The following is a 60,948-nucleotide window of genomic DNA, read 5'->3' as shown; positions in this document are numbered from 1 at the left end:
ACCATTGCACCATATGACAACCGCGGCTACACAAATGTATTGAATTCTAGTTTGTGCAAAGTGTTGTCCTGGTCTTCTTTTGAGCAGTGTTTTAATAACTTAAATCGATTCAAAAGTTATTGGCCGATTTTGTATCCTATATGTTAAATGTGTTGTTTGATTTAACTGTAGACGGGCGTACTTGTATGTTATTAACTTTGGCCTAAGTTATGCTCGTATTCCGGGTATCTCTGCATTTTGTTTATCCTTTTGTTGTTGTCATATTTTATGTTGTTTTATTTTATGTTGTTTTATTTTACCAAAAGTAAATTAATTGATTGATTCTGAAGACACACGCTAAGTGTCATTTGAGTAAGTTTTGGCAACTCTAATCGTCACCTATTAGGATGTCACATACAGACAAAAGCCAAACAAACGAAGTCAAAGTCGTTTTTTAAATGACATTTTTCGACTGTCAATCTTCAAACGGCTCAACTGCTCAGCTTCAAACTGTGCCAGAAGAACAAATGACATTACACGATTGTTGAACTGAAATTGTTTAATGTCAAATCGATGTTTCGCTATGTCTTTTAGAGAAATGATCAAAAATGGTAGAACGTTGTGCGCATGTGGTCAAGTTTGGAAGAAAGATGTTTACTTATCCTACATTTCGATATATATATATATTTAGATACCTCATAGCTTGACGTAATCCATCAAGCTGGGGATCATGCCCTTATGCTTTTTGAAAAGCGATTTTGCGGCATTTACAGTGAGACACAAACTACGCCCTTTAATACTATTTTTCTCTACCCCCGAGCGATTTACTGATAACCCGACAATTTTTGGCTTACTATCAATCCTTCTTTCAAACAAACCAACCAAGAAAGACGAGATTGCGTGACTGTATAACTTGGATCAGTTCGACAACGAAGTATGCTGTGGAGGTTTCAATCACCAAAAGCGCCCATGGCCTGATGCGGGGGTTTCTTAACCAATGGCGCGAAAAAGACAGTATATACTCACGTGGCCAGAGAAATAGAAGTTTCGGTTGCCCAGGCAGATTGGTAGGAGCGATCGAACTATTCGGAAGAAATCCGAAGAGACACAATGGTGAAAACCCCGAACATTGCCAGAAACAGTAAGTGGACAAAGCCACGTCTAGAAAAGGACTCGTCTTATCCATCAACACCATTAGACCTCTTAGATCGGAGGAAAACTATACTGCGTCGATAATACCGGCGAATACAGCCCTTCGCATTTAGAAATGCGAGAATAACATGAAATCAGAACATAATGCAGATAGCGGTGGTGGCGGCCAGATCTTCTTGACGACCACAATGGCAACGGTCGGGCAGTCCCATTACTTGATCTTAGTGGATAGCAGAGTGGGATCCATTACAATGATTCAGTTCAATTACAATTACTTCCTTAAATATTTCAATTACGTTACAATTACTCCGTGCAAAAAATATCAAATTACAATTACATCTACAATTACAACAGGGCAATGCTCGAATATATGAACACGATACTCAGAGCGAAGCAGTTTTACCCTTAACGCTACTGCTACCCTCAAAAAAATTCCCGAGTTTCGCGTAGCAAGAATTTACAGAATCGAACCAAACAGCCAGTGTTCCCATGGATTCAGCTTATTTTATCACAGCTATTTCTAGACTTATTTTTTATCATAACTTTTGAAACTACAACTCCTAAGGAGGCAAATGATGATTGACTTATTTGATTCATACTTAAATTTTCGAAACACAACTAAAAACTAACGAATATCATTCGAAATCGCAAAATGAGGTATTGTTTACAACCACGACTGAAAATCTGTCTGAGTGTCGTTTCGGAAAACGCCCCTTGGAAAAATATTTCGTCTTTTTTCGTGTTTGGTGACCCCTGGTGTAATTGAAAGTGTAATTGAGCCAAAATTTTAGCAAATCACAATTACATTTACACAGACTGAAAATACCTTGATTACGTTACAACTGCATGAAAAACTGTAATTACATCAATTACAAATAATATTACAATTGATCCCACTTGATAGATCGATTTATTGACAACCAAAAACAAATATAAATGTTGTTCATGTTTCCTCGAAATGAAGACCTGGCCTGAAAATAAGATAATAATTTGAATTTTCAAAATGATTTTAATTAAACCCTTACCTTAAAATAAATTTAAAATGTGTGAGAGAAGAAAGGTTCATTGGCCTGAGGTAAGGTGAAGATCACACCACTATTCAAGATTGTGTGATATCACAATTATGATATGTGTCACTTGATTTTCGTATAGGGAATACAAATAAAAACAATGGATGTCGGTTTTTATATAATGTTTAGTAAACAAATGTTGTGATTTTCTACAATGTAATTTTATTTTTGATAAATGAATACAAAAATCCTCTTCCAAAAAAAACATAGTGTTATTCTTCAAAAGAAAATAAATCTAAATCCTGTTTAAATTTCGGGGAAACACGGTAAGAAGTGCTGTACAGTGTACAAACCTGCTATGCGTAAAAAAAGCCACATGGTCATTTTTTGTGTAGCATATTTTTGTTCCTTTGAAAAGATGGTAAAAAGGAAACTTTCACAGATTAGAATTTAAATTCAATTTAATTTCTTTTGTTTTTTGAAGATTTACGTATTCGAGTCGCCACCGATCCTAATAACTAGTATTTTTAACCAAAGCTTTCTACATCTTTTCACGACCCACCAAGATTCCTTTTGCGACCCACCTGTGGGTCGCGACCCATAGTTTGGGAACCGCTGTATTTGAGTATTTTATACTTAAAGTACTTGAAAAAATACACAAATACAAGAAACTAATGATTGAAGTTAGTTATCAGGTTTGGCTATGGTCAGCTTTACCCCATGATCAACATAAATATATATGCCTTTGAAGGAAACTCTGGGGTCAATATGTTTCAAGCTGTACAAATTTAGGAAATTTATTGAGGGATTAGAAAGTTAATAAATTGTGAATATGGTGAAAAAATTTGTGGTTTTTATGCCCAATGAGCATATTTGAATAATGATTAGGATATATATATGAAAAGAAATATTAAATTCATAATGGGGTAATTCAAGAATTAACAGACCGAGAAGCGAGCATTGCTCTATTGATAAAAGTGCTTTTGAATTTAATAGTAGGAGTAGTATTCAAGATTATTCAATTGTTAAACACGAATATATCAATTTTTGAATCTATACAAAATGTAAGCGAGGCCGATCACAGTGTTACTCATTTAGTTCCATCAGAGTTTCAGGGATGCAGTTTCGATCAACCACTGATAAATGATTAACCAAGTATCAATCATTCTAATTATGTCTTACGTTCATTTAATTGAGCATTTTTCTTTGGCCACGGGTCAGAAAAACATCCAGGGGTCGGTCGCTTCGCTACCCGCGAGGGGAAATGTAAAGAAATGTGTTTAGTAAGGTAAAAAGTAGGTGTTTGTTCTGATTTTGTTGGAAGACCCTGGTCGTTGCGCCGGACGAATGGCGGCATTCGTCCGGCGCAGTGCCCCCGACCTTTTTAGTCCAATAAATAGTTTAAATACTAGGTTAGAAACTGATCATCCCCAATGGGAATCAAGTTTTATTAATTTTATTGCACGTGATCACTCAACTGTGGCGAAATTTTTTTGACATAAACTAGACCTCAATTAACTTGTATGACCCAAATATGGCATCTCTACCTATTACCATTCTCAAGATATAACGTAAAATCACTGGAGCATGACTGAGGAGTTGGAGAAAAAAAATTCCTTTTAAAATGGATTCAAATAATTTTTCCAAATATGCCCATGCTTTCACTTTCTCAATATGTCCTTTCAGAGGCTTGCAATAAGCCAAAATCACTAAAGCGTGACTGGGGAGTAAGAGAACAAAAATTTCTTCAAAACAATGTTAAACTAATTTTTCCAACCATACCTATCTATTTCATTTCTCAATAGCTCCATTTTTAAGTGCGCAACCTTCTTACGCCACTGGAGGGCGATTGGGAGGGGGAAACACCGATTTTTCAGTAAAGAAAATTTCAAATAATTATACTCTTTGAGAATTAGGCAAATCTTGGCCCAAAACCCCATTCACATGCCTCAGAATTCCCTAAAAACAATAGAACCTAAGTGGGCGTGGCTTTGCACGGGTTTTCTCACCAAAGAGGGCGTGGGGGCACAGCCCCCACCGCCAAAAAGACTTGGAAAAATTCCTAATACTCGGGCAAACGCTTTCCGGCCCCGGAAACTTAGCTAAACGACCTCTAAACCCCTAAATCACTCTAGCGTGACTTGATTGACAGCTGATTGACCAATGAACAGCCTCGGGCAACAAAAACCCCGTTTTGACCCCTTTCCTCTGGCCCGATCGTTTCCAAAAATTTTCTGCGTCAAGCGGACAGGGATACCTGACTAACGTGCTAATCACCTACCTCATCAGCCCTACCCTACATAGTGGAAATTCTCATCAATCGGTCTCCCACGCATAGAATTTTAACTTCCACCTCACGTGCAACGTTTTCTGATTTAGACTGTGCGTTCGCACTTTCAGTGCGACAGGTTGCGAGACCATCCAGGGGAAGGTCGCTGCGCTACCCGCGAGGGGAAATGTATGGAAATATTTTTAGTAAATTAAGAAGCATATGTTTGTTTGAAGTTTGTTGGAGGACCCGGGTCGTTGCGCCGGACGAATGAGGGAAATTCGTCCGGCGCTGGGCCCCCGACTACTCTAGTCCATTAAGAAGTTCAAATACCCTGTAATAAACTGATCACCCCTAACCGGAGTCGCATTTTTCCAATTTTAAGGTCCGTGATCACTCAACCGTGACGAAATTTTTTTGACATAAACTAGACCTTAACTACCTTGCATGACCCGAATATGGCGCCTCTACCTTTTACCATTCTCGAGATACAACGTAAAATCACTGGAGCGTGACTGAGGTACTGGAGAAAAAAAATTTCTTCTAAAATGGCTTCAAATAATTTTTCTAAACATGCCCATGCCTTTACTTTCTTAATAAGTCCCTTCAGAAGCCTGCAATAAGCCAAAATCACTAAAGCGTGACTGGGGAGTGAGAGAAAAAAAATTTCTTGAAAAAAGCATTAAACTAAATTTTCCCAACATACCTATCTATTTTATTTCTCGATAGCTTCATTTTTAGGTGCGCAACCTTCTTACGCCACTGGAGGGCGATTGGGAGGGGGAATTCCCAAAATTCAGGTGGTGAAATATTCTATATATTAGTCCCTTTGAGATTTAAGCATCACTTTGCCCAAAAACCAATTCCAAGTGCTCCTAATAGCCCAAAAACCATATTACCTAAGTGGGCGTGGCTTTCCACACGTTTTCTCACCACTGGGGGGGTGGTGGCACTGCCCCCACCCCCAATTATACTTGGAAAAATTCCCAATACTCGGGCAAACGCTTCTTGGCCCCGGAAACGGAGCTAAACGGCCTCTAAACCCCAAAATCACATAGCGTGACTTGATTGACAGCTCGATGTCTTGCAACCTTCTGTTGGTGCCACTAAAACCCCGTTTTGGCCCACTTCTTTTGGCCCGTTCCTTCTGAAAAATTTTCTGGGTTCATTTGGCAATAGTCCCCACGTACATGCCAAGTTTCGTCCCGATTGGCCCAACAGTTTCCCGGGAAAGCCAGAATGTTGGGGTCTACTCTAATTAACTTTGTCCTGGCTACTGGCTTACGCGCAAAGGCTTATGATCTATACTGTGCATACGCACTTTCAGTGCTCTCGGGTTGCCTAACCATCCAGGGGAGGTCGCTACGCTACCCGCGAGGGTAAATGTATAGAAATATTTTTAGTAAATTAAGAAGCAGATGTTTGTTTGAAGTTTGTTGAAGGGCCCGGGTCGTTGCGCCGGACGAATGGCGGAAATTCGTCCGGCGCTCTGCCCCCGACCCCTTCAGTCCATTAAGAAGTTCAAATACCACGTACTAAACTGATCACCCCTAACCGGAGTCGAATTTTCCCAATTTTGAGGTCCGTGATCACTCAACCGTGACGAAATTTTTTTGACACAAACTAGACCTCAACTACTTTGTATGACCCGAATATGGCACCTCTACCTTCTACCATTCTCCAGATATAACGTAAAATCACTGAAGCGTGACTGAGGAGATGGAGAATTAAAATTTTCTCCAAAATAGATTCAAATAATTTTTCTAAACATGCCCATGCCTTTACTTTCTCAACAGATCCTTTCAGAGGCCTGCAATAAGCCAAAATCACTAGACCATGACTGGGGAGTGAGAGAAAAAAAATTTCTTGAAAAAAGCATTAACCTAAATTTTCCCAACATACCTATCTATTTTATTTCTCGATAGCTTCGTTTTTAGGTGCGCAACCTTCTTACGCCACTGGAGGGCGATTGGGAGGGGGAATTCCCAAAGTTGAGGTGGTGAAATATTCTATATATTGGTCCCTTTGAGATTTGAGCACCACTTTGCCCAAAAACCAATTCCAAGTGCTCCTAATAGCCCCAAAACGATATTACCTAAGTGGGCGTGGCTTTCCACACGTTTTCTCACCACTGGGGGGGTGGTGGCACTGCCCCCACCCCCAATTATACTTGGAAAAATTCCCAATACTCGGGCAAACGCTTTCCGACCCCGGAAACGGAGCTAAACGGCCTCTAAACCCCAAACTCACTCTCGCGTGACTTGACAGACAGCCGATTGACCAATCAGCAGCTCCGGGCCACTAAAATTCCGTTTTGGCCCACTTCCTTTGGCCCGATCGCTCCCAAAAATTTTCTGTGTTTGTTTGGTAACTAGCCCCCGCTACATGCAAAGTTTCGTCCGGCTCGGCCCTGTGGTTCTTCAGATAATAGTGATTCACGGTCGCTTAGAGTAGTTAGCTGTAGCTATTGACTTTCGTGCAACGAAATTTGATTCTATACTGTGCATACGCACTTTCAGTGCTCTCGGGTTGCCTAACCATCCAGGGGAAGGTCGCTACGCTACCCGCGAGGGGAAATGTATGGAAATATTTTTAGTAAATTAAGAAGCAGATGTTTGTTTGAAGTTTGTTGGAGGACCCGGGTCGTTGCGCCGGACGAATGGCGGAAATTCGTCCGGCGCTGTGCCCCCGACCCCTCTAGTCCATTAAGAAGTTCAAATACCCTGTAATAAACTGATCACCCCTGACCGGAGTCGAATTTTTTCAATTTTAAGGTCCGTGATCATTCAACCGTGACGAATTTTTTTTGACATAAACTACACCTCAACTACCTTGTATGACCCAAATATTGCATCTCTACCTTCTACCATTCTCGAGATACAACGTAAAATCACTGGAGCGTGACTGAGAAGATGAGGAAATTAAATTTCTTTCAAAATAGATTCAAATAATTTTTCTAAACTTGCCCATGCCTTTACTTTCTCAACAGATCCTTTCAGAGGCCTGCAATAAGCCAAAATCACTAGACCATGACTGGGGAGTGAGAGAAAAAAAATTTCTTGAAAAAAGCATTAAACTAAATTTTCCCAACATACCTATCTATTTTATTTCTCGATAGCTTCGTTTTTAGGTGCGCAACCTTCTTACGCCACTGGAGGGCGATTGGGAGGGGGAATTCCCAAAGTTGAGGTGGTGAAATATTCTATATATTTGTCCCTTTGAGATTTGAGCATCACTTTGCCCAAAAACCAATTCCAAGTGCTCCTAATAGCCCCAAAACGATATTACCTAAGTGGGCGTGGCTTTCCACACGTTTTCTCACTACTGGGGGGGCGGTGGCACTGCCCCCACCCCCAATTATACTTGGAAAAATTCCCAATACTCGGGCAAACGCTTTCCGACCCCGGAAACGGAGCTAAACGGCCTCTAAACCCCAAACTCACTCTCGCGTGACTTGACAGACAGCCGATTGACCAATCAGCAGCTCCGGGCCACTAAAATCCCGTTTTGGCCCACTTCCTTTGGCCCGATCGCTCCCAAAAATTTTCTGCGTTCGTTTGGTAACTAGCCCCCGCTACATGCAAAGTTTCGTCCGGCTCGGCCCTGTGGTTCTTCAGATAATAGTGATTCACGGTCGCTTAGAGTAGTTAGCTGTAGCTATTGACTTTCGTGCAACGAAATTTGATTCTATACTGTGCATACGCACTTTCAGTGCTCTCGGGTTGCCTAACCATCCAGGGACGGTCGCTGCGCTACCCGCGAGGGGAAATGTAAGGAAGATATTTGAGTATAAATGAGCGTATGTTTCATTATGAGTTTGTTGGATTCACCAGAGTTGTTGCGCCGGACGAATGGCGGGAATTCGTCCGGCGCGTAGCCCCCAGCCACTTTAGTTCATTCAGTAGTTTAAATAACAAGTCATAAACTGATCACTCTCGATGGATGTCGATTTTTATCAATTTTGAGGTCCGTGATCACTCGACCGTGACGAAATTTTTTAGGCATAAACTTCACTCCAACTACCTTGTATACCCCAAATATGAGACCCCCATCTATTACAGTTCTCGAGATAGGGCAGAAAATCACTGGACCGTGACTGAAGGCTACTAGAAAAAAAATTCCGCTGATACGTGATTGGAATAATTTTTCTGATCATGCCCATGCCTTTACATTATTGATAAGACCTTCCAGTAGCCGGCAAAAGGCCAAAATCACTAGACCGTGACGGAGGCATGGGAGCGAAAAAATTTTCTTAAAAAAGTATTAAACTAAATTTTCTCAACCTACCTATGTATTTTTTTTTCCAAATATCTCAAATCTTAAGCGCAACATTCCGAACTCACTGGACCGTTACGGGGAAGGGGAATCCCCAAAGTTCGGGTGGTAACATATTCTATTAATTAGTCCCTTTGATATTTAGGCATCACTTTGCCCGAAAACCGATTCCAAAGGCTCCTAATCGCCCAAAAACCATATTATCTAAGTGGGCGTGGCTTTCCACACGTTTTCTCACCACTGAGGGGGCGGTGGCGGTGCCCCCACCCCCAAACATGTTTGGATAAATTCCCAATACTCGGGCAAACGCTTTCTGGCCCCGGTAACGGAGCTAAACGGCCTCTAAACCCCAAAATCACTCTTGCGTGACTTGAAGGACAGCTTGATTGACAGGTAGCCACGCCAGGGCCACTAAATGCCCGTTTTGGCACACTTCCCTTGGCCCGATCGTTCCCAAAAATTTTCTGTGTTCGTTTGGTAACAGCCCCCAGCTACATGCCAAGTTTCGCCCGGATTGGCCCGCCAGTTGTCTGGGAAATGCTTAATCATATACGCTCAGAGGTTATAGTTTAGCTATTAACTTTCGTGCAACGAATTTTGATATATACTGTGCATACGCACTTTCAGTGCTTTTCCTTGCCTGACCATCCAGGGGAGGTCGCTACGCTACCCGCGAGGGGAAATGTATAGAAATATTTTTAGTAAATTAAGAAGCAGATGTTTGTTTGAAGTTTGTTGGAGGACTCGCGTCGTTGCGCCGGACGAATGGCGGAAATTCGTCCGGCGCTCTGCCCCCGACCCCTTCAGTCCATTAAGAAGTTCAAATACCACGTAATAAACTGATCACCCCTAACCGGAGTCCAATTTTTCCAATTTTAAGGTCCGTGATCACTCAACCGTGACGAATTTTTTTTGACACAAACTAGACCTCAACTACCTTGTATGACCCAAATATGGCACCTCTACCTTCTACCATTCTTGAGATATAACGTAAAATCACTGGAGCGTGACTGAGGAGATGAGGAAATCAAATTTCTTCGAAAATAGATTCATATAATTTTTCTCAACATGCCCATGCCTTTACTTTCTTAATAGGTCCTTTCAGAGGCCTGCAATAAGCAAAAATCACTAGACCATGACTGGGGAGTGAGAGAAAAAAAATTTCTTGAAAAAAGCATTAAACTAAACTTTCCCAACATACCTATCTATTTTATTTCTCGATAGCTTCGTTTTTAGGTGCGCAACCTTCTTACGCCACTGGAGGGCGATTGGGAGGGGGAATTCCCAAAGTTCAGGTGGTGAAATATTCTATATATTAGTCCCTTTGAGATTTGAGCATCACTTTGCCCAAAAACCACTTCCAAGTGCTCCTAATAGCCCAAAAACCATATTACCTAAGTAGGCGTGGCTTTCCACACGTTTTCTCACCACTGGGGGGGCGGTGGCAGTGCCCCCACCCCCAATTACACTTGGAAAAAATCCCAGTACTCGGGCAAACGCTTTTTGGCCCCGGAAACGGAGCTAAACGGCCTCTAAACCCCAAAATCACATAGCGTGGCTTGATTGACAGCTCAATGTCGCGCATCCTTTAATTTTTCCACTAGAACCCCGTTTTGGCCCACTTCCCCTAGTCCGATCGTTCTGAAAAATTTTGTGTGTTAGTTTGGTAACTTCCACCCGCTACATGCCAAGTTTCGTCCCGATCGGCCCACCAGTTTTCTGGGAAATAGTCAATCTCACAGTGCTATCGCTTTATAATGGAGCTATTTGTCTTCTGTGCAAAGACTTCTGATTTCAACTGTGCATAACGCACTAAAGTGCTACCCTTTTGCCTAACCATCCAGGGGAAGGTCGCTACGCTACCCGCGAGGGGAAATGTATGGAAATATTTTTAGTTAATTAAGAAGCAGATGTTTGTTTGAAGTTTGTTGGAGGACCCGGGTCGTTGCGCCGGACGAATGGCGGAAATTCGTCCGGCGCTGTGCCACCGACCCCTCTAGTCCATTAAGAAGTTCAAATACCCTGTAATAAACTGATCACCCCTAACCGTAGTCGAATTTTTTCAATTTCAAGGTCCGTGATCACTCAACCGTGACGAATTTTTTTTGACATAAACTACACCTCAACTACCTTGTATGACCCAAATATGGCACCTCTACCTTCTACCATTCTCGAGATATAACGTAAAATCACTGGAGCGTGACTGAGGAGATGGAGAAATAAAATTTCTTTCAAAATAGATTCAAATAATTTTTCTAAACATGCCCATGCCTTTACTTTCTCAACAGGTCCTTTCAGAGGCCTGCAATAAGCCGAAATCACTAGACCATGACTGGGGAGTGGGAGAAAAAAAATTTCTTGAAAAAGGCATTAAACTAAATTTTCCCAACATACCTATCTATTTTATTTCTCGATAGCTTCGTTTTTAGGTGCGCAACCTTCTTACGCCACTGGAGGGCGATTGGGAGGGGGAATTCCCAAAGTTGAGGTGGTGAAATATTCTATATATTTGTCCCTTTGAGATTTGAGCATCACTTTGCCCAAAAACCAATTCCAAGTGCTCCTAATAGCCCCAAAACGATATTACCTAAGTGGGCGTGGCTTTCCACACGTTTTCTCACTACTGGGGGGGCGGTGGCACTGCCCCCACCCCCAATTATACTTGGAAAAATTCCCAATACTCGGGCAAACGCTTTCCGACCCCGGAAACGGAGCTAAACGGCTTCTAAACCCCAAACTCACTCTCGCGTGACTTGACAGACAGCCGATTGACCAATCAGCAGCTCCGGGCCACTAAAATCCCGTTTTGGCCCACTTCCTTTGGCCCGATCGCTCCCAAAAATTTTCTGTGTTCGTTTGGTAACTAGCCCCCGCTACATGCAAAGTTTCGTCCGGCTCGGCCCTGTGGTTCTTCAGATAATAGTGATTCACGGTCGCTTAGAGTAGTTAGCTGTAGCTATTGACTTTCGTGCAACGAAATTTGATTCTATACTGTGCATACGCACTTTCAGTGCTCTCGGGTTGCCTAACCATCCAGGGACGGTCGCTGCGCTACCCGCGAGGGGAAATGTAAGGGAGATATTTGAGTATAAACGAGCGTATGTTTCATTATGAGTTTGTTGGATGCACCAGGGTCGTTGCGCCGGACGAATGGCGGAAATTCGTCCGGCGCGTAGCCCCCAGCCACTTTAGTTCATTCAGTAGTTTAAATAACACGTCATAAACTGATCTCTCTTGATGGATGTCGATTTTTATCAATTTTAAGGTCCGTGATCACTCGACCGTGACGAAATTTTATAGGCATAAACTTTACTCCAACTACATTGTATAACCCAAATATGAGACCCCTGTCTATTGCCGTTCTCGAGATATGGCAGAAAATCACTGGACCGTTACTGAAGGCTACTAGAAAAAAAATTTTGCTGATACGTGATTGGAATGATTTTTCTGATCATGCCCATGCCTTTAGATTCTTGATAAGACCTCTCTGAAGACGGCAAAAGGCCAAAATCACTAGACCGTGACGGAGGCACGGGAGCAAAAAAATTTCTTGAAAAAAGTATTAAACTAAACTTTCTCAACCTACCTATGTATTTTTTTTTCCCAATATCTCAATTCTTAAGCGCAACATTCCGAACTCACTGGACCGTTACGGGGACGGGGAATCCCCAAAGTTCGGGTGGTGATATATTCTATTAATTAGTCCCTTTGATATTTATGCATCGCTTTGCCCGGAAACCGATTCCGAGTGCTCCTATTCGCCCGAAAACCATATTACCTAAGTGGGCGTGGCTTTCTACCTGTTTTTTCGCCACTGGGGGGGCGGGGGCACATCCCCCACCCCCAAACATGTTTGGATAAATTCCCAAAGCTCTGGCAAACCCTTTCCCGGCCCGGAAACGCAGCCAAAGGGCTTCTAAACCCCAAAATCACTCTTGCGTGACTTGACTGACAGCTTGATTGACAGGTAGCCACTAAAAGCCAGTTTTGGCCCACTTCCTCTGGCCCGATCGTTCCGAAAAATTTTCTGTGTTCGTTTGGTAACAGCCCCCAGCTACATGCCAAGTTTCAACCCGATCGGCCCGCCAGTTTTCTTGGAAATACCCTTTTCACCCATAGATAGCGCATATACTTTCATCTAACCTGCCCTACGTGCAATGACCTCTGATATATACTGTGCATACGCACTAAAGTGCTACCGGGTTGCCATACCATCCAGGGGAGGTCGCTGGGCTACCCGCGAGGGGAAATGTATAGAAATATTTTTAGTAAATTAAGAAGCAGATGTTTGTTTGCAGTTTGTTGAAGGACCCGGGTCGTTGCGCCGGACGAATGACGTAAATTCGTCCGGCGCTCTGCCCCCGACACCTCTAGTCCATTGAGAAGTACAAATACCCTGTAATAAACTGATCACCCCTAACCGGAGTCGAATTTTTCCAATTTTGAGGTCCGTGTCCACTCAACCGTGACGAAATTTTTTTGACACAAACTAGACCTCAACTACCTTGTATGACCCAAATATGACATCTCTACCTTTTACCATTCTCGAGATATAACGTAAAATCACTGGAGCGTGACTGAGGTACTGGAGAAAAAAAATTTCTTTTAAAATGGCTTCAAATAATTTTTCTAAACATGCCCATGCCTTTACTTTCTTAATAAGTCCCTTCAGAAGCCTGCAATAAGCCAAAATCACTAAAGCGTGACTGGGGAGTAGGAGAAAAAAAATTTCTTGAAAAAAGCGTTAAACTAAATTTTCCCAACATACCTATCTATTTTATTTCTCGATAGCTTCATTTTTAGGTGCGCAACCTTCTTACGCCACTGGAGGGCGATTGGGAGGGGGAAGTCCCAAAATTCAGGTGGTGAAATATTCTATATATTAGTCCCTTTGAGATTTAAGCATCACTTTGCCCAAAAACCAATTCCAAGTGCTCCTAATAGCCCAAAAACCATATTACCTAAGTGGGCGTGGCTTTCCACACGTTTTCTCACCACTGGGGGGGTGGTGGCACTGCCCCCACCCCCAATTATACTTGGAAAAATTCCCAATACTCGGGCAAACGCTTCTTGGCCCCGGAAACGGAGCTAAACGGCCTCTAAATCCCAAAATCACATAGCGTGAATTGATTGACAGCTCGATGTCTTGCAACCTCTGAAGGTGCCACTAAAACCCCCGTTTTGGCCCACTTCTTTTGGCCCGTTCCTTCTGAAAAATTTTCTGGGTTCATTTGGCAATAGTCCCCACGTACATGCCAAGTTTCGTCCCGATTGGCCCAACAGTTTCCCGGGAAAGCCAGAATGTTGGGGTCTACTCGAATTAACTTTGTCCTGGCTACTGGCTTACGCGCAAAGGCTTCTGATCTATACTGTGCATACGCACTTTCAGTGCTTTCGGGTTGCCTAACCATCCAGGGACGGTCGCTGCGCTACCCGCGAGGGGAAATGTAAGGAAGATATTTGAGTATAAACGAGCGTATGTTTCATTATGAGTTTGTTGGATTCACCAGAGTCGTTGCGCCGGACGAATGGCGGGAATTCGTCCGGCGCGTAGCCCCCAGCCACTTTAGTTCATTCAGTAGTTTAAATAACAAGTCATAAACTGATCACTCTCGATGGATGTCGATTTTTATCAATTTTAAGGTCCGTGATCACTCGACCGTGACGAAATTTTTTAGGCATAAACTTCACTCCAACTACCTTGTATACCCCAAATATGAGACCCCCATCTATTACCGTTCTCGAGATAGGGCAGAAAATCACTGGACCGTGACTGAAGGCTACTAGAAAAAAAATTCCGCTGATACGTGATTGGAATAATTTTTCTGATCATGCCCATGCCTTTAGATTATTGATAAGACCTTCCAGTAGCCGGCAAAAGGCCAAAATCACTAGACCGTGACGGAGGCATGGGAGCGAAAAAATTTTCTTAAAAAAGTATTAAACTAAATTTTCTCAACCTACCTATGTATTTTTTTTTCCAAATATCTCAAATCTTAAGCGCAACATTCCGACCTCACTGGACCGTTACGGGGAAGGGGAATCCCCAAAGTTCGGGTGGTAACATATTCTATTAATTAGTCCCTTTGATATTTAGGCATCACTTTGCCCGAAAACCGATTCCAAAGGCTCCTAATCGCCCAAAAACCATATTACCTAAGTGGGCGTGGCTTTCCACACGTTTTCTCACCACTGAGGGGGCGGTGGCGGTGCCCCCACCCCCAAACATGTTTGGATAAATTCCCAATACTCGGGCAAACGCTTTCTGGCCCCGGTAACGGAGCTAAACGGCCTCTAAACCCCAAAATCACTCTTGCGTGACTTGAAGAACAGCTTGATTGACAGGTAGCCACGCCAGGGCCACTAAATGCCCGTTTTGGCACAATTCCCTTGGCCCGATCGTTCCCAAAAATTTTCTGTGTTCGTTTGGTAACAGCCCCCAGCTACATGCCAAGTTTCGCCCGGATTGGCCCGCCAGTTGTCTGGGAAATGCTTAATCATATACGCTCAGAGGTTATAGTTTAGCTATTAACTTTCGTGCAACGAATTTTGATATATACTGTGCATACGCACTTTCAGTGCTTTTCCTTGCCTGACCATCCAGGGGAGGTCGCTACGCTACCCGCGAGGGTAAATGTATAGAAATATTTTTAGTAAATTAAGAAGCAGATGTTTGTTTGAAGTTTGTTGAAGGGCCCGGGTCGTTGCGCCGGACGAATGGCGGAAATTCGTCCGGCGCTCTGCCCCCGACCCCTTCAGTCCATTAAGAAGTTCAAATACCACGTACTAAACTGATCACCCCTAACCGGAGTCGAATTTTTCCAATTTTGAGGTCTGTGATCACTCAACCGTGACGAATTTTTTTTGACATAAACTAGACCTCAACTACCTTGTATGACCCGAATATGGCACCTCTACCTTCTACCATTCTCCAGATATAACGTAAAATCACTGGAGCGTGACTGAGGAGATGGAGAAATAAAATTTTCTCCAAAATAGATTCAAATAATTTTTCTAAACATGCCCATGCCTTTACTTTCTCAACAGATCCTTTCAGAGGCCTGCAATAAGGCAAAATCACTAGACCATGACTGGGGAGTGAGAGAAAAAAAATTTCTTGAAAAAAGCATTAAACTAAATTTTCCCAACATACCTATCTATTTTATTTCTCGATAGCTTCGTTTTTAGGTGCGCGACCTTCTTACGCCACTGGAGGGCGATTGGGAGGGGGAATTCCCAAAGTTGAGGTGGTGAAATATTCTATATATTGGTCCCTTTGAGATTTGAGCATCACTTTGCCCAAAAACCAATTCCAAGTGCTCCTAATAGCCCCAAAACGATATTACCTGAGTGGGCGTGGCTTTCCACACGTTTTCTCACCACTGGGGGGGTGGTGGCACTGCCCCCACCCCCAATTATACTTGGAAAAATTCCCAATACTCGGGCAAACGCTTTCCGACCCCGGAAACGGAGCTAAACGGCCTATAAACCCCAAACTCACTCTCGCGTGACTTGACGGACAGCCGATTGACCAATCAGCAGCTCCGGGCCACTAAAATCCCGTTTTGGCCCCTTTCCTTTGGCCCGATCGCTCCCAAAAATTTTCTGTGTTTGTTTTGTAACTAGCCCCCGCTACATGCAAAGTTTCGTCCGGATCGGCCCTGTGGTTCTTCAGATAATAGTGATTCACGGTCGCTTAGAGTAGTTAGCTGTAGCTATTGACTTTCGTGCAACGAAATTTGATTCTATACTGTGCATACGCACTTTCAGTGCTCTCGGGTTGCCTAACCATCCAGGGGAGGTCGCTACGCTACCCGCGAGGGGAAATGTATAGAAATATTATTAGTAAATTAAGAAGCAGATGTTTGTTTGAAGTTTGTTGGAGGACTCGCGTCGTTGCGCCGGACGAATGGCGGGAATTCGTCCGGCGCTCTGCCCCCGACCCCTTCAGTCCATTAAGAAGTTCAAATACCACGTAATAAACTGATCACCCCTAACCGGAGTCCACTTTTTCCAATTTTAAGGTCCGTGATCACTCAACCGTGACGAATTTTTTTTGACACAAACTAGACCTCAACTACCTTGTATGACCCAAATATGGCACCTCTACCTTCTACCATTCTTGAGATATAACGTAAAATCACTGGAGCGTGACTGAGGAGATGAGGAAATAAAATTTCTTCCAAAATAGATTCATATAATTTTTCTTAACATGCCCATGCCTTTACTTTCTTAATAGGTCCTTTCAGAAGCCTGCAATAAGCAAAAATCACTAGACCATGACTGGGGAGTGAGAGAAAAAAAATTTCTTGAAAAAAGCATTAAACTAAATTTTCCCAACATACCTATCTATTTTATTTCTCGATAGCTTCGTTTTTAGGTGCGCAACCTTCTTACGCCACTAGAGGGCGATTGGGAGGGGGAATTCCCAAAGTTCAGGTGGTGAAATATTCTATATATTAGTCCCTTTGAGATTTGAGCATCACTTTGCCCAAAAACCACTTCCAAGTGCTCCTAATAGCCCAAAAACCATATTACCTAAGTGGGCGTGGCTTTCCACACGTTTTCTCACCACTGGGGGGGCGGTGGCAGTGCCCCCACCCCCAATTACACTTGGAAAAAATCCCAATACTCGGGCAAACGCTTTTTGGCCCCGGAAACGGAGCTAAACGGCCTCTAAACCCCAAAATCACATAGCGTGGCTTGATTGACAGCTCAATGTCGCGCATCCTTTAATTTTTCCACTAGAACCCCGTTTTGGCCCACTTCCCCTAGTCCGATCGTTCTGAAAAATTTTGTGTGTTAGTTTGGTAACTTCCACCCGCTACATGCCAAGTTTCGTCCCGATCGGCCCTCCAGTTTTCTGGGAAATAGTCAATCTCACAGTGCTATCGCTTTATAATGGAGCTATTTGTCTTCTGTGCAAAGACTTCTGATTTCAACTGTGCATAACGCACTAAAGTGCTACCCTTTTGCCTTACCATCCAGGGTAAGGTCGCTACGCTACCCGCGAGGGGAAATGTATGAAAATATTTTTAGTTAATTAAGAAGCATATGTTTGTTTGAAGTTTGTTGGAGGTCCCGGGTCGTTGCGCCGGACGAATGACGGAAATTCGTCCGGCGCTGTGCCCCCGACACCTCTAGTCCGTTAAGAAGTTCAAATACCCTGTAATAAACTAATCACCCCTAACAGGAGTCGAATTTTTCCAATTTTAAGGTTCGTGATCACTCAACCGTGACGAATTTTTTCTGACATAAACTAGACCTCAACTACCTTGTATGACCCAAATATGGCACCTCTACCTTCTACCATTCTCGAGATATAGCGTAAAATCACTGGAGCGTGACTGAGGAGCTGGAGAAATAAAATTTCTTTCAAAACAGATTCGAATAAATTTTCTAAACATGCCCATGCCTTTACTTTCTTAATAAGTCCTTTCAGAGGCCTGCAATAAGCCAAAATCACTAGACCATGACTGGGGGGTAAGAGAAAAATAATTTCTTGAAAAACGCGTTAAACTAATTTTTCCCAACATACCTATCTATTCTATTTCTAGATAGCTTCACTTTCAGGTGCGCAACCTTCTTACGCCACTGGAGGGCGATTGGGAGGGGGAATTCCCAAAGTTCAGGTGGTGAAATATTCTACATATTAGTCCCTTTGAGATCTAAGCGTCACTTTGCCCAAAAACCAATTCCAAGTGCTCCTAATAGCCCAAAAACCATATTACTCAAGTGGGCGTGGCTTTACATACGTTTTCTCACCACTGGGGGGGGCGGTGGCAGTGCCCCCACCCCCAACATCACTTGGATAAATTCCCAATACTCGGGCAAACGCTTTTTGGCCCCGAAAACGGAGCTAAACGGCCTCTAAACCCCAAAATCACTCTAGCGTTACTTGATTGACAGCTTATTGACCAATCAGAAGCCTCGGGCCACTAAAAGCCCGTTTTGACCCACTTCCTTTGGCCCGATCGTTCTGAAAAATTTTCCGGGTTATCACGACACTATCCCCGACCTACATGCCAAGTTTCGTCCCGATCGGCCCGGCAGTTTCCTGGGAAACTGAGAATCACACCCTCTCTGAGAATATACTTCATACCAGCAGTTTGCACTCTGTGCAACGATTTTTGATTCAGACTGTGCTTTCGCACTTGCGTGCTTTCAGGTTGCCTGACCATCCAGAAGAGGTCGCTGCGCTACCCGCGAGGGAAAAGGGGATGTCTGTTTGAAATTGTTGTTTACCAAGTAGTGCTGTCGAGGTGGTTATTTCGAGTGGCACGTCGTCACGCCGAACGAATGACGGAGATTCGTCCGGCGTGGGGCCCCCCGTCCACGTGCGCCATCTCACATATTTCGGAGGTACCCACTTCCGAGCTGCTCAATAGCAACATTGTTTCTTTTGGTACATATACTAGCGATTTCTTCTAACCTAACGTTTGTGGTGTGTGACTTGATTGACGGCTTGATTACCTTGCAACCCTCTCAGTCCCACAAAACCCCAGTTATGACACCTTTCCTGCGATACGATCGCACTTAAAAATTTTCTGGGTCGTTTTGGTAACATCCTCCGCACTCGTGCAAAGTTTCGGCCCTATCGGCCCGTCAGTTGTTTGGGAAATGCTCGTTCTACGCCAGACTCCCAGTATACTTCAGAATTGTACCACTAACGGTCGACGAGCAAAATTTCACGAAATAAAAAATATTATGAACGAAGTGATCACCGTTGCCTGACAGCCTGCCTGCGTCATCACCTCGGTTTACGCTCTTCAGAGGTACCCACCTCCGACCTCTTCACTGTGAGTATATTTCTTTTTCGTTTATATAATAGCAATATACTTTTATCCCACCGTTTGTGGTGTGTGACTTGATTGACGGCCTGATTAACTTGCAACCTCTCTCCGTCCCACAAAACCCCCGTTTTGACCACCTTTCTGCGATCGGATCGATCTGAAAAATTTTCTCGGTCGTTTTGGTAAAGATCCCCGCACCCGTGCAAATTTTCGGCCCGATCGGCCCGGCAGTTGTCTGGGAAATGCTCGTTCTACGCCCGACTCACATATATACTTTCATCTCCCATCGCCGAATGGGCGAGGCTTCGAACATGCCTTGACTGACAGCTCGATTGGCCAATAACCGATTCGGGCCAGTAAAAGCCCGTTTTGACCCCTTTCCCAAAACGCGATCGCTCAGAAAAATTTTCTGGGTCGTTTTGGTAAAGATCCCCGCAACCGTGCAAATTTTCAGCCCGATCGGCCACGCAGTTGTCTGGGAAATGCTCGTTCTACGCCCGACTCACATATATACTTTCATCTCCCATCGCCGAATGGGCGAGGCTTCGAACACGCCTTGACTGACAGCTCGATTGGCCAATAACCGATTCGGGCCACTAAAAGCCCGTTTTGACCCCTTTCCCAAAACGCGATCGCTCTGTAAAATTTTCTGGGTCGTTTTGGTAACGGTCCCCGCACTCGTGCAAAGTTTCGGCCCGATCGGCCCGGCAGTTGTCTGGGAAATGCTCGTTTTACGCCCGACTCACAGTATACTTCCAAACTCGCAAAGTGACAAAAAATAAAAATGATTGCGCGCAAAGCGCTTTTCGTTTATATACCCATCGATCTATTCTATCCTAACGTTTGTGGTGTTTTCGTACGCAAAACTTTCGAAGACTCTGGCGTGCGACCGAGAGGGGTAATTCCCTGTTCGACGGCGACAATACTTTCATTCAAGTATCCTCTTCGAGAAATAAGTGACACTTCGATCGAAAACCCGTTCAAAAGCCTACGAACGGCCGAAAACAAACGAAACTCGAGTGGGCGGGGTCTAGCACACGTTTAACCACCGCAGAGGGCGGGGGGGCCAGCCCCCGCCGCCCAAAGTACCCGAAAAAATTGCCAGGGCTCGGACCGTCGCTCCCCCGTCCCGGAAACGCCGCGAAACGGTCTCGAATTCAAACTGAGCGACTTGATTGATCGACATATTGACAGGTGACCGCGCCCCGATTTTCAACCCCCGTTTTGACCCCCTTCCTCCGACCCGATCGGTCTGTAAAATTTTCTGGGTCGTTTTGGTAACGGTCCCCGCACCCGTGCAAAGTTTCGGCCCGATCGGCCCGGCAGTTGTCTGGGAAATGCTCGTTCTACCCCCGAGCTGTAGATATACTCGAACTACCAATACTCACGCTAAAAGCGCAACGTTACCCGACAATAAAATGCTGACGCACCTTCAGTGCTCGCCTTGCCGGACCATCCAGGGGAAGGTCGCTACGCTACCCGCGAGGGGAAATGTATGGAAATATTTTTAGTAAATTAAAAAGCATATGTTTGTTTGAAGTTTGTTGGAGGTCCCGGGTCGTTGCGCCGGACGAATGACGAAAATTCGTCCGGCGCTGTGCCCCCGACACCTCTAGTCCGTTAAGAAGTTCAAATACCCTGTGATAAACTGATCACCCCTAACCGGAGTCGAATTTTTCCAATTTTAAGGTCCGTGATCACCCAACCGTAACGAATTTTTTTTGACACAAACTAGACCTCAACTACCTTGTATGACCCAAATATGGCACCTCTACCTTCTACCATTCTCGAGATATAACGTAAAATCACTGGAGCGTGACTGAAGAGCTGGAGAAATAAAATTTCTTTCAAAATAGATTCGAATAAATTTTCTAAACATGCCCATGCCTTCACTTTCTTAATAAGTCCTTTCAGAGGCCTGCAATAAGCCAAAATCACTAGACCATGACTGGGGGGTAAGAGAAAAATAATTTCTTGAAAAACGCGTTAAACTAATTTTTCCCAACATACCTATCTATTCTATTTCTCGATAGCTTCACTTTCAGGTGCGCAACCTTCTTACGCCACTGGAGGGCGATTGGGAGGGGGATTTCCCAAAGTTCAGGTGGTGAAATATTCTATATATTAGTCCCTTTGAGATCTAAGCGTCACTTTGCCCAAAAACCAATTCCAAGTGCTCCTAATAGCCCTAAAACCATATTACTCAAGTGGGCGTGGCTTTACATACGTTTTCTCACCACTGGGGGGGCGGTGGCAGTGCCCCCACCCCCAACATCACTTGGATAAATTCCCAATACTCGGGCAAACGCTTTTTGGCCCCGAAAACGGAGCTAAACGGCCTCTAAACCCCAAAATCACTCTAGCGTTACTTGATTGACAGCTTATTGACCAATCAGAGGCCTCGGGCCACTAAAAGCCCGTTTTGACCCACTTCCTTTGGCCCGATCGTTCTGAAAAATTTTCCGGGTTATCACGACACTATCCCCGACCTACATGCCAAGTTTCGTCCCGATCGGCCCGGCAGTTTCCTGGGAAACTGAGAATCACACCCTCTCTGAGAATATACTTCATACCAGCAGTTTGCACTCTGTGCAACGATTTTTGATTCAGACTGTGCTTTCGCACTTACGTGCTCTCGGGTTGCCATACCATCTAGGGACATAACGCGTGAGTGACTTGGTCGTCGAATGAAAAAAATGCTGTACCGAAATTTGATAGTTTGTATTTCCCTATTTGACGGGTTGTTAAAATTGAAAACGAGCTGATAAAATATGAATATCGGGAACGTTATATATTTTTCGTAATTTGTTATTCAGTTTTACTACTACATTGATATATTAATCATAACGGGATTGTATTGTAAAAATAGCACTCCTATCTGCACGCGTCCTTGTATGTAGCATATTCGTGAATATATCAAGGCGGACGATAATGGCGTCAAAAAACTTCGGAGATTAAATACCTCCATGTCACTTCCTGTGTTCTTAGAATTGAACGTTCTTGACAAAAGACCAGTTGTCTAGTATTTTTTAATCCTTTACTATAATAAACTAAATAATATACGTGATTTGGCAAAATATTTTGTTAAAAACGACATTTTACGTGCCTTATTCTTTGTGCCAGAGGAAGCGATGACAGTCAATTTTCTATGGTTCTAAACAGACAAATACCTATCAATCAACATACTTACCGATCAAGATCGATAAGTAACAACAGTGAAGTCAACATCCGCGGTAGAATAGTTCAAACCTTCTATTTTGACGACATTGACATTTCGAATTTGCAAAATGCATGCCAAAACCTTATTCCTGCATGTATTCCGTTTTGTGTCAACGAAAAATTACAGCTGTTAGATTAGCTTCGATACATTATTTATATTGTGTTGTTCATGTGTGAAAAAATGATAAATGAAGTGTTAGCAATTGCTCTGTCCGTTGAAATCAAGCAAACACATTTTTCTCTGACTATGACGACATTTATTTGAGTGAATTATATAAAGGAATACCAAATTTTCATGAGCGCATTTGACAACAGTACCTGCGACATATTCTTTCAAGAATGGTTGGAACAAACGGCTATTTATTTTTGACTGTAATATGTTTTCTGGGAGGAACCGCAATTTCCCAACTTTGCCCCAAAATGGAAGAATATCAAGCTATTGACTGGGACAGGGTAAGTAACCTTGGAAATAGATCACTAACTTAGTTTCGTTATTCCTTACAGAACTAAATATGAAATTCATTATAATTAAGTTATAAAGACGGAAATCTTTTAAATAATTTTATTTCAATAATACAAATTTCTGAATATATATGTTAATGTAGGTTCACATGCCACTTTAAAATCATGTCTCTCATTATTATTCACGTCCGGTGTATAACAATCTATGGAATCAGCGATCGGGTACGACATAAAAAACAAAATAATATAGGCTAGCCTACTGTAGGCCTACACGTTTTTGCGCTTTGGGCAGATTCGTTTAAAGGAAAAGTACCTGATGGGCTCCGTTACAAGCATCGAATTGATGAAAGTGTGTTTATATTTTCAGTTCAGCAAAGCTACAGGAAAATGGTTCGATGGATTCGACATCCCGAATCCCGGTGATACATATAAATTCCGGAGGACTTGTCATGACATACATCGTTTCAAATTAGTGGAAAATGGAGTTATGTTCAACCTGACTGAGTTCGTTCGCGGGTAAACTAGCAGTAATCTTGACGACCTCTTTAGTATCATTTTTACATGCTTGCTTAATTATTACTTTCCTAAAGGGTATACAAGGATAATACACTGGAGTTTCGGTTACACCTAATACGAAGAGAGGACGAAACATACGTAATAGATCAACAACTCAGTGAGAGCAAATTTGTATCATATGAATTATAATTATGATCAATAACGTGACACGTACATAACACAAGTAGAAATAGTTCCCATTGAATTTATTTTGTAATAATTCTAAACCGTTTTTCATAATTTCTTATCCCAAGCGAGACGCCATCGCACCAAATCGCAATTTCAATATTTATTTTATTTTTTAATAAAACTTGATAATGACGTCAAACGGTACCTATGCTACAAAATTTATCTGATTGATTTCATTTATAAACAATGTCCATTCAAACTCGAATCAAATTTGCATCGACGTACCATATTATACATCTGATGGTGTAGAAATATTACTTGCTTTGTATTCTCAACACTGCTGGACATAACCGATTATTGTTTTTTTAGAACCTGCGTTTGTGGCAAAATCCAGGAAGTTGTATTCTGACACCCCGGGTGGTGACGCAACCGGTGATGATATAGAGACGTGTAAGTAGAAATTGTTGCGCTGATTATGATTATTTTTCACTAATAAATCCCAAGACTTTCCGCTAATATATAAAAAAATCCAAATAATGATATTTCATTGAGTATTTTCATCCTTCCAATTTGCAATATTAGGAACAAGCTTCACATTATTAGCACTCGCTTATAACAATCATTTCAGATGCAAACAACCTATTCCGAGGAGAGTATTTCTTCATGACAGATTACGACACCTATTTGTTCATGGGGTTCTGCACACCAATAGGTAAATATAATAGTGTTACATTGTGATATATAAAATCAGTACATGCAAAATTATAGCAATAACATTTTTCAGGATTGATGGGATATTCACACTTCAAAACCCTAGCCCCGACTGCAAAGGGAATTTATAATATGTGGAATGCATTTGCCAGTCACAACCAAAAAACAAGTATAGGATGGGAAGATATGTGCTTTGCCCGACAGAAATAAATTTGATTGAGATATACTTTTTTCGGTGTATTCACTCCATCAAGTGTTGTATGTTGATTCGTTATTTCATCTTTACAAAACAAACTCACTACATCAAACTATATTTACATATAAAGGGTGTCTGATATGTCTTTATTGGTGAATTTGTTACTATCAATACCGCAACTAAGCCAAGGTTTGGCGTCCACAAAGTCAACAAACAAATGTACACGTTTCCTTCGCAGATTCAAAAAATTGAAACTACTACCTTCGTACATTTTTTGCTATATATATATATATGTAGCATTTATTGCCTAATTCACAAATGTTCACTTTTTATATGAATTATTTGTTGATTTGATTTACACTTGCAAATAAATATTACATCATGCTGCAATTCAACTATTCGGATCTTGATAGTTAGAATTGTTTGTGATTAGCAGCTGTGCAATTATGAAGTTAAACCTAACTTACAATAGTTTAACTTAACAAGCATCGCTGCCAATTTATATATATATATATATATTGTATATCGGCGATATGACGAACTCCAAAACTTACATGGCTGTGATCATACTTTATATCAGAATGAGGGACCTTCCAATTTTCAACAAAATAAACAGGAAGCTATTCAGAGATTCGCACGATTTGGCAAAATTAACGCGGACGGAAGGCTTCACGCTCAGTGAATTGAAAACCATGTTCTAATGCAGGGGTCGGCAAACTTGGCCCACGAGCTTATTTGTTGCAGCCCTCGAACGACCCAAAATTTAATACATAAAACAAAATTCGATTCTAAATTTATTAATATCTCTACGCGGATTTCTGTGGTAATAAGTGCTGCTATACAGCGCCTGTTTTTTGAAAATGTCTGGGAAACGGAGGGAGTTCGCAACATTACAGTCTATAAACATAAAAATATATATATACAGTACACACGATATCAACACGGACACTTTAGTCCGCGACAATAGTAAATCAAGTACAGTTAAGTTGACACAGTACATTCAAATAATAAAAAAAATTGGTCACTACTAGTGGACAGCAACGATAGCCTTGTGTTGTACAGATTAAGGTTGAAAAACTAAAATATTCCTTACCATGGCAACGGATTGTACAGGAATAGTGCGAATGAAATTCACGTGTATGCCATATGCAGTTTTCATAAACCCTAGAATCTTGTATTACATTTGTGGTTTTGGCAGTACATCAATCTCCATGCAGATCTGCCAAAAAATTTGTGACGTCATGTATCTCTATCCTCATTGAAAATATTGCACCATATGACAACCGCGGCTACACAAATGTATTGAATTCTATTTGGGCAAAGTGTTGTCCTGCTCTTCTTTTGAGCAGTGTTTTTATAACTTCAATCGATTCAAAAGTTATTGGCCGATTTTGTATATGTTGTGTATTGACTTTTCATATATTTTATGTTTCCACTAGTTGACGTTGTTCCCCTATTGCATCATTCTTGTAGAGCCTTGTGTGATATTAGTGATTCGGTACACTGTTCTGAGTTTGCTTGCTGAGCGGTGTTATTGTTTGTTTTCATTAAATTGATGTTTCTGTCAAGTTGGATTCTTGTATAGTTCACTAGTCAGTGCCAGGGACACAACAGTATCCTATATGTCAAATGTGTTGTTCGTTTTAACTGTAGACGGGCGTACTTGTATGTTTTTAACTTTGTTGTTGTTGTTGTTGTTATGTTTTATGGCGCTTATAACTTCAGTGGTCTTTTGCGCCTTTGATCATTTTGAATTTAAAATCCCATACTAACATATAATACAATATTTACGAATATATAATTATACAATTGAATCAATTACAATAGGTAATTTTTCTAAATATTTCTGCCCGTAGACAAAACAAATTCGATAACAGTTTCAATAATATCCATGTTACTAAACACTTCTTCCAAAGTCATTTCCAGTTTAAGTTTTCTGGCTTTGCTAATGACTGGTCTTCTTTGATGATTATATCGTTGACAATGCAATAGGTAGTGGTCTACGGTCTCGGGTACGAAACACTGTTCACAAAATCCGTCAGAATGACAGCCAATTTTATGTAAATGTGCATTCAGGGCGCAATGGCCAGTTTGCAGTCGGAATAAAATAACTTGATATTTACGTGACAAAGTTTCGTTCTCTTGTCGTGACATCGTGGTAGGATGAAATCTTTTATAATGGCTTGCTGATTCATTATTAACATATTCCGTATTCCATTTTTCTCGAGCCAATATATCAAAATATGATTTTGCTTCTGAGACGGAAAGTGGCAGAATTGCATCGAGGGAAAGTTTGTTGATTGCTCCTTTTGCCAGGTTATCCACTATTTCGTTTCCGATAATTCCTACGTGAGCTGGTGACCATAGGAATGTAATTTGTATTCCTTGTTTTGTTAACACCGAGTTTATTGTAGCTATTTTTAACTATTTTTAACTTTGTCTTAAGGCTAAAGCTATGCTCGTATTCTGGGTATCTCTGCATTTTGTTTATCCTTTTGTTGTAATATTTTATGTTGTTTTATTTTACCAGAAGTAAATTGATTGATTGATTCTGAAGACCCACGCTGAGTGTCATTTGAGTAAGTTTTGGCAACTCTAATCGTCACCTATTAGTAGGGTGATCATATTTCCAATCTCTGGAAGGAGGACATATTGTTCGGTAAAACCACATCTCACCTGTTATATATCCACTAAATTTTTTAGGATTAAAAATAGAAGTGGCAATAGACGATGTGACGACAATGAGTTAATGCATTTTTGTCTTTATTAAAAAAAAAAACATCTGCAGAATAATCGATTTGTCCTTAGACCACGAGTATTTGGAAGTTCCTCTGATCCTAATCAACCTTGCTGGGTTATTTTTTGCAATATCGTAAAACTGGCTGCAAGAACTGTCATTAAAATTGTAAACTAAAGTTATTATGCTAGCAACAGACTCAAATAGGAAGTTTTCGCGTTCTTTCGACCATTGTGGTTGCATTAAAGAGAAAATGAACGTTGGCGTTATGCGCAATAATGCTGAAGTAATATTGTGCGATCTTTATCAGTTCGCTGTTAAAGTAGCTGGTGCTGCAGGATTTGAAATACTCTGTCCATCTTTCATGTGCCATGAGCTTACAGTAGGAAACTGAATTGGATTGAAGTTGCTTTTCTACGAACTTGCATAAGTTTTGGAATTGGCCGAATTACTTGGCTTCATCAATCGAAACATTTTTCGCAAGCAGATACTCAACGCACGGTTCAACAATTCTCCACTCGGTGTTTTGGATCAGAAGCATCCAGTCAACGCATTTGAATTCCTTAAACGAAGCTGTCCATTTTTCGAGGTATTGTACGCATGACTCGTACAACAAAGCCACATCTGAGAGAAATACATCACATTCGCGGCCATTTCATTCGTCTCTGAGTCTACGCAATTCAGATTTAATTTAGATTTGTATGAACATGTGTTTTTTTTCTTCAATCGTAGATTTAACAGTGTTAAGACAAGCTTTGATTTAAATAATTGAGGCCTCTGAGTGTTCAATATGCCTAATTTGGTCATTAAACACAGCAACAGACGATTGCAAATGTTTTAAATACAACTCACTCACAGGATTTTCATGAAATCTTTTTAGAGCAACAGGTGGCTTTTCAATAGACCGGAAATATTATTGCAAGGCAAGGTACAACTGAATCATTCTAGATAAACTTGGATAAAGTGATAGCCATCTGGTCACGCAGTGGGAAAGCAGTTTTTTTATACTGTGTATCCACAAAGTTACAATCCTTCAGTTCTTCTGTGTGTATATGCTGAAATATTGGTACGTTTTGTAAATAATATTTTCCACATCAATGCTCATCTGATTGGTGCCATGGTGTAAACAGTTATTCAAAACATGTGCAGGGCATCCTTCCCCGATCGAATTTGGCAGGTCGATTTGCAATCGAAAAAATACGTTATTGCCCTTTCTAAAAGCCAATCCGCCAAAGTTAGTATTACAGTTATCGGCAGTAAATGAAACACATTCCTCAAACAGGTTCATTTTGGTCGAAGTTTCTTTAATTTCATTTGCAATTGTTGAAGATTTCTCATTCGTGGTACTTTTAACTTCAAGCAACTTAGACTGCAACCCACCATTTTTCTAGTCATAATATTGTACAACTATCGTGAAAAGTTTTGTAGCCTTATGATTACTGCCGTCTGTCGCTATTCCGAGATACAAAATATCAAGTTGTTGAATATTATTTAAGGCATGTTGAACAGTCATCGAGGCTAGAATATTATTCACAATAGTTTCAACTTTCGTCCGAGCACAAGAATATTTTTTTTGAAATATTTGAATCTGGAAAAATCCTCTTTATTAGATTTGACGTACAATCGTTAGATCTGTAACCCTGGTGATGTTTCACACAGAGAAACGCCATTGTAGCTTCGGCTAATGATGATTACAAGTCTCTAATTACTTTTTTTAACACATCAAAAATTGTTGGTTATATCAGAGCCATTATATAACTAGTCTGGAAGGCCGTATACTGATCTGTTGTTCACAGCGTCATCTAGTGTTGGCGTGGATAATTCATAACCACAGCGTCGTCTGCAGTATATTTTAGGCTGCTCGCTGTTAACTCTTCAATTAACGGTATTCAAAGTTCGAATGAAAATGGATTTATCTGAGGAAGAAATGCTTGAATTTTTTGATGACGTGAGTTACATAGTACTGATTGCTTATCAAAATAGGTTTTGATCCTGAAAGAATGAATAGTAAGAGTTTATAGTACCGTAGTTTAATATATGAAAGTAGGGACCGTTTTTGTTTTGCTAAAAATTTGGTCAGTATTTTTACATCACATTTGTTTTGCTTTATTCAAGCCCTAGGCACTGTTTTAGACCCGATTTTATATATTTCACAGCTTGATGACGAGATAGAAGGAAAATGGGGCATATCTGTAGTAGAAATCGACTACGGAAATATTGATTGCAAGAAGACACTGCAGACTGCATTGAATGATTTGATCATCACATTAAATCAGGAATCAACACTATGGGCAGATGTTATAGCGGATATGATGGAAAATCCTAGGGAAGAATCCAGAAGTAAAATGACAGCTAAATACATTGAAAAATTGCAAAAGCCATATTCGAACAATTCTGAACTCTCTCATTTGGACCTAAAACGCATAATCAAAACTGCAGCACCAAAAATTATAAAAGAAGCGTTTGAAGTAACTGAACCATTCATGCAAACGTCAATAACCAAAGGCGACAAAATGATGATTGATGACCTAGCTGGGGGATTGCTAAGACGGGGAATAAAGCGTCTAGGTGGAGAAGGTACTTTCTGGTGCCAAAACCAAGCTTCGAGGCGTGATCTTCCCAATTGCTTTGAAGAGCGCAATAGAGGTGGTCTCATATCAACATCCGAAACATTTGTTCTCTTCCTAATCTCTGTGGAACGCGAATTCCGGTCTCAAGTATGCAAAAGGGCAGGGGCGGATTAAGCCCCTTCGGTACCCTAAGCACTGAAGACTTTAGTGCCCCCTCATGTGTATTTTAATTATAAAAACAATAAACCACATAAGTGTATTATCCATTAAAAATAATCACAACCAACAGTAAATAAACAACTTTTACGAACATTTTTAGGTGTCGCTGCCTGAAGACCTTATGAGGTCCCTCGCGACTCCTGTCACACAACTTAAGTTAAGTTCATATTGTGTTTGAAATTTTTTTTTTTTCCTATGATACGTTTATTTTGTGCTGACGAATAAAATGATGATTGATGATTGATGATTTTAACTCTTATATATAGCCGATATATATATCGGCCGTTTACTGCCGATAATATATATATGCAAACACGCAATATCGGGCCGATATATCGGTTGAGCTCTAATTCTGAGGAAGTGTGACAATAAAGATTCATGCCTCCAGTCTCAACGTGAATCGAAATGCCATAGGATACAAGTCACAACTGTAGTTTGAAATTTTACCGGTACCTAGTAGTCTACCTCAGAGTGGTTCAAGGTTGCTAGGTTGAAGGACCGCAAAAACTTTTGAGGAGGTCTCGCGGGCCGCAAGTCGGAGAAAACCCAAAAGTGATCAAAATACCGCGAGTTTACTTACTTTAAATTTAATAAACAACGAAAGTTTACCGTTCTAATCAGACTATTATTATGTTGCATGGTTGGCGTCCGTTTAAAGAAGATATATAAAGCCTTCAGTTATTTTAAATTTAATTCCCGAGAATTACCGTTGTATTTTGCGCATCTCGCGTTTAATGTCGCTTCAAATTATATTCTTTCGTGACAGATATTACTTGAAATCAAACCAGACACTGCGTGATGGGCAAGGAAATACATTTCCGCCGTGTTCTGTTATGTCACCTTTCTTGCAACACTCATTTTACGAATTGTTATATTGAGTAATTTAAAAACAGCGTGAGCAAGCTTAGTGACATCGTCAAATACCAACCAAGTCAGTCTATTCTATTCAATTAAAGAGTCCAGCTGCACACTAACACAAATGTATTTCTGTAACGTTTCGTCCGACCAGAGTCAGACTTCCCCAGACAAGCAGTTTACAACAATCAATCGTTGATGTAAACTGCTTGTCTGAGGAAGTCTGACTCTGGTCGGACGATACGTTACAGAAATACATTTGTGTTAGTGTGCAGCTGGACTCTTTAATTGAATAGAATAGTCATGTTTATTCCAGCTACAGTATCCTTGCAGTATACGCATACGGATCCACTAGCATAAAGGCATAGAGAAAAGATAGGAAGTTAGTCTCGCGCAACCCAACTCAAATTCAAGTCAGTCTAAGTTGGTTTTCGGGACCTAGCTAAAAAAACTGGATTACGCAGCGTTATGTCGGCTCTGCGTTTCGTCACTACTGTCACATGGCCGACGCTTGTAAACAGAGGAGTGTTTTTACTAAAATAAAGGCACAAAGCGTTAGAAAAAGGGTGTGAATTTCTGGATCCCAACCCCAGTTGGAATATCTAAAAAAAAAAACTCAAAAACGTTACTCCATTAGATACAAATATACGCTAAAATTATTCTGTGAGCCGCACGGAATGTATCAGCATCACAGAGTTTGGACCACCCTGGTCTACCTTATCAAGAAATTCCCGACTTTGCTGACCAATATATCGCTGAAATGCGATCGTGGAACCGCCACATAGGGTATATAGTTCATTGGTCCAATTGTTGAAGAGAATAGAATTTTTTTCAAAATAAAAGTGTGACAACAAGGTGAATACTAAAAAGAAAAAACAACAACAATTTAAGAAAACGACTCATAGGCCCATTTCGTGTCCAATAAATAAGTTTCAGTGTTTATTTTTAGTAAAGAAGGGTAATATGATACTAGAAGACAAAAAATAAGCGAATATTTCGAAGTTTGAGTCGCCTGGTGAACTCGTAATATTTTAATAAGCACCGATAAACTATATAAAATTCTTCTCTAAAATTTCTGTGGTGTCCCTCTTCGCTTGGTCCCAACACGTGCCTATATTGTTTAATGGTTAATCCGGCGCTGCTTAGATGTGATGTCACATTCAAATCAATTAAAGTATTCCTGGCGCCAAGAAGATCTTCCGCTGTTGGATATATGATGTTGGTGTATACACTCCGATTCATCGAATACCTGAAAAATTTGAGACTATGTTATAAATAGCTTTGTATTTCAAAAATAAGTATTATAGTGAATATTGGTATGAACTAATCACGGCGCCACGGTTTCAGTTTTGAGACCTTATTTTACACACTTTGGAATTATTTCATTTTATATGATTAGGGCATCATTTATTTTGTGCTGAAAAAGTACTATAGTTTTATTTCATTTAATGCGTTTGATGTTTCCGCTCTAAACTTGCGGTTGTATGCAAAGTAAAAGTTAATTTGTTTTCTGCACTTGTTACACTTCAAAAATTACCTTCAAATTTATTACAATCAACAGTCAGGATAAATAAACAAGAGAGTTATGCTCAAATATATAGACACGTTACGCTGAAATTCACTGTGGTACGGTACGGTAACTTACCAGCAGGCTTGACCACGGAACCTGTTCGTTGATCAAGTGATCGATATATGTTTGCGGAATCGCCACATGCTGGCAAATTCTCTTTGTATGTAAAATATATTGTTGACATATTATTAAAAGTTGTATATTTATATATGGGTCGTAAATACAATTCCTCGCATAATTTGATGAAAGATATTACAAGGTCTGATTCAGATTATAATCAAAGGGGTGAAGAGCTCTTTCCAAGCCAAATATAACAATGATTGGAAATTAGAGCAAAACTTGAACTATTCATTTAATTGCCGCTGTATGGAGTATCGTTACAACATTTGCGCTGGCGCTCCCAGTACTATTATTAAGCTTCATGACCGATATCAAGAGTTGTAAATATGATTGGTCTCAAACTTGTTTCGGGATGCGTCATTTTTCCCACCAATGAAGTAGTGAGGCACATTGGCTTAAAACTTCGATGGTTAACAGCAGCAGCAGTCAGGGCAACTTTTTTAAATAAATCCATTTATTCAATTTGTTTATGATTCTTACAGCAGGGGTTCGCAAACTTTTGATGTTACGTTATTCTGTTATTCTTCACGGAGCCCCACAAATAAATTTGGAAAATAATGCAGACAAAAACCACATTGTTATTTACTGATCAATATTCCTGAGTAAGTTAAAATTACTTTGGGCTAATGACAATACATACTTCAAGTAATTTATATGCTCAAACTTTTTTTATCTAAATATCACAGATAAAGTATATATATTGGGGCTGTAAATTTGAAAACTTGACAAACACATTAATGAACTCGGGGTCGAACCCTCTCTCTTTTGATATTTTTGGAAGACTGAAGAAGTTGCTCATAACATGCGCGATTGCATTTTGTCAAAATCGCCGATTGTTTTCGTCAGCGTGGCGTATTTTTTAGACCGTAAACATCTTTATGTGGATGTTTATTCTCACTTAATCACAAATTTTCCTTGCTTGTATTGTTCCCCGAGGACGACGATAATTACTTTTTTGTTCTCGTGCGGAATTTTGAGTTCAGTATGGAAAACGAGTATATTATAATCATCGGCGACGATATGCTAAAAATAGTTAATAAATAGGTGAACTGCAACCAAAATTTCTTGATTGAAAAGCCGTATTATAAAACATTAAAACCAAAACGGAAGATAATATAAGTTTTGTTTTAACGGACTCGCGACAGATTAAAAACGCTTTTTTAGATATATTAAATCACAAACTTTGATGTTATGTTAGGTTATCTAAGAAGTTATATCATGCGAGTTACCTAAATCGATTCAATTGTGTTTTCGATGTACCTTTTAATTCATTCTGAAACTACCGATAAAGCCAAATGCGACTTTTTTCAGTCGCGATGCGATGCAATATAAGTTTATTAAACAATTTGTTATTGCGAACAAAAAACATTTGTTGTTTCTCATTTGATGTCCGCGGATTGGCGTGGTAATTCTGGTTTGTAATGATTTTATATTGTCGTATGTCAACGCATCCGCAGGTTCCATTGAACACAATGAAGGCAATAAACAAGGCATTTGAACATGCAGGCATCGGTCAAGGATTGCGCAATTGTAAATTGTACTCATTGATATTTAAACAACGCTGAGATATCAACTGAAATTTGATGAATCTCCAGATCGCAAAAATATGGTGACCGACATTTGAACCCACGTACATTTGAACCCATGCGTATATCCACGGGTTCAATCTATATGCGGGTGCTAAAACCCATGGGTTAGGGTTAGTATGGGTTCAACTATCCGAAAAACAAAAAAAAATCCATAGATGCAATATCATACAGGTGCAATTGTCATGGGTTCAACTGTACGTGGGTTCAAATGTAATGGAACCCAAAAATATGATTCCAAACTATTTATAGTTGGCAGTTTGGCACTTATTTTATGGTATTTTAGAATAGTAATAGTATTCCTCATTTCATTAATCGTAATCTCGACTCAAAGACAAGTAATGATAAACATAATTAAATTATTATGACAAGACAGTTTAAATGTGCTCGCATCGGCCATGGATGGAAACCCGTCATCCACTGACAAAGTTTTTTTTAACGAGTGGCCTAATCGCGAATAATAGTGCCTGGTAATTTCCAATTCCAGTTTTGTACTCTCCCCTCTTTCTTTTAAAAATCCTGACCTCGCTTCTGCTTGTAGATCATGTCATACTTAAATCACCGCCTCGTTGCCATATTACGACCCTGCTGGTGTCGAATTTTATTAATGGTGTATTCGCTTCTTTGAACAGTTACAGAATAGTCGAATCCGTAATTTGACAAGTAATAGAGTAGCTCGCGGAGCCCCTAGGTTCGTCTCACGGAGCCCTGGGGCTCCGTATGGAGCACTTTGAGAAACTATGTCTTACAGGACCCGATATTTAACCTAGAACTTTGCTGTTTACTTATAGTAAGACACTTTCTAGTTCATTTCGCACACTTTCCTCAGTGTTCCTCAAAAATCCCTCATTTCCAGAAAACTTAGTCGACCTTTCGTAAACCAAAAGACCTGGATAATTGAATAGAATCAAATTCTTAAAATTAAATTTTCGTGGTAACCTACCTTCAAAGTAGATAGTAAATATGGAAAGTATTTTAAACAAAGTATATCAAACGAACAATAAAATCGGTGACTCAAAAGTATTTACGGTAGATATGTTTCGGATTGTGATATAACGAATCACCGATAATATGTAAAGCATTAATAAGCGTTCCTGCGGCCTTGCGACAGATTTTGTTATCTCGTCCGAGTGCCCGACTTTCATTTGATGGCTTTTGACTTATTCCCACTTCCACAATGAAGCGATCGCATAAGACTATACAAAAGTTGAAAATAATGCGTTCCAGGCCTGCCGAAATCTAAGTTACTATTCTAAAAGAAACATTCTATTATAGCCTATGTCTGAATATTTATTTGCTACATTGTTCTATAATGAAATGAGTAGATAATTATAAGTCCTAAGAACCGTCAGATAGGTAATAAAATATTTGCGTCGTTGCATTATTTCGTTGAGAAGTCGTAAGCACTCATAACATCTGAGCATTGACAATTATTTAGAGTCGATGTCACGTTCAAATCAATCAAAGTATTCCTAATGTCATAAAGGTAGTTTTCCGATGGATATGGGGTTGGTGTGTACACTTCGATTCACTGAATCCCTGCGAGATGTTGACTATGTCATTATTTACATTGTATTTTAAAATAAGCTTAAACCATATGAAGAACCACGGCCTCTCGTGCGGTTACCATTCCATGTCGGGTATAGGATTAGTTAGTTATTTGTCTTCGGTACCATGAACCTGATGGTGGAGGATAGGGATTTGTTCAAAGAGAATTGTTTTAAAACAATTGTTTAAAATCAAGTTTTTTTTTGCCTGTTTTGTTCAAAATGGATGTACTATTTGATTTTTTTGTATTAAATAGGTTGAAAGAAAATGGATGTAAAACTTGCCAAGCGCTTCTTATTTGCAATGAATCCTTCGAAACGCCGCAAATATCGATAACGGCTCATACACACCTTCTCAAGCTGTAGTTCAGTGCGACCGTAAACGTGGTTGGCGCAGTAAGACGTAACCGATAAGTTATTACGTGAGCTTGTATTGTTCCCCGAGGACGACGATAATTACTTTTTTGTTCTCGTGCGGAATTGTGAGTTCAGTATGGAAAACGAGTTAGTATATTATAATCATCGGCGACGAGATGCTATAAATAGTTAATAAAGAGGTGAATAGCAACCAAAATTTCTTGATTGAAAAGCGGTATTATAAAATATTAAAACCAAAACGGAAGATAATATGATATGTTTTGTTTTAACGGACTCGCGACAGATTAAAAACGCTTTTTTTGATATTTTAAATCACAAACTCTGATGTTATGTTAGGTTGTCTATGAAGTTATATCATGCGAGTTACCTAAATCGATTCAATTGAACGCTCGATGTACCTTTTTATCCATTCTGAAACTACCGATAAAGCCAAATGCTACTTTTTTCAGTCGCGATGCGATGCAATATAAGTTTATTAAACCATTTTGTTATTGCGAACAAAATACATTTGTTGTTTCTTATTTGATGTCCGCGGATTGGCGAGGTAATTTTGGTTTGCAATGATATTATATTGTCGTAAGTCAACGCATCCGCAGGTTCCATTGAACACAATGAAGGCAATAAACAAGGCATTTGAACATGCAGGCATCGGTCAAGGATTGCGCAATTGTAAATTGTACTCATTGATATTTGAACACCGCTGAGATAACAACTCAAATTCGATGAATCTCCAGATCGAAAAATATGATTCAAATCTATTTATAGTTGGCATTTTGGCACTTATTTGATGTTATTTTAGAATAGTAATAGTATTCCTCATTTCATTAATCGTAATCTCGACTCGAAGACAAGTAACGATAAACACAATTAAATTATTATTACAAGACAGTTTAAATGCTCGCATCGGCCATGGATGGAAACTCGTTATCCACTGACAAAGTTTTTGTCGCGAGTTCGAACAACGAGGAATAATTTTCTGGTAGGTAGTATTGGTGGCGACCCAAATTTCCTAAATTAAAAAGCGGCAATACAAAATACTGAAAATGAAACGAAGAGCCCATAATTTTTTGTTTTATGGTGGTCCGCGACCGATTGAAAACGCTTTTTTAGGCAATTTTCCCTTTGTATTCTTCGCTTTACTGCCCCCACATTGGTACGTGCAGTACTGCCGTAGGTGTTGTACGAACAGCTCAAATTTGTAGAATTCACAAAAATACGAATCAAAATATAATCCGGCACTTTACCACGCATTTTAGTGTCCACGGATTGTCATGATATTTTCTGAGTACTATTGCTTTTATTTCGTCAACACAAAGTTAAAATGACCACAATTAAATTAATAAAAAAGCAAGTCGACGAATATGTATTTTTGATTTACAAATATACTTCAAATATATTTTTATTAAGTACTATAAAACAAGTTCTTTCTGGAAATTTATAGCAGATAGTAAGATTTTTCTAACAGCGATAACAAATTCGCAAGATCGCAAAAAATATGTATCAAAACTAAATATAATCGGGCAATATATGCTCACATTATTATGTTCGAAGATTGCCGTGGCATTTTAAAAAACTGATGCTTTCAACCGCGAGTTACTATGAACACAAATAAATTAAAATAGAAAGACATTTTAAATTCTCGTCGTTGTCATGGATTGAATGTTGTGCGACAGAAAAGGCCATTGTTGAAATTTGTTAAAATTATGTTGTGCTTGGTTTTATTGCCCCCTGCAATAGACGCACCTTGAGTCCGCAGAGGTTTTCGCCGGTGAAAAAATAGTCCGTGACCAAAAAAGGCTGGGAAACGCTGCTTTAGAAGACATGGATACCAAACGGAATTATATGGCCATGGAAGGTTAGATGTTTCGCAAACAATTTTCTCTTATTCAATTTATCTGGCCTTACTTTGTTTTAACGTCACATCTCAATATCTAAAAACGCCTAAAATTTCTCCTGGTTTAAAAATCTAGTATAAATAAGTATGTTTGTTCAAAATTTGAAAGATTTTACAGATTATCATCCCTTAGTGTCGTCATCATCTACGTAACAATTGTTCATACACTGGTACAAATATCTAAAAAAATTTTGATGTTCTAAACCTCACCTATATATAAATGAATATGCAACGGGTAATAACGGATGGTCACCATAAAACGGATCCAAACTAGTAGTGGAATCGATTAGGTAATAGATTAGATTTTATAGCACAATACGTACAAGCGAGCAATGTGCTCTTTTTGAAAATAATTAAAAGGCACTCTATAATCAGCCCATCGGTATTTGAGAAAAACCAAGATGGATAGATTTCAATCATCGAACAGTTATCATTTCTCTTTAAAAAACATGGATCATAGACAAAGCGCCCACTGATTTGGCGACTGTATACGAACTCGACTCGAATTTGCGAAATACAATGCAATACTAGTTGTCGAAAAGTTTGGATCGATAGATGCATTATCACTGAATAACGACAAGTTCAGGGGAAAGGCAATTTACTCTCCATTGTGCCCGAGTTCAGGCTCTTCTTGGTCTTGGTCCATTTTGAGTTTATTTTAACTCGATATTTTTTATTACAAATTAAGCAAATGACTGACTGGAACTTGTTGATGAGAGACTTGATATTAAAGTTAATCATGAGCTACAACGTTTTGTTTGGGTACACCTGGTGATAAAAAGTTAAGTTGGCGGGACTAATGCATAGTGGGGTAAATGTAGTTTTTATTCAGCGAATAGGAAATTCCCTCGCGACACACATCTTACTACCAAAATGCTTTGAAAAACGTCTGTCAAGTGTCCCTCTGTACCCCACTTGTGGGGCACAGCCGGACAGACCCTGGAGCACAATGGGTCAGTCTGTCAAAGTTCAACGAAGTATGCCCTAAAAAATAAGCAATTAATCAGCATAATCGTCTGAAGAACAGGAAGACTTCAAATTTGAAGATTTAATATTTTTAAAATCAATGTTCAACTGAAATAGTTCCAATATTTTAACAAAAAATTTCGCAAACAAATTTGATTATTTCCTAAAATCTAAATCGAATCTAAATCTGGAAATATTATTGATTCTGGAATATATTCCATATTGGGCCATGGGCCGAAAGAAACCATAATCTTATACAAAATATACCGCATCTCTAGGTCTCTGAGCACCTATTGTATCAAACACTCTCGAATTTTGCCCTGTAGGGCATGTCCCACTGAACCCCGGTCCATTGTTCCCCATAGGAAACAAATATTTTCAGACCATCCCACGGCGAAATTCGGGAGGCACATCCACTCGCCAACGTTATGAATATTTTACAGTGTACTAAAGCTGAAAAATATCAGACGGTGGTTTCTCATGTTGAAAAGGTTAAAAAAGAAGAAAGAAAAAACTGGAACCGTTGTCCGTTCGCGGGGACGTTGTAACTCACCGAAGGGCGGATTGAAACATCGAACCGCGGACAGGATTGCGGATATAGTATCAGTGCGAGATCTGATTTTCCACTGTGCCCCATGTCCCAACGTGCCCCATCTTCCCCTACAATATTGGTTATAACCACATTTATTTATTAGCACATTTGATCTGTTTCTGGCACTGAGCAAAAGCATGTTCCGGCCACGGAAATGGGATGATTAAATGTCTTTCAAACTAAACAATATTATTTTCACGATGACTAACCCCGAATAATAGTAATGTTTTCAAATGAAACTTCACAGCACCTATGGAATCGTTTGTAATATTTTTATCACTTGACAATCAACAACCTCCGAAAATATTTCATCTAAAGATTTAGTTGAAAAATACCACTGACAAATAAATTCTTTTAAAAGAAGTTGAAATATTATTAAATCTTAATCAGTGCTGGGTTCAAAAATTTAAAATTGGGTTTTCTCTCGTATCGCCCCACCATCAACAGGTTCTACGGAACGCCAAATATGATCGTAATCGTTAACTACGGTGTTGCATTTGTTTAACGTCTATAACAAGAACGCGTTCATTCCAATAACGAGTTCGCACGAACCCGCTGAATCGTACCACGAATCTTTATCGCAATTATATTTTCGGGTTTTCCCAAGATATATTGCTTCGAAGTCCTACTTTACAATACTAGGTTTCAAAATCACAGCTGAAAGAACAATATTTAAGATATTTCAATATGCTTTGTATTAATGAAAAAAAAAACGTAAGGCACATAAAATCAAATAAAAACAACGTGCCACGCAGCAAGTTTTTGATATTATAACGGTATACAATTGGCACGGATATAATTTAAAGGAAAACTCAGTCACGAAGGAGAAAAATTTCGTTTCATTCCCGAAGCTAATTTTATTTTAACCATATTATATATATTTACTCATTTCTTCGGACTAAATCTCATAACGATCTCATAACGATGTCAATAACGTTCGGGATAAAAGCTGTCAATGTTCATATATCTCAAGTTTAATAACGTTTCATGTCAGACATCTTTGTATGTAAAATATATTGTTGACATATTATTAAAAGTTGTATATTTATATATGGGTCGTAAATACAATTCCTCGCATAATTTGATGAAAGATATTACAAGGTCTGATTCAGATTATATTCAAAGGGGTGAAGAGCTCTTTTTAAGCGAAATATAACAATGATTGGAAATTAGAGCATTACTTGAACTATTCACTTGATTGCCGCTGTATGGAGTATCGTTACAACATTTGCGCTGGCGCTCCTTGTACTGTTATTAAGCTTCATGACCGATATCAAGAGTTGCAAATATGACCGGTCTCAAACTGTTTCGGGATGCGTCATTTTTCCCACCATTGGAGTAGCGAGGCACATTGGCTTAAAACTTCGATGGTTAACAGCAGCAGCAGTAAAGGCAACTTTTTAAAATAAATCCATTTCTTCAATTTGTTTATGATTCTTACAGCAGGGGTTCGCAAACTTTTGATGTTACGGAGCCCTTGAAGAGGTTGGTTATTCTTCACGGAGCCCCACAAATAAATTTGGAAAATAATGCAGACAAACACCACATTGTTATTTACTGATTAATATTCCTGAGTAAGTTAAAATTACTTTGGGCTAATGACAATACATACTTCAAGTAATTTAAATGCTCAAACTTTTTTATCTAAATATCACAGATAAAGTATATATATTGGGGCTGTAAATTTGAAAACTTGACAAACACATTAATGAACTCGGGGTCGAACCCTCTCATTTTTGATATTTTTGGAAGACTGAAGAAGTTGCTCATAACATGCGCGATTGCATTTTGTCAAAATCGCCGATTGTTTTCGTCAGCGTGGCGTATTTTCTAGACCGTAAACATCTTTATGTGGATGTTTATTCTCACTTAATCACAAATTTTCCTTGCTTGTATTGTTCCCAGAGGACGACGATAATTACTTTTTTGTTCTCGTGCGGAATTTTGAGTTCAGTATGGAAAACGAGTTAGTATATTATAATCATCGGCGACGAGATGTGAGGTTCACCTAGAAAATGTGCAGATGTATAACAGTACATGGAAGAGAATTGTAAACAAAGCTGTAGAAATCATGTAGTATCTCTGGAAACGTCATTTCCTGTCACGTCTGATATCTATATGAAATGACTTACATCTGACGATATAATTCTGAAAATCTTGCTGGAAGAAGGTTGTATAAACTGCGTTATGTTGACATGCAGCCTATTACTAACAGCGTACATTACTGTGGTTATAGATGTCCATAGCCATCCAACCTCGTTCATTTATGACAAATGTGGTTTAACACCAAGACACCAAAAGAGAATGTAGACTGGTCTCAGGCAAGTATTTATGAACGTATTTGATGTATGAAAAATACATGCTAAACTAATGGAATACTTCAATGAGTAATTATGAGAACACTTGCCCTTCGTAATGGGGTGCGGCAATTTTGGGAAACTCTTTATTACCCAATTGCAAATATGATCAAATTATATTTAACTTTTCTTGATAGATACCTTCTTCAGTCTGGTATCTGTCATCTAAATCTCCAGATGGAATGTTTTCGAGAGTAGTCAATTGGCAAGCTATAAAAAATATCACAAATGACTTCCAAGTCATTTCGACCGGGTGTATTGGTATCTGAGATTGCACCACAATTTTCAGATTTGTTCAACGTTTCTTTACTACAAAAACTCTTTGCAATTCCGAGGATTTTTTTCGTTAAATATGTCATCCAAGAAAAGAACTTGGTCTGATGACTATTTGCAGTATGGCTTTATCTGCTCAACTGAACGTGACTCCAATGCGAGAATGGCGTGAGAATTGCCCCTTTTGAATTGAAGCCACGTATTTCTCAATTGGTTACCGAAAAACAGCAGCAGAAGTATCACTAATAAATCTAATGAATAATTGAAGTTTACTGTTTGTTGCAATTTATTCTGCTACAACCAATGGAGCAGCCAGTTTTTTTTTCGGTGGTTGATACTCTCTTGACAAAGCATTTCCTTCAAATTTAACTCGCAAAAACAACCTATAAGGCAACGAATTCATATTTTATCAATTGAAGACGGTCAAATTTCTATAAATTTGTACAAAATTGACTTACCCTCAATAAGTTCAGGTTGCGCTTTTAAGTTCAAATATTTGGGGTTCGACAGAAGCTTGCAGAATAGCGTAGGGGTTCGGCAGGCTCACAAAGTTAAAGAACCACTGACATGAGCGGTCCTCGAAAATTCCTTCATCGTGGAAACTTTGTGGAAACGTTAGGCACTACGTTCTAAACAAATATATAGAATCAATTTGCCCAAATACATTTTTCGTAATACCCCGCCTTTGAAATAGAGTGAAAGAGAGATTGATAAAGAGATCCGATAGTAAATAAAGCAAGTATTCCAAACATTGTCTATCAAACAAACAGTGAAATAGGTGAATATTTTTTTGTTATGTGTCTGAATATTTATTTGCTATATCGTTCTATAATATGATGAGTGGATATAATATGAGTCAAACAATCCAATTTTCGCCGTGGCATTGAGAAAAATTTAGAGGCGATGTCACATTCAAATCAATCAAAGTATTTCTGACGCCAAGAAGATCTTCCGCTGTTGGATATGGTGTTGGTGTAAACACTCCGATTCATCGAATCCCTGAAAAATTTGAGACTATGTTGTAATTAACGTTGTAATATGAAAATAATTACTATAGTGAATATTGATAAAAACTGATCAAAACTAAGTACACCAAGGTATTCGTTTTGGTATCAAATTTTACACAATTTTGATTTTATTTCATTTTATTAGATTATGACATCTGTTATTTTGTGCGTCTCTGATTGCTCTGAAAACACAATGCTACTATTTTATTTTTGTCTCATTTAACGCATTTGATGTTTCTCGAAACGGGGACTTGAAATATAAGATTTCTACTCAATTTTAATTAAACGCAAAGTAAAACTAATTTGTTCCCTGTAATTGTTACACTTCAAAAATTACCTTCAAATTTATTACAATCAACAGCAAGAATATATGTTAAATAATCTGATGCAAATAAGATCTTTGTGTTGCTATTCGCATGAGATTCAACTGTAAGAATAAACACATAAGGTATACAAATGTTTGTGTTACAAGTGGTCACAATAGAAAGTAATGTACAAGTATTGATTAAATCAGATCATAATAGAGGATTTCCATTAGATTTCTCCCGTTTACTAATGGGTTACTTGGTATATTTTATACAACAGTATTGCATATCGCCTTTTTGTTATGGCGATAGTTTGCAACAGTGCTTAGTTTGTTTTATTAAAAAGGCATAAGTTTCGGCTTTTTGTCAAATATATGACTTGCAAAAAATGCAAAAAAAATCGACGCAAATAATTAATTTCTGTAAAATCCCTTAAGAAATGCATTGCGCGCATCGGAAAAATTGGAAGCATATCGTCAAAACGAGAGAGGCTTCAAACGATCCCGCGAAAACGAGAGGGAAGCACACTCTATATTTATATATCTCTGTGAAAATAGCTCACAATGTACTAGAGGTTATCATAATTCATTTGATTATGGATAGTTTGAAATAAGTTACGCCAGTTAATGTAATTAGTATCATGTATTTCCAACAATGCGAAAAATCATAGTGACGTCATATGGTTTTCTTAGTGAAATTAATTTTGGGGTCATAACAAAGATGTTCATGTAATATGATGTCATAAATTAATATAAAATTTCCGTTGTACGGAAGATCTGTATGTTAATCACGCAAGTATACTAAATAATAAGTTGAATATAGAAAACTAATAAACCGCATTAGCTGTAAACTTGAAGTCAGAGTAGCTATTTCTATTTGTGCCAATGGAGCATGAACTTGACCCAAATTCTACCCTTTTTGCAGTGGCGGCGCGTGGTCATTTTGACAACCGGGGCAAGCTACTGCGGGACCAAGTCACCCCCATCTACGGGGACAAGATGAGCGCTGTAAGTTCTCCCATCATTTCATGAGTATAAAAACCATTCTATCGGTAACAACCAATCGGCAAAAGCGACAATTTTTAACGATAAGAAAGTGTCTTTAAAACCGGTTCAAGTCAAGGGATTAATAAATATAGACATACTTTATTTTGAAACCTCTTTCAAGAGGAAAGGCAATATTTACCCAGATAAATACAATGACATATTAACAGAAACTTCGGGAAAGCAGACAAAACCTAAAATAAGGTTTAAAACGTTACTATGAAGAAAGGAAAGTTAATGCAAAGATAAGGACATGCGTTGCTCACTCATAGATATATATGCTGCTAGACTTCTACTGCTTGAACATATATGCAACACGCCGCGGTTTCTTGGAAGCAAAATGCTCAACAACGCGCTGAATAAAGTCATGCATTCCAGAAATAACGTCTGTGTAAATGGATAAAACAGCCAAGGCATTTAATCTATCTTGCTTCATTGTGTTTCTGAGATACGTTTTAATACGCTTCAGCGTGCTGAATGTTCGCTCTGCGTCGGCGGAAGAAATAGGCGTCGTCAAAATGATGTCCAGAAATTTTGCAGACGCCGCAAAGGTAGTTACTAGAGTGTTATCTATGAGGAACCCATAGAGCGCGCAAGTTGATGTGATGTTCAAAAAAGTTTGATTGGTGTATATACATCGCAATTCTTTTTCCAATTTACCCACGTTTATCATGGGGTAAAATTTGGAGACAGTAGCCAACAAATGGATGGAAAATTGACGTGCAAATTTTGAAAAATTTTTGGGGTTCATCAAAGAGAACGCGGCAAGGTGTTCAGTGCGCAGACGATCGCCTATTTGATTTACCAGACAAAATCAAACGCTGCGTTGTTTGCCCGCGGCGTAAAGAAGCACTCCATGTGTCGTCGTATTTTATTGTTTCCCGGATACGAGATACAGCATCGCAGAAGTCTGAAATACACGACTGCACAGACGCTCCATCTATTAGCCTTGACTGCAATGCGCCGTATAATACATCCACGTGATAGAATATTTTGGAGAAAAAAGCGAGAAAAAGTGAAAACTCACCATCTTCTAGCAGACGCTTTAGACCCGCCGCCTCTCTCACAGAGCGTTCGTCCCAAACCGGAGAGCTCTGAATGTCGTTGAAACACTCAATGAGCTCAGACCTAATTTCGGACACGCCCTGCACCACGCGTGATTGGAAGTTCCAACGTGTTGGTGCACAAGCTGGGAGACGGCGGCTACATATCTGGCGAAGGAGGTCAGAACGCTTCGGCGAAACGGAAAAAAAAGGAAGAAAACCCCGAAACATTTGCAAAAAATATACGGACGAGAGGGGTATCAAGACACATATTTTTAATAACGAGGTTAAATTGGTGTGCATGACAATGTAAAAAATGCGCATGAGGACAATCTTCTTCTATATAAACTTGAACACCATGTTTCGACCCACTCATGACTGCCGCGCCGTCATAAGTTTGAGCTATCAATTTTGACTTCGCGTTGTAAGGCTGTAACACTTCTTTCAGTACAGCCGATATCCCGCAAGCCGTGCGATCAACGATTGGTACAAAGCTGTGAAATCTCTCGGTAGGTTTACCATCTTTCACAAACCGAAAAATCACAGCCAGTTGAGAAACGCACGTGATGTCAGTTGTCTCGTCAGACTGAATCGAAAGAAACTGGCAATTCTCAATTTCCAGAGCCAAATGTTGTAAATAAATTTTATACATTGAGTCGAGCAAATCATTTTGGATATCTTTAGATGTCCCTTTCGAAACAGTTGCGGCATCAAGATGATCTCTCAATACTGTATCTAGGGATGCGGTGTATTCCACCATATTCAAAAATACCCCTCTATTAGGAGAGCCAGCCCGTTCATCGTGCCCACGGAGGGACAGCTCGTGACAACCAATGAACTTCAAAACATCTATCAATCGACCGAGAACATGGCGGTTTTTCTCGACGTTTTGGTTGTGCCGACGAATAGAAATCGCGCGTCCTTCATCCAACTGTGCTGCAATATTAACATTTCCGAATGTTCGGTATTTTACTGCATTGTCCAGATGCTCCATAGAAGATTGATAATCACTGGCACGCTCGGAAAGATGTTAAAGATCTCTAAAACCAAATTTACACCAACGTGAGTCACGGGCGGTAGCAAAAAGCAGGCAATAAAAACAAAAAAGTGCATTTTTGTGCTCGCTGTAACACAACCATTCGTGTTTTTTATACCAAGTTTCTGCGCAGAATGTACGCCGACGCTTTCCTCCGTCATGGGATTGTTCCAGTGAACAATTTTTTGGTTGATAAGGCCCAAGACGTTGTACCTCTAATTTTTGTTCCAGCGGCAGCTGCGAAAACGGAGTGCGAAGTAGTGCATCAACCTTATTCATTATGAGGTCTAAGGCTAAGAAATGCGAAGCCGGAAAGAAGTGAGGAGCTCAAAAGGGATGTGGAAAATCGAAAGCAAATGGACTAAAGGTCTCTAACTGATTCAAATAGCAAAACAAGCGACAAAAACGAAGGCGAGGAAACTATCAACTCTTCAAGCAACCAACGAACGAGAAGGAATGCGTGAATATGTCAACACGTTATTAAAAGAAACGTCGGCATTGTGTCGTCATGATTTCGGGGCTAGCCCCGATCGGCCCCGATGATTTAGTAAAAGAAACAGGAAACAAACGAGACAAACGCGGCGAGTGGAAGATAAAAGAGAGAATACGATATACAATGAGCAACCGGGGCAAAATCGGCGTCGCCCCGTCGACGTTCGGCGAAGGCTTTGCGAGCGAAAAATGAACCATGTCGGGAAAATATGGTTAGTGTAGACAGTCTGTGCAACCGATATTGAGGTATTTTTCGAATATTTTTCATTATACCGAAATAACCTATTGGCCCTATTGACGCGCCGCCACTGCCTTTTTGTATTTTTTATGAAATCGCCCATCTGGGACTTCAAAGAGAGGGGTGTAGGAGTATTATTAAAACGTATCTGAGCATTATTTAATATGTACAATAGAGATGATATGGCAATATTGTTATCAGCGCAATGCAGATCGTGGCTTTTTATGGAAGTATGTTTGGGCAGCATAAATCGCCCAGCTTTACAAAACTGCCAAAATTATCAAAACCAACTGGTAACGTGACAGTAATTACAAATAGAAAAGCTCTTGTACAAGAAGACCAATCCATTTTTTCAACTGTTGGTACGTCGCCCATCAAGATCCGTCTGTCAAAATCGGTGACAGCAAAGTTACTTTCGCTGACCATGAAGTTTAGAGTGACTGTTCTGTACCATTGTCCGACAAACAATTCCATTGTGAGAAGATATTACAAGTCATCGTTGTATTAAAATCTCGATTTGGGCACAGATAGCAAACGTCAGCTTCAATAACAGATGCGTCGTATGCCATGTATCGCATGCCATGCCATTATTGCTGTTTTGATTAAGATTCCAGCTATATCTAATTAATTTAATTACTATAAAATACCCAACATCTAAAAAAGACAAGAACGAAGAAATAATCTCAAGAACCAGCTGCTCCCAAACCAACAAGCGAGTCTATTCTATCAGACCCTGGGCTGTCACCAATCATGCCGCTGCCGCCTCAACCAGATTCCGCAACTACATCCTCCTCGAGTCATAAAGGAACGAAGCCTTCATCACCAACTGTATCTCCTCTATGCTTATCTAAGATTCAAGATACCATTCAGAAAAATATAGAAATACAACTTCCGAGCATCATTGCTCGTTGTATCTCAGAAAATTTCAATACTCTGAATAGCTCTTCGGAATACTTACCAATGAGTCCAGGATTAAAAGAGTTTATGGATAATCAATCCCAATCCATGAAGGAGATTAAAGATGAACTGTCAATCATCAAAAATTCTCAAACATTTCAATCCAAGAAGTTTGATGATTTGTTAATACACCAAAAAACAGTTGATGAGCAGCTAAAATTGCAAAACAAAAAAATTAAATATTTAGAAGATCGTGTCCTGGATCTCGAAGAAGATCTTTGGTATTTAATGGAGCATGTAGAAGATCAGGAAAGACGCTCCAGGCTTGAGAACTTAGAGTTCCACGGAGTACCACCATTACCAAATGAAGATACTGACAAGCTGGTGCTGGAGATTTCAAAGCTCATAAAAGTAAACATTCAACCGAGTGACATCTCGTTTAGTCATCGGTTCCCTACTCGCAATCGGAAAAACCATCCCCCCATCATTGTCCGATTTACTAACCGGAGAATTCGCCATAAAATTGAATAGAGGTGATATTAAACATACATGGCAGACTGTCAAAGTGATTGTAAACACAAAACCAGCAAATGATTCATCAATATCTGAATTGAAACTTGAAAATGGTTTCAAAACAAAAAACAGCCACACAATCGCAAACGAATTTGTTTCAAACATTGGGAAAAGTTTAATAAATTAAGTGCCACAAACGAATATAAATTTCATGAGCTTTCTCGGTGCCCCTATGAAAGATTCTTTATATTGACGGTCAACTAATGCGACTGAGATATTCAATACCATCTCAGCTTTAAAAATAGGTAAAGCTGCCGGTGCTTATGATGTTTCTTCACATTTCTTGAAGAAAATTGCTGACATAATCTCGCCAGTTATTGCACATTTTTTTAATACGTCTATAAGAATAGGTATATTTCCATCTGCACTGAAACTTGCCAAAGTTATCCCATTGTACAAATCCGGCGATAAAACTAACCCATCTAATTACCGACCTATATCTGTCTTATCATGTTTGGCAATTGTCTTCGAAAAATTTAACTGCATTTTTCGAAAAAAACAAACTAATTAATAAATTCCAATTCGGATTTCAGACAAAACATTCGACAAGTCGAGCAATTATTGATCTAATTGAATATATTTATGACAAATATGAAAAGGGAGAACATGTTTGCTGTGCTTTCTTAGATTTGAAAAAAGCTTTCGATACCGTAAGTCATAACATACTCTTACGCAAACTTCATCATTACGGTATGCGAGGTTGTGCTAATTCTCTTTTAAAAGATTACCTACATGGCCGATTCCAATATGTGGAAGTCGAAAATAATCGTTCGGAGGTTCTTCCTATTGACTCCGGTGTGATCCAAGGCTCTTCACTTGGCCCTTAATTATTCCTCGTATTTATAAACGACATCTCACGATGTTCGAATTTGTTCGCGGATGATACTGGTCTCCTAGGTAGTTCCAAATCATCGACTAATCTTCAAAATTGCTTCAACCTAGAATTAAAAAAGGTCTATGATTGGATGCTCTGTAATAAGCTAACTATCAATATAGAAAAATCTAAAGTAGTCCACATACGCCCTAGTCGCAACGATCAGAAAACACCTCTGATAATCAAAATGAATGAAACTGAACTTGAATCTGTTCCCTCGTATAAATATCTTGGATTGAACATTGATCACCGTTTACGGTGGGATCTGCATGTCAAAGAGTTACATAAAAAACTTTCACGCTCAGTAGGTATACTAAGCAAACTTCAACACTATACAGACCGGAGTACACTCAAAGTGGTATATTATTCACTTTTCCAGACTTACATCCAATATGCAATTGCTGGCTGGGGATCTGCCACTAAAGCGACCTTAAGAGCTATAAACGTTTTACAGAATAGAGCCAATAAAATTCTATATGGACCGTCCACTCGTGTTAACATGAATACCACGTACCATAAAACTGGCGTACTCAAACTTGATGATATCTACAAACTAGAAATATTTAAATTATTTCATCAATACCATAATTGTTGCCTTCCACAGGCATTTTCTAAATACTTTGTAAAGCAGAGTAGTGTTCACGATCACAATACTAGATCATCTGCACAAACTATTTTTCAAAACAAAGCAATGTTCACTCATATGGAACACGGTCCTCTATTAGCAGTTCTTATTATGTAAATCGTTTTAGCACCAAACTCACCCAAAACTCAATCAAGTTTGTTGGTGTTAAATTGTGGAATAATCTCCCCAATAGCATTAGGACCAGTACCTATAACTTGTATAAACATGCACTGAAGAGCCTATACCTAGATGCTTATAAGCCCAGTTGCAATTAGTCTAGAAATATTATATTTGTATACCGGTATGTACCGTACCGTACCTATCCCTGTAGTGCTGCTTTTCCCATCCATGTTCGTCAAGTTGTGTGCTCGCTGTGTACTGTTCTTGTTTTAATATTTTCCGCCCAACCTATATGCCACGAATACTGCAGAACCCATAATTATTCTGCACTACTCTAATAGCCACTAACAATCGCTTCCAACATAAAAATCCGTTAAATACGGTATTGATCCTCGCAGCCAGAAGCCCGTTGCTGGGCACGCCATGTTGGTTTACTGTGTATGCTTAGTCAGCATTATTTCGCAATTCTTTGTTGTCATTGAGGCATATCCTTCTTACAGATGTCGCTGTTAAGTCATATAATACGATGTGATCATTGTAGTATCTCGGTGTTTATTTCGATTTTATTTTGTTCTTACTCTGTATGATCGAGTTTAATTAGGTAAATATCTAATACTCCTTAGTTATTATGACATCCTGTATTTTATTTTTCAAACTTTGTTGTTCCTTTTTGTGATTGAGGCTAATTAAGTGAATGTTTAGGTAACTTTTCGTGGTCATTGTGGCATTCTTTTTGTTGTCCCTTTTATATATATGATTGTGTCGAATTTAGTGACTATTTAATATTGAGTTGTTCGGTTGCTATATTTGCTGCTTCAATGCAGCTACAAGGTGTCGCTGACTGGATGACTCTTTGAGTCTTTCGCGATCCCTCGTCTATTGCAACAAGCCGATATCTGTCTTCGTAATTTGTTATATGTCTTTTTTTATTTTTTCATATCGTATATTGGTTTTGCATGACGAAAATAAAATCTGAATCTGAATCTGAATCTGCAATGTCATCCTACTTTGTACCACGCCAAACCTACTCAAAGACACAAATATCACTCAAATACACAAGTGCGATTATGTGGAATGCTGTACCTGGTGAAATGCGAAGCATGTCTTATCCTCTGTTTAAAATGAAGATGAAAAAATTTCTTTGGTCCAAGTATCTCGAATGATGACAATAGTTAATTTATATTCCTTGAGGTTTTTCCAAACCCTGAAATCAATTCAACATAATATGAGCTAATAACTCGGTCCATAATATTAGTATGTACTTCTGATGGTTCATTTTCTAACAAATTTTTAACACTATTTGTGTTTATTTATTTATTTTTTACAACATGCCAATCTCATGCCAGATTTACCGAAATATACTCGTTTCATTTGATTCCCACTTCCCTTAACTGGAACTAGATATGGGTTCTCAAGTCATTGTTGTAGTTTAGTAGCTATGAACTTTGTATTATATATATATTGCAAATCTCAGCATTTGTCATGTTAAAAGTAACTTTTTTTATTACACACTTGAAATGACACTCCAACACCTAGTCACATTGTTTCTTTTTTGTTATATTGTGCAGTCCAGTGCGTCTGTACAGACGATAGAATATTATTCATCATGTTACCGGTACCGTACGGTACCGTATTTCATATTCGAGTACCGGTACCGGTACGGTACTGTGCGGCATGTTAAACATCTGCTTCAATAGATTTATGTCATTTATACCTGTTCTTTCTTCATTGTCTCCCGTTGTCCAGTCCACGACAACTGATGATTATCATAATTTGGTTGTGATAACTGAGCCACTACAAATTTCCGAATATTTCCCCATAACACGCTTTTATTCACTGCCTGTAAGCTACGAAACGGGGAATACCCAAATTACTATCTGATGTATTGCGTGGCTCTCAGATACACCCTAGTGTCATGACGATTTCTCGTTAAACCGTATTAGTATATATTTACGGCTAAACGATCTATGCTATATTGATCTACTAAAATTATATGTCAATTAGATAGTTGAATCTTGGGTGCCGCTGCTAGATAACCAACTTTGGTTCCCCACGGCTTCCCTTCCCCAGTAAAATTATGTTCTTGAATTTTTGCTTATTTTTTGCATCATTCATTATTTTACTGGTTGGAAAAAATAAACTTGACTTGACTTGACTTGAAAATTACAAGATTGCAAAAAAATCTTAGCCCGCTGCTTCAGGCAAATACTTGCTCCGCCTATGTTTGAATTTTGTGACAAAGGCCCATGTCTAGGCAAAAAAACAAACATGGGTGGAAATATGTTAGAAGTCTTTCACGTTCATTATTATTCAGGTAATTGTAAATAAAACTGCAAGCTGGTTCCTATTCTGCACATTGCCATAAGTTTATAGGATAAATATTCCCGTAGTATGTGAACTGGGTTAGCGTTAATAAGCAATAACTTTATTCGGATTTTCCTTATTTTGTTATATTTTGAAATCGAACTGCCTGTGTTGGCCAAGTAAATATACACCTTACCGTAGGTTTCAGTCCTTGATGTAAAGTGGGCAACAAAATTAGTTACCTCCATATTTGTACACACACTTCTGGAGCGCCGTTTATGGGGCTTCAGCTGTCATTTTAAAACCTTGTGCAAGCTTTGAATGACTGACATCGGGTTAAATACCTATCTTAAGCAGAGACTTAAATTAATTAATTAACATATCGACGTAACATGTTCCAGACAAAGTTTCTTTGTTTTGTTTTGTATATATTTGACCGTGTTTATTTTAAGAGATATCGGTCATTGAGCTTTGTTTTATGGTCGACCGCTCATAAATTACTCCCTTTTTAGAACAATTTCACCATCTGTCCGTGGGCAGGAATAGGCATGTCGGCGTAAACAAAACCCTTTATCAATCTTTTCTTTTTCTCATATTCTTGTTTATTTATTATTTCGAATCATTGCCAGTCGGCCGTTTACTATTTATTTATTGTTAGGAGTTTGCCGTTGAGTAGTGCTAATTTACTTGCCGCAATGAGCGGATATGTTTGCTTGATTTTAAGTTAAATGATGAGGTTTGATTTGTTTTGCATAATTTAATGTTGCTATTGTTTGCATATTTTAGAATAAAGTATTTTAATAACCTGCCTGTTGGGTTTGCCGTAAACTTTAGCAACCCTCAACATTACTATATGTTTATTTGGACCTCTACCTTACAAGAATTATTTACAGGTCTATATCTACGATACTGGAATCATTTGTTTTTATCACCACACAATTTCGTCGTTTTAATTCATCACATTTACATATTCAAAGTGGTTAAGTTGTTAATTATCGTGAAACCTGGCAGGGATACATCAAAGGAAGTTAATAGCCCGAAGTGTCACCGCCCAACACGTTATAGGCTTCTTGTAGAGCCTCATCACTAATACTAAGTCGCTTATATTCTTCATAACATATTGACACTCTCTGTTGTATTAGCTTAACATATATGTACAAAACTGCGTGACGAAACTAAGGATTGGCTGGTATAAATTGTCACGTTTTGGGTTAAAATAGCAAGATCTTGGCCAAAGTGACCCTAGAAAAAAAATTCTCTATGCATGACGTTACAAAGTAAAACTGACTATGCTCACTCATGCATGAATGACATTCTATAGTAAAACTGGCTACGCTCACTCATGCATGATGTTACAAAGTAAAACTGACTACGCTCACCCATGCATGACGTTACAACGTAAAACTAACTATGCTCACTCATGCATGAGGTTACAAAGTGAAACTGACTATGTGCTCACTCATGCATGAAGTTACAAAGTAAAACTGACTACGCTCACCCATGCATGACGTTACAAAGTAACACGGACTATGCTCACTCATGCATGAATGACGTTCCAAACTAAAACTGACTACGCTCACTCATGCATGACGTTACAAAGTAAAGCTGACTTCGCTCACCCACGCAAGAAGCTACACAGTAAAACCGACTACGCTCACCCATGCATGGAGTTACAAAGTACAACTGACTACGCTCACCCATGCATGACGTTACAGAGTAAAACTGACTATGCTCACTCATGCATGAATGACGTTACAAAGTAAAACCGACTACGCTCAATCCTGCATGATGTTAAAAAGTAAAACTGATTACGCTCACCCACGCATAAGGTTAGAAAAAAACTGATTGTGCTCACTCATGCATGAATTTACAAAATACAACTGACTGCGCTCACCCATGCAAGAAGTTCCAAAATAAAACTGACTACGCTCACTCACGCATGAAGTTCCAAAGTAAAACTAACTACGCTCACTCACGCATGAAGTTACAAAGTAAAACTGACTACGGTCACCCATGCATGAAATTCAAAGTAAAACTGACTGTGCTCACTCATGCAAGAAGTTCCAAAGTAAAACTGACTACGCTCACTCACGCATGAAGTTCCAAAGTAAAACTAACTACGCTCAATTACGCATGAAGTTACAAAGTAAAACTGGCTACGGTTACCCATGCATGAAGTTCAAAGTACAACTGACTGTGCTCACTCATGCAAGAAGTTCCAAAGTAAAACTGACTACACTCACTCACGCATGAAGTTCCAAAGTAAAACTAACTACGCTCACTCACGCGTGAAGTTACAAAGTAAAACTGACTACGGTCACCCATGCAAGAAGTTACAAAGTACAACAGACTGTGCTCACTCATGCAAGAAGTTCCAAAGTAAAACTGACTACGCTCACTCACGCATGAAGTTCCAAAGTAAAACTGACTACGCTCACACATGCATTAATTTACAAAGTAAAACTGACTCGTTGACCCATGCATAAAGTTACAAACAAAATGAAACCGACTATGCTCACTCATGCATGAAGTTACAAACTAAAACTGACTATGCTCACTCTTGCATGAAGTTATAAAGTAAAACTGACTATGTGCTCACTCATGCATGAAGTTACAAAGTAAAACTGGCCACACCCACTCATGCATGACGCATGAAGTTACAAAGTAAAACCGACTACCGAAATAAAAATGACTATGCTCACTCATGCATGAAGTTACAGTAAAACAAACTACGCTCACCCATGCACGGCGTTACAAAGTACAACCCGATGAATAAACCCGACTACGCTCACTCATGCATGAAATTACAAATTAAAACCGACTATGCTCACCCATGCATGAAGTTGCAAAGTAAAACTGACTATGCGCACCCATTCATGAAGTTGCAAAACTGCCATTCGAAGTTGCAAAGTAAACTGACTATGCTCATCCATGCATGAAGTTGCAAAGTAAAACTGATCATGCTCACCACCCATGCATGAAGTTTCTTGGTGGCCTCACTGCATTTCTTTTGGTGATAGTCTTTCGGAATATTTGTCTATCACTTATCACTTTAACTGTGGACTAGCTCTGCCATTTCGAAACGGTATAGAACAAGACATTCAAAATTTATCAAAGCAAATAAATTCTTTTATTATACAGATATATTTTCTTCATTTATTATATATATGCAAAATACAACTAAAACATATTGCAAAGTAAGTGGAGTAGTCACATATTTAATTAAATAATCTAAATAGATTTGTCAGTAATATACCGTATATTCAATTGCATATGGTAACATTGCATTTTTTAATAAATAAAATAAAAAAGGATTTTCTAAAATGTCAAAATATAATACCGAGCTTCCATGTGGACCCAAGGGGTGTCGGTTTTCCCACTCGTTAGGACTTGTTGATGGGGTCCTATCGCGCTCCAGAAAAATCTGAAACGCCCTATGCCCATATTTAAATGCCAAACGGATACATGACTATACCAATAAAACCACAGTGAACAATCAAAACGTTGACTCCCACAAATAGTGGCTTGTCAAAATCATAAAACACCACCCAGTCATTAATGCATTATATAATACCTCATAGTGATTGTCTTCACAGATCTTTTTCGGCTTCTTCTATTTCTCGGTAAGTAATCTTCTGAAAACAAAAACCATTTAATAAAAATATTCAATAGAATCGAAATTATTAATAAAATTCACTTAATTGAACTTCTCACCATTAAAAATATCTAAGCCTAATAAAATTCGTAAAAATATTTACATGTAATGTGTAGATTTTCCTTGTATCTGTCTTTTTTAATTTTTTCAGTGCCTTCAAAATTCTGTGCCTGAGAAGCTAGAATAACATTAAAAAAATCTAAGCCTAATAAAAACCCTATCATTCCTAATGGCGGGAATGGGTCTAAATCTATCTATACCGAATAAAATATTAAAAACAAAGAAGCCATGGCAAGATCTGCTAATTTTTTTCTTCTTTTGTCGGTGTCACGATATCCTGGTTCCTGTTGAAAATACCTCAAAAAAAAGAAGAGAAAATAATGATTAAGACAAATAAGATAGGGAAATATGGCTAGAGCATATTACTAAAAAAGCTTTATTAATAAATATTCAATGTCAGCAATGAACATAATACTTCGTGCATTACTATATCAGTATTAATATAATCAAAAAAGAATCATATCGAACTAAAATCAAAATGAACACTAGATAGAAATGAAACACTTGTAACATACTTACCGGAATTTCAAATTTGTCTCTTATTCCGTCTTTTTTCAATTTCTCTAGTGCCATCAAAATTCTGTGCCTGAGAATCTAAGATAATATTAACAATATCCGAGCCTAATAAAATTTGTAAAAATATTTACATGTAATTTGTAGATTTTCCTTGCATCCGTCTTTTTCTAATTTTCTCAGTCCCTTCATAGTTCTGTGCCTGAGAAGCTAGAATAACATTAAAAGTATCTCAGCCTAATAAAAACCCTATTATTCCTAATGGCGGGAATGGGTGTAAATCTATCTATACCAAATAAAATATTCAAAACAAAAAAGCCATGGCAACCCTGTTAATACTTTTCTTCATTTGTCGGTGTCACGATATCCTGGTTCCTGTTGAAAATATCTTAAAAGTAGAAGAGAAATTAATGATTATGACAAACACAGATAGGAAAATATGGATACAGCATATTACGAAAAAAGCTTTATTAAATAATATTAAATATTCAATATCAGCAATAAACATAGTACTTCTTGCATTACTGTACCAGTATTAATATAATCAAAAAAGTATTATATCGAACTAAAATCAAAATGAACACTAGATAGGAGTAAGCCTGACTAATGAAACACTTGCAACATACTTACCGGAATTTCAGATTTGTCTCCGATTTCGTCTTCTTTTAATTTCTTCAGTGTCTTCAAAATTTGTGCCTGTGAAGCTTAGATAACATTAACAATATCTAAGCCTAATAAAATTTGTAAGAATATTTACATTCAATTTGTAGATTTTCCTTGTATCAGTCTTTTCCTATTTTCTTCATTGTTTCCTTGTATCAGTCTTTTCCTAATTTCCCTATTGCCTTCATAATTCTTTGCCTGAGAATCTAGAATACCATTAAAAATATCTAAGCCTAAAAAAAAAACTATTATTCCTAATGGCAGGAATGGGTCTAAATCTATCTATACCAAATAAAATACTAAAAACAAAAAAGTCATGGCAACCCTGTTAATACTTTTCTTCTTTTGTCGGTGTGACGATATCCTGGTTCCTGTTGAAAATATCTTAAAAATAGAAGAGAAATTATTGATTATGACAAACACAGATAGGAAAATATGGATACAGCATATTACGAAAAAAGCTTTATTAAATAATATTAAATATTCAATATCAGCAATGAACATATTACTTCTTGCATTACTGTATCAGTATTAATATAATCAAAAAAGTATTATATCGAACTAAAATCAAAATGAACACTAGATAGGAGTAAGCCTGCCTAATGAAACACTTGCAACATACTTACGGAATTTCAGATTTGTCTCTGATTTCGTCTTCTTTTAATTTCTTCAGTGTCTTCAAAATTTTGTGACTGTGAAGCTTAGATAACATTAACAATATCTAAGCCTAATAAAATTTGTAAGAATATTTACATTCAATTTGTAGATTTTCCTTGTATCAGTCTTTTCCTATTTTCTTCATTGTTTCCTTGTATCAGTGTTTTCCTAATGTCCCTATTGCCTTCATAATTCTTTGCCTGAGAATCTAGAATACCATTAAAAATATCTAAGCCTAATAAAAACCCTATTATCCCTAATGGCGGGAATGGGTCTAATTCTATCTATACCAAATAAAATATTGAAAACAAAAAAGCCATGGCAACCCTGTTAATACTTTTCTTCTTTTGTCGGTGTGACGATATCCTGGTTCCTGTTGAAAATATCTTAAAAATAGAAGAGAAATTATTGATTATGACAAACACAGATAGGAAAATATGGATACAGCATATTACGAAAAAAGCTTTATTAAATAATATTAAATATTCAATATCAGCAATGAACATATTACTCCTTGCATTACTCTATCAGTATTAATATAATCAAATAAGTATAATATCGAACTGAAATCAAAATGAACACTAGATAGGAGTAAGCCTGACTAATGAAACACTTGCAACATATTTACCGGAATTTCAGATTTGTCTCTGATTTCGTCTTCTTTTAATTTCTTCAGTGTCTTCAAAATTTTGTGCCTGTGAAGCTTAGATAACATTAACAATATCTAAGCCTAATAAAATTTGTAAGAATATTTACATTCAATTTGTAGATTTTCCTTGTATCAGTCTTTTCCTATTTTCTTCATTGTTTCCTTGTATCAGTCTTTTCCTAATTTCCCTATTGCCTTCATAATTCTTTGCCTGAGAATCTAGAATACCATTAAAAATATCTAAGCCTAATAAAAACCCTATTATTCCTAATGAAGGGAAAGGGGTAAATCTATCTATACCAAATAAAATTTTGAAAACAAAAAAGCCATGGCAACCCTGTTAATACTTTTCTTCTTTTGTCGGTGTGACGATATCCTGGTTCCTGTTGAAAATATCTTTAAAATAGAAGAGAAATTATTGATTATGACAAACACAGATAGGAAAATATGGATACAGCATATTACGAAAAAAGCTTTATTAAATAATATTAAATATTCAATATCAGCAATGAACATAGTACTTCGTGCATTACTGTATCAGTATTAATATAATCAAAAAAGTATTATATCGAACTAAAATCAAAATAAACACTAGATAGGAGTAAGCCTGACTAATGAAACACTTGCAACATACTTACCGGAATTTCAGATTTGTCTCCGACTCCATCTTTCTTCAATTTCCCCAGTGCCTTCAAAATTTTGAGCCTGAGAAGCTAAGATATTAATAACAATATCTAAGCCTAATAAAATTTGTACAAATATTTACATGTAATTTGTAGATTTTCCTTGCATCCGTCTTTTTCTAATTTTCTCAGTCCCTTCATAGTTCTGTGCCTGAGAAGCTAGAATAACATTAAAAGTATCTCAGCCTAATAAAAACCCTATTATACCTAATGGCGGGAATGGGTCTAAATCTATCTATACCAAATAAAATATTAAAAACAAAAAAGCCATGGCAACCCTGTTAATACTTTTCTTCATTTGTCGGTGTCACGATATCCTGGTTCCTGTTGAAAATATCTTAAAAGTAGAAGAGAAATTAATGATTATGACAAACACAGATAGGAAAATATGGATACAGCATATTACGAAAAAAGCTTTATTAAATAATATTAAATATTCAATATCAGCAATAAACATAGTACTTCTTGCATTACTGTATCAGTATTAATATAATCAAAAAAGTATTATATCGAACTAAAATCAAAATGAACACTAGATAGGAGTAAAGCCTGACTAATGAAACACTTGCAACATACTTACCGGAATTTCAGATTTGTCTCCGATTTCGTCTTCTTTTAATTTCTTCAGTGTCTTCAAAATTTTGTGCCTGTGAAGCTTAGATAACATTAACAATATCTAAGCCTAATAAAATTTGTAAGAATATTTACATTCTATATGTAGATTTTCCTTGTATCAGTCTTTTCCTATTTTCTTCATTGTTTCCTTGTATCAGTTTTTTCCTAATTTCTCTACTGCCTTCATAATTCTTTGCCTGAGAATCTAGAATACCATTAAAAATATCTAAGCCTAATAAAAACCCTATTATTCCTAATGGCGGGAATGGGTCCAAATCTATCTATACCAAATAAAATATTAAAAACAAAAAAGCCATGGCAACCCTGTTAATACTTTTCTTCTTTTGTCGGTGTGACGATATCCTGGTTCCTGTTGAAAATATCTTAAAAATAGAAGAGAAATTATTGAATATGACAAACACAGATAGGAGAATATGGATACAGCATATTACGAAAAAAGCTTTATTAAATAATATTAAATA

At 38.6% G+C, this 60,948-nt stretch overlaps 1 protein-coding gene across 1 annotated transcript; it reads left to right on the top strand.

The window, feature by feature from the left end:
* The first annotated feature begins 23,034 nt into the window (after positions 1 to 23,034).
* LOC120334375 (uncharacterized) lies at positions 23,035 to 25,100 on the top strand. Its single transcript, XM_039401880.2, has 6 exons — positions 23,035 to 23,150; positions 23,527 to 23,675; positions 23,750 to 23,832; positions 24,213 to 24,293; positions 24,472 to 24,555; positions 24,628 to 25,100. The coding sequence occupies exons 1-6, from the start codon at positions 23,037 to 23,039 to the stop codon at positions 24,762 to 24,764; spliced, it is 648 nt and encodes a 215-aa protein (XP_039257814.1). The 5' UTR covers positions 23,035 to 23,036; the 3' UTR covers positions 24,765 to 25,100.
* Positions 25,101 to 60,948: the final 35,848 nt, after the last annotated feature.

The sequence above is a fragment of the Styela clava genome, chromosome 15 (assembly GCF_964204865.1).
Source record: "Styela clava chromosome 15, kaStyClav1.hap1.2, whole genome shotgun sequence".
Lineage (NCBI taxonomy): Eukaryota > Metazoa > Chordata > Ascidiacea > Stolidobranchia > Styelidae > Styela > Styela clava.
Note: the sequence above shows the minus strand (reverse complement) of the source record. Positions and strands in the feature narration are given on the sequence as shown.

Excerpts from the sequence above, each read along its gene's own strand:
- LOC120334375 (XM_039401880.2), top strand. The coding sequence starts at position 23,037 with ATGGTTGGAACAAACGGCTATTTATTTTTGACTGTAATATGTTTTCTG. Across the intron at positions 23,151-23,526 it reads AAGCTATTGACTGGGACAGG|TTCAGCAAAGCTACAGGAAA; the intron begins GTAAGTAACCTT and ends TTATATTTTCAG. Across the intron at positions 23,833-24,212 it reads CGTAATAGATCAACAACTCA|AACCTGCGTTTGTGGCAAAA; the intron begins GTGAGAGCAAAT and ends TTGTTTTTTTAG.